Genomic DNA, 72,089 nt, shown 5'->3' with positions numbered 1-72,089 from the left:
ACCTAAGACTGTTTTATATAACTATCCACCTGATGTGACTCTGTAAATATAGCAAATATCAGGATTTTCTACCTCCTTAAAATAAGATGCTCCAGAAATTGTTGCTATTTTGAGTTAAGGTATGAAAGTTATCTGTTCATGTGTCACGGCACAAATAGAACATATCAGCTGCACTGAAAGCAATAGGCTGCATTTCCATACAGTGTTATGAAATAAATGAAAAATTAAATTATTTTACAAAAATTCACTGAAATAAATGCTAGAAGGGGAAAAGCTAAGCTGAAAGAATGCTGAGGCCAGGAGCTTGGCAGGATTCACAGGACTGCTCAGCCTGTGTCAGAGAAAGACCAGACTACACTGAGGACCCTATGCTATTGCACTGTACACAGAAGTCACTGTGCAGAAGCAGCTTATCCATCCCCGTTCTCCATCTCCAGCTCTTTGCAGTGCTTTGCTCCAGTGCTGACCTGTAGTTCTTAAGCATCTTCAGCTATCAACTCTGCTTAACAGAGCACTTGCCCAGCCACGAGGAGCCATGTCGTGGGGACAGGGTGAGTCAGGAGGAAATGATGAGAGGAGTTTCTGTGGTAGCTGTTCCCGCTTTTGTGTGTAAAGTTCAGAGTCTCCCATTTGCAAAATAATATCAACAGACTGGAAATACACTGTAGTGACTGGGCTATACTTCCTGCTTTGCTGTGCAGATGATGATAGATTTTTTTTCAGAGCTCAAATATCTCTGTCTGTGTGTGTTTCTTGCATTATATTTTACCCATATACAAAGAGAAGGCATGAGGGAAAAGCTAGGAGCGAAGGGTGCTTACAGTCAGTTTTATTACACAGACAGGCACACAAGGAGTAACATTCACTATGTATTCATGGTGTATCCATAATGTCCTCATAAAAACCTCATGCTAAATACAGTGCAAAAATCCTTCTCTATAGGGCCTGAAAAGTGTTTGTTTGTACCTTAATGTAAAAAGGACATTTCTGCAGAGAACTGGGAGTCAAGCATGTCTATGCCACTGAATTTGGTTACAGGTTTTCATGACAGTAACCTCTTCAGTCTTAGCAACAACTTCTCAAGCATGTAATGAATCTCCTTTGGAGAAACTTTTCTCCAAGCTGATTTTACTTCTGAAGAGAAAGCAGGAGGTAAAATGATTTTCTTGTATTATTTTTCTAGCTCTGAATTCAATAAGCAGTCTTAATTATATCACTTTTTTTTGAGTCATATTTTGAAACAGATTGTGCTGCAAGAATCATAGAATCATAGAATGGTTTGGGTTGGAAGGGACCTTAAAGTGCATCTAATTCCAACCCCCCCTGCCATGGGCAGGGACACCTTCCACTAGACCAGGTTGCTCAAAGCACCACCCAACCTGGCCTTAAATGCTGCCAGGGAGGGGCCATCCACAGCTCCTCTGGGCAACCTGTTCCAGTGTCTCACCACCCTCACAGTCAAGAATTTCTTCCTAATATCTAATCTAAATCTACCCTCTTTCAGTTTAAAACCGTCCTCTCTCGTCCTGTCACTACATGTCCTTGTAAAAAGTCCCTCTCCCGCTTTCCTGTAGGCCCCCTTCAGGTACTGGAAGGCTGCTAGAAGGTCTCCCCGGAGCCTTCTCTTCTCCAGGCTGAACAGCCCCAACTCTCTCAGCCTGTCTTCATAGGAGAGGTGCTCCAGCCCTCTGATCATCTTCATGGCCCTCCTCTGGACTCATTCCAACAGCTCCATGTCCTTCTTATGTTGGGGGCCCCAGAGCTGGATGCAGTACTCCAGGTGGGGTCTCATGAGAGTGGAGTAGAGGCGCAGAATCATCTTCCTCAACCTGCTGGCCATGCTGTTTTTGATGCAGCCCAGGATATGGTTGACCTTCTGGGCTGCAAGCGCATGTTGCCGGCTCATGTTGAGCTTCTTGTCAACCATCATCCCCAAGTCCTTCTCTTCAGGGCTGCTCTCAATCCATTCTCTGCCCAGCCTGTATTTGTGCTTGGGATTGTCCCGACCCACATATAGGACCTTGCACTTGGCCTTGTTGAACTTCATGTGGTTCACACAGGCCCAGCTCTCAAGCCTGTCAAGGTCCCTCTGGATGGCTCCTTTATGTCTGAACAGACACAACAAAAGCATTAAGATGGAACTTCACCGTCATGCTCTCTGTTCTTGTAAGGATCCAGGGCAGGCAAAATTTCTTGTTTTTTTCAGACTAAAATGAAAACAAAGGTAAACTAAGGCAGGAAGTTTGGGTCTACATTTAGACACAGCCTGGATATAAATGTCAGCAGGCTGGAAAAAAACAGCTGTGTTCATTAAACAGAATGTGACCTTGCAAAGTGCATCAGTTAGAGTCTGACTCGGGTGGGGGGGACATGGGGAGGAGTGGAATTTAGACATGGAAAGCACTGTTGTACAGAACTGTGATTCAAAATGCCTTCTCAACCAATACACGAACAGTATATTTGTATGTCCCTTCCCCTGGAAGGAAAAGCTCCTTTCAGTGGAAAAGGGGATACAGTCAGACAGCACAGTCCACAACCAGCACATATGGTGGTTATAACACCACCAGCTTATGTCCTTTGCCACTTTCAACCTTGCTAGATGAGGTTGTTCGCTGCAGCACTCCGAATGCCTGCAGTGAATGGTAGGACACTGCCTGCCTCCTCTCTTTCTTCTCTGGGATGATTTTTTCTTGTTTTTTTCTTTTTGGTGTCTCAGTCATTGTTTTGTGAGAAGGCGCAGCTAGCTTCTTCTGTTTCAGTAGCATGCCACACTGTGAAATAGTATTCTGACCCCACCTGCCTTTACAGTTACAAATACAGCTGCTGCACCAGAGGCTGCTTTTGGGCTGACAGTAAATTGACCCAAAAGACCAAGGCTACAGCAAGACCTGGTGTAGCCTTGTGGCTGCCTGTCAGCGTGGGAAGCTGTCAGTCTCAGCCCATGTTTGTCTTCAACAAGCTGCAGAAACACCTAGGATTCATGCCTCTGCTCTTAGGCATACCTCATTAATGAAAAAACATCCTGGATATATCTTTCCTCTTTCCTCACAGTCACTCTAATGTAAGAGAAAACAAGATCAGAGTTGGTTTTTTCTTTTTTAATTTTTCTGACAAATTACAGCAAAGCCCTTCGTTATCATGAAAGGATGTGCCATGAATACAGTTCAGGATACCTTCCACATGAGATTTCTTATTTCAGTGTGTCTGGTATGAATGCTGAGAGACACTCTGGGAAGTCAACAGGGCTGTGTCTGCACTGCAGGACAGAAGCACTCTGCATTTTCACCCCCAAAGACAGGAACAGCAGGGAGAGGAATTGAGAGGAGCAGCTAGGAGATGTTACATTAGAGATGTTGAGTGAGGAGGGTAAACAGCAGAGAGGAAGAGAAACCCACTAAGGTTTCTGGAGCAAGAAATTGATATTTGAAAATGACACCCGAAATGTTCATGTTGGTGATCAGAAACTGCTGTATAGTGCTGAGATCAGTGAGACACTAGAACAGCCCCTTGAAGGGAATGACTGATGCTTTAACAGACCAGCTGCTACACCAGTGGTAACTGATCCACAATAACTAATCTGGGATGCAATCCACAAGGAATACACAGGGCTGCAGAAGGGAGCAAGCTAGGAATGTGTGGACTTTTTGCTGAAATCAAAACACTGTTACGGGACTGAGTTTTCTTATTTCAACCTGACTGTCATTGTTCTGCGGAGATGTGGAGGGAAATGTTTTGTTCATTAACTCTGCTTGGAGTATTTTCACTATGGTTGCATTTGTAGACCCTTGCTCAGCACATTAAGTTAGCAGTATGGCATTCCAGGAAATATCCTGAAAATACATAAAAGAAGGTTCTGTTCATGCATCTGACCGAACCCTAGCACAGCTCTTGTAATAGATCAAAAAAGTAGAAAAGTAGAAGAGAAGAGCACAATTATTACTAGGGGAAAAAAAAGCAAAAAGATCTAACAGTGCCAGGAAGATTTATAGAGCATGGAAGAGAGCTAGACATTCAGAGCTGAAGGATGTCTTATCCTGTGACACATGCACAAGTCCTTATGAGGACTATGAATCTCAGTGCTCCAGAGCAAATATGATTATTATTACAGTTCGGGAACACCTTGGCCCACCTTCTGAGGATAACTGTGTTTGTGTGTTGTGTACTCCAGCCTACTTGTGTATTAAAGCACGCAGATCAATGAGACATCAGAAGCATCTCCTGAATGGAAGTGTTTAATTTTTGTTATGTTTTGGCTGTACAGTTATGAACTGACAAGTGTTATTAGGACTGTATCAGTGGATCCTGGGAGAAGAGCGGATGCTTTATGTGCTTGCTTTGTCACAGTGTTTTTTTTCCTGGTCATCAATTTTGGCCATTTTGTCCATCTCTTGTGTCGGTCATGGAGAGCTAGGGAGGTGCCTGAGGACTGGAGAAAAACCAATGTCACTCCAGTCTTCAAAAAGGGCAAGAAGGAGGACCCAGGAAACTACAGGCTGGTCAGCCTCACCTCCGTCCCTGGAAAAGTGGTGGAACAGCTCATTCTGGATGCCATCTCTAAGCATGTGGATGAGAAGGTGGTTATCAGGAGTAGTCAACATGGATTCACCAAGGGGAAATCATGCTTGACCAATCTGATGGCCTTCTATGATGGCATGACTGGATGAGTAGATGAGGGGAGAGCAGTGGATGTTGTCTAACTTGACTTCAGCAAGGCTTTTGATACTGTCTCCCATAACATTGTCATAGGAAAGCTCAGGAAGTGGGGGTTAGATGAGTGGACAGTGAGGTGGATTGAGAACTAGCTGAATGGCAGAGCTCAGAGGGTTGTGATCAGCAGTGCTGAGTCTAGTCGGAGGTCTGTAGCTAGTGGTGATCCCCAGGGGTCAGTACAGGGTCCAATCTTGTTCAACTTATTCATCAGTGACCTGGATGAAGGGACAGAGTTTGCCCTCAGCAAGTTTGCCGATGACACAAAACTGGGAGGAGTGGCTGATACACCAGAAGGCTGTGCTGCCATTCAGCGAGATCTGGACAGGCTGGAGAGTTGGGCAGAGAGGAACCTAATGAAGTTCAACCAAGGCAAGTGTAGGGTCCTGCACCTAGGGAGGAATAACCCCATGCACCAGTACAGGTTGGGGGTTGACCTGCTGGAAAGCAGCTCTGCAGAGAAGGACCTGGGAGTCCTGGTGGACAACAAGTTCACCATGAGCCAGCAATGTGCCCTTGTGGCCAGGAAGGCCAATGGTATCCTGGGGTGCATTAGGAAGAGTGTAGCCAGCAGGTCAAGGGAGGTTATCCTGCCCCTCTACACTGCCCTAGTGAGGCCACACCTGGAGTACTGTGTCCAGTTCTGAGCCCCCATTCAAGAAGGACAGGGAACTACTGGAGAGAGCCCAGCACAGGGCTACAAAGATGATTAGAGGACTGGAGCATCTCTCTTATGAGGAGAGGCTGAGAGAGTTGGGTCTGTTTAGCCTGGAGAAGAGAAGACCGAGAGGGGATCTTATCAATGCTTATAAATACCTTAGGGGCGGGTGTCAAGGGGATGGGGCCAGACTTTTCTCAGTGGTCCCCAGCGGCAGGACAAGGGGCAACGGGCACAAACTGAAACATGGGAAGTTCCATCTGAATATGAGGAAAAGCTGCTTTACTTTGAGGGTGACAGAGCACTGGAACAGGCTGCCCAGGGAGGTTGTGGAGTCTCCTTCTCTGGAGATATTCAAAACCTGCCTGAATGTGACCCTGTGCAATGTGTTCTAGGGGAACCAGCTTTGGCAGGGGGTTGGACTAGATGATCTCCAGAGGTCCCATCCAACCCTAAACATTCTGTGATTCTGTGATTCGGCAGTTTTGGATCTGGAACGACAGATTGGGTCACTCCTGGAGCCCGTCACCATGCCCGTTTCCTTAGTATGCAGATATTTTTACACATGTCTAGAAGAGAATGAAAACAGGGAAATGTAATAGGTCCAATCTAACATATTTAAATTCTCATGTGATAGTTCTGAAAAACAAAATTATTAATTCCAACCTTGCAGAACGTCTTCTAGCTTCTCATAATCATTTTGGTCTGACAAACCAGTCCTTCTGCCAATGATTGTTACCGCGCTGTAACTGGATGGCAGGCTTTTCACAGATATAGTAATACTCTTCTTTACATGTTTGGCTATATATGGCAGCATAATAAAAATATCCACAGTGTTGGAGGTTGTTCACATTCTTTGCCCTAGGAAAGAAAAATCTTTATTGTTACATCTCACCTCATTCAAATGGCGCATCCTTGCCCCTTCCAAAAAGGGACACCTTGCAAGAATTACTTGTGTGACTTTCATGAAAAATATATGCCCCCCTCAAAAAAAAAACCATTTAGTGACATCATTCACAAGCTCCTAGGAGACTGACCCTGTCCTGAACACGCCAACAAGCACCCCCCAGTAGACTCTAAGGGTAGATCCTAAACCATTTATTATACCTGACAGTAAGAAAGGCTAACTACTGGGTACTGACTGGAGGGTGTCAGTGGCTGTTTCAACAGAAATGTCAGTAATGAAAAGGAAAATCGGCAAAGCAGGTATGAAAGCAAGAAGAAAAATATATTTTATTTCTGAAAGAACATGTTAAACCAAAGTGAAGTGATTCTAGAGATTGAATAGTGTCTTATATAAAAATAAAAAAGTATAAAATCAAAAGCACGAAATGAAATACATTGGATTTTTTTCCATGCATCCCCACTGAAACAAGATGTCAAATACAAGAGAAACATATGACATTTATGGTCAATCCTAAACTAAATTGTGGTCATAAAGTTTCAGGCTACTTTTTTTTTCCCAGTAATAGTGCCTAGTTCACTCTCCGAGCAGTCCTGGGTGAGGCCAAGAAAAATCTGAAATGGAAAAGTGAGACTCAGAATACAGAGAAAGCTGCATAAAAGTTGGCTGTTCAATGTTCCATTTGTGTCAGAGAAACTGGGAGTTGCACATGGGTGAGGACCAATTTTATATACTGTGGTAAAGCTGCCCACTTACCAAGACTTCTGTTCTTCTGTAAGCACTGTGTTGTCTGTCCAATACCAGTCTCTCTTTTCAGCTCTAAACATTAATCCAAGCCAGTATATGCTTTTAGGAAATTTTTTTACCTGTTCCTGTGAAGAGTAAGCACAATTCAAAACAAATATTCAGGAATATATTAAAAATAAATATTTAGCCTCGGAAGTTGAAAGCCCTGATAGGAATTACTTAAAGAACATAAAGAACATAAATTATTAACCTTTCAGGACAAGTTCTGCTCTTAGAGCAAAAGCCAAGTAGCAAAGGAGAAATGATAGTAGAGCTGTGTTTAATAGGAGAGATACATTTATAGCTCTGAAGAGCAATGTCACCCTCATCAACCTGATATAAATCCTCTGGGTGAAACACTGGGTTGTTCTCCGCCCTTTAGTCATGAATCATTCCTCCCCCTTTACTCTGTCCTTACCGTTTGTCCACAGTGAAAAGGGAGCCTCTGCAGGGAGCTGTTGGGTTTGATTTGAACCTTCACACTTGGCTCTAGCATTGTTTACCTATTCCCAGAAGCTGGACCATGACAAGTAAAAGAGATCTTAAAGTTAAGCATTTAGTGATATTCTGTTCTTAAAAAAATGCTCTGAGCAAAACAGTTAAGAATATAAACTTAAATAATGCTGGCTTTCTCAGTGCTGCTTGAGGGAATTCTCTGAAGATTTGAATTCAGTTTTTTTCTGTTGTTCTCCTTCCTTCACTTATCATTGTCATCCCCAGTGCACTTCTCCGTTTTTCTCTTTTTCCTCATACCTCTCAATGCCATGATTAAGACACCTAGAACAGACTGCACCTCACAATCTTTGGTGTCACCAGTTTGGGAGAGTGAGAATAAAGCTGCTCCCCTTTCCTTCTGGAAGAAACCTTATGGCCTGACTGCTAGCTCTTACGATATCTTTTCTGCCTTCACCCTTCCAATACGTCTGCTGGCATCCAGAGGCAAAAACATTATTTCACTCTACAACTGGCTTTTTCTCTTTCCACCTCAGTGTTTTTTTTTTATTTATTTACTAAAAGTTTAAGCCAGATTTCATCAACTCACTGCCAAGTGTTTTAATTTTGATTCAAAAGGTGAGATCAACTTTTGTGGAAAGAACTTCCACAAATGGGGAGGACTATGGTTCGCCTATGGGGGAGACCAGGATAAAAGAGGTTTTCAAACTAATGTCTTACCAAATCCTTGTATGGATCTGTAATACTTGTTAAATTAGTGAAATCATTGCCCATGACAAAACAGCCATGAACCTGCTTTCACCAGTCATCCCAGTAAGTAACCAGCCATGGGAAGCCGAGGCAAGATGGGCTGCGTGTGGCCATGACCAGGCCTATGACTTAACACTGCCCAGGACAACCTGATCACTGTAGAAAAACTCCTGCTCACAGTACCATTTAAGAAAATTACACATGAATTGAGTAGCTGATAGGGTGCATGAACTTCCTCCATGGTAAACAGAGTGAGAAACCAGTCCATACCAGCTTCGGTGTCTCTTTTATCAGAAGAAGAGTAGAGTTTTGAGAGGAACAAAACCGGTGACTCTGTTCCCACGATTTCTTTTCCTCAGAATGGTAGTAACATGTATCGCCACCTTCCCAGTTCCAGTTTGCAGGGCAGAGTACACAGTTCTGGCCTGGAAAAGGAAAACCATCACCCCATTTCTGTTCCCAGGCAGAACGATGTTCTGTTCCCTCATGCATCATCACTGTTGGCCTGTGATGACAAGATCCATAGGGACTGAGGGTATTTGACACGGTCCTCATTCAATCAAAATCCCACTGTGGTCCCAGAACATTCAGGTAATGAAAGAGATGAAAACTGAATCATCCTTCTATTTCTCCCATTCCTTTAGGACTAAGAGGAGCTTCAGGTGTTGCAAATGGGATTTATTTTGCCCACTTTTAGGAATCTGCAAAGATGACATGAGTGAATCCATCTAGATTCCCATTTTAGTCAATGGACAGAAGTAGGAGTGTCTCACACATGTTTTTTCTGTCATTTCATGTGTGTTTCTTGTGAGGAAACAGATCGTATCCTTGCACTGCCAATTTCTCTTCATTGACTAAAAGGGAGACCTAGACAGTTAGCTTGTCTGTGGCACAATATCTGGACAAATGAAGTCTCCTTTCCCAACAGTCACAGCAAGGTCCCTTTGCCCAATGTCCCTACTCTTCAGAGTATAATTTCTGAAGAGAACCAATTCTGTGGCTGGCTAATTGTCAGATGCCACTTAAATAACCGACCTACGGCAAACTGATTTCAGAAACAGCCCTGCACTGAACACAGTCAGGAGACAGGGAGTGAACAAAGAATAAACTCTCAGCTTGGTCTAGCTACTCTTCACTGCACATCACTTCTGACTTTAGGAGATTCCTGTCTTACTAGGGCTCAGTACTAGCACACTGTCCTGTGTGTGGATTGCTTTTCACATAGAGTGAAGTAAATTGTTTAATTCTAAGGCACCACTGTAAAATTACCTATTAGATGCAGGTGAGCACGTTGTAGAGATCCCTGAACTAGCAGTGACAGGAACTGGCATGTCCAGAAGGCATCCCACAGAACCGTTTCTTTATGAAAACTAAATCCTGAAACCCTGGTGCCACTGCCAGGCTGCACGTCAGTGCACATATGGCCACGCTGGGCACCTCTCTCCAGGTGCTGTATGAGGCAGACATGCTCATTGCCTACTTTCTAGGTGATCATATCTGCAAAGACACAGGCTCACCTGAGGAGACAGACCTGAGTAGACACAGAAGACACATCTCATTTCCTTCCCTGCCACGTTGAAAGATAAGCTCTCATCAAAACTTGTTAATTTACCATTATTTTTAAGCTTTTTCTCCCCTTCCAAGCACAGCTGATTTCCTATTGCTTGCAGCATATATGAGAAATTTTCATGCAGCTCATTCTTTGTCATGTTGAGGTCTCTAAGCTGTGTCCTGTAGTCCTTGGAAATCTGGAAAACTGAAATTAACAATAAGACATTTTCCAGTGGTGTCCTTCAGAAAGGCTGGGGTGCAGATAAGGAACAATGTAGCAGATCATTAGGGATAAATAAACCATTTGGGATAAATGTTATTTCTCCCTGAGGAGTTGCATGTAAGGGCTGCTGAGATAGAGAACAATTGCATAATGGATTTCTTATTCTTTGGCTGAGTGAACAACAAAAGTAAAGCGTCACTTTTTATCATATATTTCCATTGTGTAGATTTTATATTCATTTCCAGGCTGTTTTTTTTTCCTAAAAATGTGAACTTCAGCTCTGTATCATAGTGGAATTGTTGTGGATGGGCGTTAATGGGCAAAACCTGTTTACTGTGACACAAAGCTTTTCCATTCCCTTCAGATCCAGCATTAGTCAGTACAGCAAGATTGTGGATACAGTTCTTAGGAGACCAGACAATGGCATCCAGAGCAAGCAGTGAATATCCTACTCCACTCCTTTCCGGCTCCCCTCCATATTGCTCATTTCTAGCCTTACCACATCTAGAAGAGGACAAAGATGTTGTGGCAAGGGAAAATATCTGGTTTCACTGGTTGCCTTTTCTCAGCTGAACCAGAAATTACACCTGAAGGAGATGTCAGTCTCATGTTATTCAGTAGCTTGACCCCCCCAAGCAAACAGAAATGCATTAGTACTTACATAAAACTGCCAGGGTCACCAGCGCCATCAGCAACGCCAGGCACAGAGTGAACAAAATTGGGACTACTCGCCAGCAAAAGCGGGACGAAGTGGGAGGCCCTGGGAGGAATTCAGTCATGAAATGGAGGTGTAATAGAAAGGGAATGTTTGAACACATTAAATCGCAGCCATCTGTGTGGTGCATTGGTCAATAAATAATTGCTTTTACTTCACGTTTGTATACTCCTGCTTCAGAGTCTCTGCACACAGCAAAAGATGCCCAAACGAAGGAAGAGAGTGAGAGATCACAACAGCTCAGATATTGCAAAATCTCGAAAGTTGATTGCTGAAAGCTGAAAACAAATATGCACTGTATGGTTGTGGTAATTTGTGATATGTAGCATATATTTGTGGTAATCTGATTAATTTGAGTGCTGTACTAAACTCTGGCATCTTATGGTAGTTTGAGATTTCTAGATAGGAATCACAGAGAATTTTTCTGTAATAGGGGTTACAGCCTAGATGCAGAAATAGCCACTCAATGAGGAGGAACAGGAACAATCTTTTCCTAAGCAAAGGAAATTTTAAGCACATGGATCATCCAAAAGATACTTTTTTTATAGGAGATGGAAGATTTCTTGGGTTAAGATGCACTGAAGAGACGGAGAAAAAGCATTCAGTTTGTCAGGGAAACTCTAAATCTAAGGTGGATATTAATGTTGTCCTTATGTGGACTTTGTGGATAGCTGCAACCAGCTTGACTTAATCCAATAAAGGCAGTAGAATGGCAATGAGGAGAGGAAATTGCTAGTCTAGAAAAAGGAAAGGGATATTTAAAATTGGGGAGTGAATTGCTGAAGGAGGAGGAACTGAAATTTAGTGTGCCAAGGTGAAGGAACAGGAATGGAAACTGTGCAGTGTGCCTCTCCTACAAATAACTTCTGGTCAGCTTCTGTGGTGAAGCACTCCTGGGCAGAATGTTGTACAAGACCCCACTCTGTAGACAATTAAGTTGATGAATATTCAGCTGAAAGAAGATCAAGGAATGGATGTTGTCTTGAACTGGGACACAGATCACTGCTAGCTTATATTCAACCTCCCATTCACCATAAGCCCCAGGTCCTATCCAGTCTCCACAGCCAGCCTGCTTCCAGGCTGTACCACTGCCTGGGATTAGACCAGCCTCAGTGCACAACAACTTGTGGGGCTTCATGGGCATTCTTCTCACCCAGTCACGTTTCTCAAGGTTCCTCTGGTTTCAAGTGCTACCACTTGGTAGCATCAGCCATCACCCCTAGTTTAGTATTATAAATTTGCTAAAGACACACTCTGTGTCATTTTTCAGGTCGTTGATGAAGATATTAAACAATACGGGCTCAGTATCAACCCCTGAGGGACTCTGCCACCAAACAGATGTTGAGCCATTAGTTACTCTCCTTTGAGCCTGGTTGTCCAGCCAGTTTTCAATCCACCTAACAGTCCACCATCCAGCCCATAACTTCCTCAGCTTTAAAATGACAATACTGTAAGAGACAGTGACAAAAGCCATGCTAAATATATATTACATCTGCCACTCTCCCTGCATTTCATCACAAAATGCAACCCCAGTCTAAGGAAGTGCTCTAACTGCTTGGTATTGCATAAAAGAGAACTACCTAGGCCCTTCATGAAGAGAAAGAACATGTCCCCTCTGCATTATTTTCCAAAGTCTGATCTCACAGGCATATGACAAATACGCTCAGAGATAGAGCCTGCACAGGAGAATCACATCTCTTATAGATCCTAACAAGACTTAAGCACGCATTGACTATTGGGACATAAGGATATTTTTAAGGTTAAAGTGCTTCTATACATGCTCTGAAGCTGAATACTAGGTGCCTGGAGAACTTCAGTAATAGAAATTTGACTCCCTAAGGCAGGCTGCTAAACAGACTCAATTGAACAGGAGCTAAAGGGAAAAATAAGTTGTTCCTACCCTTGCAAAGTCAGACCCCCAAGCTGAAGACTCAAAGCATTGTAGTCCATGCTTCCTGGAACTTTTAGATGGGAAGAGACAAATATTTTGTAGTTTGAAAGTGAAATTTCATAAACAAATGCAAAATATTTTCTGGGCAGCAATATGAATCAAGACCAAGCAGTAGTTTTAGCTTTGGCTGTTTTAATGGAAGCATTGCCTCAAGAGTTTCTTTAGATTATGGTTCCTTGTGCCGTACTTTGTAACCTCACACTGCTTCTGCAACATCTAGCACAGCTGAAGGAGCCTTGGGCTGGGTCCTCCATCCTGTACTGTACTCCCATGGTCCTAGAATGGATGTATTTATTCATTGTGTTTGTTTCAATTTGATGTTTGTGAACATCAGACTGTGCTGTGTCCTCTCAGAATGGTGCTTTCTCATCACAAAATATGTGTTGACTACCCTGGGACATAGAAGCAGGACATCTGGAGATGCATGAGGATACTGGTGTCATTGGATGTTAAGGGAAAAGAAGCCCAGAGCTTAACACAAAGACAGTTCAGCTTTTTACTTTTTTTTTAGCCCCTGAATTATACTTATGCAATACTCAAAACAGTAACTTAGCATAACAATGTTCAAAAAACATAACATACATCCAAAAAGCATAACATATGTTTAAAAAACGTAACAGCGTTCAAAACCACTGCTCTCTGATACATAAGTCCTCAGAGAATTCCTTCTGAATCACAAGCAAGTTGTGCTCTTGTTTGTAAACCTCTGCTCCAGAGCCTGACCCCACAAACAGCTAGCACTTTCTATATGTTCTCTGTTCTCATGAGTTGCACCGCTCAAATCTAGAGCTCATTTTTCACTGGTACTCTTTAGGAATTTAACACAAATTAAGTAAAAATAATTTTAAATTAGCATATAAAAGGCAGTATTTAAAATGCATTCAGTCCTTCAACAGATACATCCATTTCAAAGACCAGTGCCTTAATTCAGGCTAGAACTTCCGAAGTGAAATAAAGTGAGTCAGTTAAAGCTAATTCAGTTCTAAGCTTGAATGTAAATGCATCAAGAAAGTAAATGGAACTGATCTACTTCAAAAATTAGTTCAAGTTAACTCTTTTGAGGTTTAGACAATTAGGACTATTTGTGGAACTTACTATAACTCTGAGTAATATGCTTTTCCGTGAAATAACAAGATCACTATTTTAGGTATACCTTCCAAACTCCAAGAAGTTCAGGCAGAAATTACAGCAACAAAAAACAGGACACGTTTATAACTAGTATAACGTTTCTGAGAGTAACAAAGCTAACAAAGGCCCCTTGGTCATGTAATTAAAAGTATTTCCCATCCCATCTACTTTAGCAAGAATAAATCATAAAAGCTTCATAGATACTACACCTTCTTCCTTAGTATCTTTAGGCTCTGTGATGTTATCCAGCTGATGGCTGTTTTCAAATTTCAGGTTGGCATAAGTTACTTCTTCTGTCATAGCTGGTAAAAAGGTCAGAACAAAAAGGTAGAAAAAGATCTAGCATTAGCAGCTAGTAAGCTAGGAAGAAAATCTACCCCTTTGCGGGGTTTCCTTATATTGGCAGACACAAATGAGGCAGCAGAGACATCAAGATACATCTGAGCTTCCTCAACCACAGTACTGCAAAGAAAATGTTCCTCTCTCACTTGTTGCTATATTCTCTTTCTTCCTCTTTACCTCACTGCTACCCTCCCTGTCTGTCATATATTTCTTTCTGCCATTATTGAAGAAAACACAGCCACTTTTGTGTAAGTAAGTCTTATCTTTTCATTAGAACTCTTCTTCTTTTAGATAGTCAACATCTAATCACTGGTTATATCAAGTTCGGGCATGAAACATAGAATTAAATAAATTGTTTTGCAGCTTTGAGGCTGTCCTTTAGTTTGGGCAGCTGTGTTCAGCAGCAAATTTGTGGTCACAACTTTAGTTTCTATTTCCCACCAGAATGTGCTGAAATTGAACCAGAAGGTGGACTTACATCTTAAAGCTGGCAAATTGCGCTCTCATCCAAAAGAAGTAAGCACTTGTGCTCGAAGTTGACACCTCAGCTAGGATATGTCAGAGTGTTGGCTCTTTCCTTCTAGGCCACCTTCCCAAAGTGATTGTTTAGCCTGGGAGCTCTAATTCACCAAACTAGAAGCAGCTCTTGACAAAGGGTACAACTCGGAAGACGTTTTCTTCCACTCATTTTTCTGGCATTAATGTTTTGTTTCCATTTCTAGAATGATTTTCTTTATTCTTCATTTCTTCTCCATCTCTATGGCACGAGGAAAAGCATACACTAACACTCAGATTTTGAGACTGCACAGTCTCTCAAAACATCTCCCTCACATAGTGGTGGGAGAGAGATATATATCTCCCTCACAGAGATGGACACAGCTGTAGAAACTACCTTTCTCTGAGGTGAACAAACAATCCTACACAGGAAAAGAAATCACAGGAAGACCTGGTTAGCTAAGAAGGGAATACATGTTTCATTGAGTGAGAGATTAGCCACCTGCTCTACTGCGATCTGCCTCCCGTGAGTCTGTTGGTCACTGCATTTCTCTGGAGAAAAGCAATTCTTTGCTGTCCTGGTGGTGCAGTGCTTTACTGGACTATTGCTATTATCCAAAGAATTGTCTAGGGCAAATTTTTGTAACATGTAAGAAATTTTGTAAATGGTGTAACTGAGACCATGAGACAGGATCTTCTAGAGCAAAAGCAAAATACTCAGTTGATGATGAAATGGCAGTGATTTTACCTGGAGTCGAAAGGCAGACAGGCACACTCCTTAATGAAAATGGGAGCAGGAGAATAGATTACTAGAGGAGTTTTATGCCCCTCTTTATGACGTTTTTAAAACTTCCACAGTTGTGAAACCTTGAATGCGCATGATGAAAGCAGGATGTCTGGAGTTTCTGGTACAATTTGTGCAATTTAGCAGAAATTATGACTGGAACAGAAATAGACTGCGCATGCACATTACCACTTGAGTGATTAAAATTAATGGGCGTGAGGCTTACGTACAATATTCTACCCCGTGTTAGGAGTGTAAAGTGTTCTAAAAATGAGCAGGAGCGTAAACTAATCCTCCTTTGCACTTCTGGACCCGCATAACTGACACTTAGGCTTTCATTTTCCATTTTACGGAGAAAATTAACCAAACATTATGCTTTACATCAATGCTAAAAAAAAATGACTAGTCTAAATTAAGAAAATAAATTTATATCATTAAAATACTGGATCAGCTATGTAGCTGGAACATTAAAAAAAATACATTTAATACATAATATCTAAAAAACAGCCAAAGTTTACAGAAACCAAACTCTACTACAAATCAACCCGATCTTTTTTTTTAATTCCACAACTGTGTTTGTTAAGGGAAATGTCATTGGTAAAGCATGTTTATTTGTGAATACCTAAAATGATTCATGAACTTTGTGCATCAAAATAATTCTGGAGCTTTTGAAAGTTCCACTCTGCGTCCCCTCTTAGGCATCAACTTAAAGGATTTCAGCTTTCAGAGGGTCTTAATTGACTTAAAGGAGGCAAGCCATCACCCAACACCTCTGAAAGCTATAACATTTTAATGTAGGCATTAAGAAAAATAAGCATCTATATAATAATATCCTTTTTATTTATTTATTGCCTATTATAATTTAATATTTGACTATTGCTCCAGACAATCAAAAATTAAAGGCATTTAAGAGAAACCATACATAAGGTCTAAAATGAAGAAAGCAAGATAAGGCTCTAAGAGAAAACCTATACAATCATCCTGTTGTAGTATGACTACTTGTCAGGTGAGAAATGCTAACCCTTCTCATTTTTCTTAACTGACCCTTATACAGACTGAGAAAACTGGCTGTTTGAAGTATTAAAAATGGCATAGATGTGAGAATTTCAATGTTTGTTTGATCTAGGCAGCTGGCTCCAACAAACTTTTGGACTTAAAGGAAGAAGCCCTTGCTGTTCATTTAGTCAATATATAATTTGTTGTGCTGCATCTCAAAACATGCTCTGAAGATTGCCAGTTGGCAGTGCTGAAGGTAAACTGGAGAAAGACTTCTTGACTGAATCTAAAACGTAGTTTGTAATTTGTTGTAAGCAAATACGGCTACAGTTCATTCTCCTGAAAGTTTTAAGGAGTGGAAAAATCAAAATGGGGTGAAATTCAATAATGCAAATGTCAAGGCCACATATATGGGAATAGGTAGCCAGAACTTTCTGAATCAGAAAGGGCTCAAAAAAGAGAACGACATGAGTATAATAATATTTCCTGTGAGTCTGAGTAGGAACTAGGAATATACTGTGCCTGTTAAGATCTCATACCAGTTACATCAGAAGTGCCTACAGCAGAGGTGTGAAAGTTAAGTGCTGGTACATAAAGCACTAGTGCAACACATCCAGAATACTCTGCATCATTGTTCTGATGACCAAACTTTAAGAAGGATATGATCTATTTGGAACAGGTGAAGAGAAGGGCTAGCTGTAAAAAGAGTTGGCCACAGTTTCTGTCATACTTCAGGAGACTAAATGATCTTGGATTGTTTATCCTTGCTAGTTAAAGACAAGTAAGATTATTGTGTGAGTGCTGAAGAATGTCTGCCCAGGAGTAAAGGATTATAACCTAGTTTATGAATATTTTATAGCTGTAAATTAGAACAAAAATTTCTTACACAGGTTAAGTGAAATTCTGTAATAGCTTTCATATGGGAGTATCCATTATAATTCAACCCTCCATGTAAGCTGATCTTACACTTTCATCTTCTGCATGTTTCTGAGCAACAGGAAAGGAAAAATTTCTGGTTGTCTGAGTCATTTAAGTCGAGAAATGGGTTCAGCATGTTATACTTCCCTGAGGAACAATGAGTTGCTGCAGCCCCTAACAGGTCTTCTTTGGGAAATTAGTTTTTCTCTTGTAAATTCCCTTTTCCCTCATTTAAAAAAAAAAAAGGTTTGGAGGGGACAAAGATCACAGTCAACATTATTTAGAACACCTTTTACTAGTTAGCAGCTATCATTACTAGAAGTTATTACTAGAAGCAGATGGCTATTCAGAAAACACATTCTCTTGCTCCCCTCCTGCAGTACACACACTCGTTCATAGCTACCCGATCAGAGCAGCAGCAGCAGCGAGGCCAAGTGCAGCAGGACACTCAGAAGCAAAAGGATGTATTGACACACTGGTGGCTTCTAGGCAGGTGTTCAGAAAGTCCCTCAGGAGGCCCTGAGTTTCATCAGATGTATGCGCAACCCTGTGGCCTTTGTTGAAAACAGCAGCCATTGCTCAGTGGTGGCCTGGGTTACGCTGCATGTTGTAGGTGCTGGTGTGTGCTGGTGGTATAGATTTGGCAGGCTGTTGGCATTCTGGTCGACCAGGTGTTGCAGCTCCAGCAGAACTTCTGGGCTCCAGAGTTTATCAGTCCTTGGTAAGTTTTCACATAATACCTCTCAGCACATACTCTCCTTCTCCTTGTCTTGCTGTTTTCTGGTAGGTTTTTCCTCCATCAACAACAACCAATACCTATGGGATCCATTCATACAAAGTCCCACAAGAGGCCTCTTACAGGCATGTATTGAATTTGTGTCTCTTGCTTTACCCTTCACCACTCTTTAAATTAAAAATTGTATTATGCAAGAATAGTGTGGATTACTAGGTAACATTCTTAGTAAATCTATAAGAGAATTTTACTTCCCTGAACCATGTGAATCAGAGAAGTACACAGCAGAGGGTGCGCCAATGCCAATGATGCAATAAAAGGATGAGCTACTTCCTGTGCTTGAGTAACGAAGGCTAGAGCTTCCCATTGGTTCCAATCCACCTGGTCAAAAGGGATATTTAAGCCCTTATTTAAAGACAGACTCAATCACAGAAGAATGTCTCCAGTGCCCAAGGGTTGCTTACACCTATATTACAAGGCTGGCACAGAAAGCAAGCAAAGAAAGTCATTCACAGGTAGGTAAGAATGCCAGGTAGAGAGAACTGAGCTATCCTCTAAAAAGAAAAATGTTTAAGCAAATCAATCATGCCAGAAAAGAAAGTCAGGAAAGACAAAAAAGTCAATACAAGCTAAAGAAAGTATGATTACAGAGCACTGTTTTGCAAAATGCCTGAGAAGGAGACAGGTCATGAAACTCCCTTTTGCAGTCTGTTTGGAAGAGAAAGAAGTGAAGACGAAAATGAACTGCTCCTCTAAGGCTGGGCTGGACGTCTCTGTGAGCCACAAAGATGGACAGCAGTGCAAAGGGCAACAGGCAGCAAGTATTGGGGCTGGAGCCCCTCTGTGTGCATGTGTGTGTGGCTTCTGTGCTCCAGTACATATGAGACTGTAGACATGGACAAGGAAATTTCAGAGCAAAGCAAAACAGCACATTTCTCCATGGCATATTCTTCAGACTGTCAAAAGATACTTTGAACTTAAGAAACTGCTGGCAGATGTCACCATCTGCAAGGCAGGGGCTCACCAAAGAAAGAAGTCAGTTGCCTCACCTCTCAAGAAGAGGAATATTAAACAATCAGCCATAAAAAGGCTTGCACATAGGAGTGTCACCTTCAAGCACAAAGGAAGCAGAAACTCTTGTCCCATACTGGCAAGGCAAGACAAGGGCTGTCCCATGTGCAAGGCTCTTGCCAAATCCAGAATTATGATCTAAGGGTACAATAAAAGCCCTTGCAATTCCATGCTGTGCCTGGAGCATACTTTGCAGGTTTTAGGCGGCAAAGCGTAAAGAGGGAGGTCAGGAGACAGCAACAGCCTCTCACCCAGTGGGAGAGAGCACCCCGTCAGTTGAGACTTTTGTTTAAGCAGCGACATCCGGCACCACCCCAGTGGGGAAGATTCTGCGGAGGGATTGCTCAGGGTCCCTGGCTGCATTTCAGTATTTGAACACTTGAACCCCAGAGCTGAAGGAAATCTCTTTTGCTCTTGGACTCCTGCAGCCTGTTCTGCCAGCTGGAAGGTCCTCTTTGGGGTCCTCCAAGTTGCAGCCCAGCTGCACCCTGTAGCAATTTGCTGCCCTGGGCTTTGGGGGACAGGCAGGAGGAGGGAAGGCAGGATGGGACATGTGAGCAGGAAACATCCTGCCAGACCAAAGATGGATGTATTCTTCTCAGTGCAGTCAAGCTTGCCAGCCCTCCTTGGACCCCAGCTAGAGAGTGCTATCATGAGTCAATGCCATCTTATTGCTGTGACCAGGACATCGGGCCTTTTATGCTGCATGTTGGACTAGCATCTCCTGGCTGGCCAAAGGCATGCAGCTGGACATGGGGATAAAGCTCTGCAAAGGGAGGCTGCAGAGAAATAGCAGAAAGACCAGAGACAAGTGAAAGCCTAGATGCAGAACTACACAGAACGAAAAACTCTTTTCATTCTCTGATGCTTCAGCAAGGCTTCCTTCACCTGCTTGTTCCTCAGACTGTAAATCAGGGGTTTCACACCGGGGCTGATGAGACTGCAGAAAAGGGAAAGAACTTTCTCCCTCCTAGATGAGTTACCACTCCTGGGCCCCATGTACATGAAGATGGCATGAAGATGGTGTTTCCATAAAACAGACCCATGACAGTCAGGTGGGAGGCACAATGGAGAAGGTTTTGTGCCATCCTGCTGCAGAGCAAATGTGCAGAATGGTGGCCAGGATGCGCAGGTAGGAAATTAGGATTAAGGCTAAGGGGAAGAGGAGAAAGCACACACAAAGATCAGGACTTCATTGGCAGTAATGTCAGTGCAGGCCAGCTTTAAGACAGCAGGGATTTCACAGAAGAAGTGGTCAACCTCGCAGGGACCACAGAAAGGCAGATAAGCACAAAGACAAGTGCATTTCCCATCAGAGTGGCAGAGTAGAGGACAGAGAAAATGCTGAAGAGGCAGAGCCGCTGGGTGGGGTTGCTGGAGAAACCCAGGAGGATGAATTCTGTGACAGATGTTTCATTCTGCGTGCTATGCTGGAGTTGAGACAGCACAAACTGTGACCACAGGGATCTGGAAGGGAAGGAGCAAGGAAAAGGAAAGAAAATTGAAAGTTTTTCCCAAGAATGCTGCATCCTTTACTCTTTACACTGCAGCTCCCTTCTCCCTGTTTTCCCTCTGATTCCAGTGGAAGGTGCATACTACGCTTACCATGCTGAACAATGTAAATCTGAGTTTCAAGCTCTAATCTCTGCACAGATTTGAGCAGTTTTGAGCAATCTCGTACAACTTTACTGCCTAGCTTGCCTTTGATGATTTTCTTCTTCTGGGCTGTTTTTTTTTTTTTTGTGGGGGGTGGGGAGGGGGGAGTTTCTCTGTTGGAGAAAATAACAGCTCTCTATTGTGATGAAGACTGCAGGTGTAGATTAACTTGAAGTCAGAATATCTTCACAGCAGCTATTTTAAATTAAGTCCACATTGAAATGAATGCACAGTTCACAAATAATTCTGGTTTTGCCATTAAACCAGCCATCATTTCTAATCCATTTCCGTGTCCTCTTTACTTTAGTGAAATGCATTCATGTTGAACCCTGCAGTTGCTTGATCCATTATTCTATATCTGTCTTCAGTTCAGATGGCTGAAGAAACTGAGAGCTGCACTTGGAGGTACAGCAGATAATTATTGCTAGAAGAATGTTACTAACATTTATACACAAGACTTTCCTTACCTGTAGCATCTAGACAAATGTGATTTGTTCAGCTCCATATTTTTGATTAGATAAACTTTATCAGAAAGTTCTGTGTACTTTCTCAGACAACAGGCGAAACAAAAAGCTGTTTCCACTCTGTTCAGGTCCCTACATTCATTTGTTTTTAAAGCCAAAGTTTTCTGTGTAATGTGTCTGAAGGGACACTGTTTTGATTGCCAACAGGCAGTACAAAAATTAATATCTCAAGTATAAATCCCCAGAGTTCCATACCTGAACTCTGGGGATCCTTCCAGAAAGTAAACACCACTTTATTCTGAAATGGACATGGCATTGTACTTCTTGGCCCTTCATTCATATGGGTTTCTTTTCTGTTAAACACAGTCTCCTCCATCACTTTCCACTTTAGGCCTGCGCTGCCTCCCAGAGTTTCCCTGCCTCCCAACAGCATACAGACCTTTTTATTTCTGAGACATACACTGCCTCACAATATGCACACACTGCGTCCTCCACAGCTGCTGGTGCCTCATGTCCATGGTCCAGAGTCCCTTTCTGGTTGTTGGCACTTAGACCTTACACATGGAGACCTCCTCACTCAGGAAAATAGAAATGGAGTTTAATAAGGAGACAGGACAGATTGCGGTGATATCATGGGCAAATCAGAATAAACAACAACCTGTAGTGTATCTGGATTCTGAGTTTTATTTAACAACCAATAAGATTAGCCCCTACTTGATTATTTCTCTCTCTCACACACAAACATGCACACACACACTCACACATGTGAGCTGATGATGGCCAGCATATACACAGTGCTACAGCCCAGAGACCACAACTTCCCTTCCCAGCAGGGAGGTTACTGCAGGTGTGGGAATGTCAGGCAGAAAGTTGCGTTGGTTCCTGCTGTGCAGCTGCTCGCGATTACCAGTTTCAGAGGTTGCTGGTCAAGGTCTCTGGGCATTACCCTGGCATTTGTCTCCATGCAGCTCTCTGGTCTCCATGATCGTCCCCCAATTCCAGGATATTTCCTCCAGCCAAGTTCTTCAACTTTTTCTTTCTGCATCCCTTTCTTTGTCTCAGGATCCCTTCTTCTTTTTGGGAATATTTATTTTTGGCGCCACCTCTTCCTTCTGGAACCCCACGCCCCCAGTTTTCCCAATCATCTAAATTGTCTATGTAGTAGAATGCTTGATCAGCCTCCTAATTAATGGTTCTGTCTCCTCTTTATTAATTGTAGGATTCAGGACATGCCACTTTTGCTTCTTCCAGGTGTTACTAAAATTTACAACAAGCCCATACTGGTTGCAGTTAATAAGTAGTAGGCTTCTGCTTGGGAGTTCAGAATTCAGTTTCAGACATTCACACACACAGACCTTGCCACACACCTGCACCCAGTCATGTATTGCCTGTTAACATTCACTGTTTAAGCTATTTTTTTTGTCTATAACAGGTGTTCAGATGCCAGGCACAGCCAAAGAAGTGCATTCCCCCTTCAGTCTGAGGTGAACAGGAGAGAGTCAGTACTCATCTGATGGGTCTTATACCCAGACAATGTGGTCAATCCCTCTCCTGTGACAGCCCTGGGAAAAGCAACATCAGAGGCTCCATTGCCTCTGCCTACATTACTGGGATTTCTCTGCCTGCCATTGCTTCTTTGTACTCCTTTGTGTTTGTGGAGATGAATAACTACATAACCTAATACCTACAACACTGGGAAAATGAGAGGCTGGAGAAGGTCCTGTGTTGAAGGTCGTTGATGTAAAATGCTGTTTGTGAGAGGCAGAGACCTAGCTCACCTGCTTGTTCCTGGGCTGCTCTGTAAGAAGCACTGTGCTCTGCTAAACAGGCCGTGTCTGTGTCCCACTGCCTTGTCCTGGCTACAGCACCCTGTGCTGGGGGAATGCCATGGAGAGCAAGGAGGATGCTTGTTCCCCAAGAGCAACTGAGGATGCTCAGTTGAGTGCTGCTGCGGGTGCCAAAGTAGGGATGGGGGAAACACAGGAATGGAGGGACTGGGAGTGATAGAGCAGACTGCGAGATGCCTGAGACGATCAAGAACTCTGCAAGCACAGGAAGGGGTTAGAGGAGATTCGATTTGAGACCCTTTGGTTAACCATCCGCTCAAGATCTGGAGAGTGATCCAGGCAGAAGAAATCCCAAACCAGCCCCAACACTTGCTGTGGTTAACAAAGACACAGGTGTCTGCAGTGTGACTGCCTGGGGCAGGTGTGTCTGGGCAAGGCTGTGGAGAAGAAATGCCTTGAGAACCTATCAAGGGCTGCAGAATATTCCTCTCTGAGGCACTGTCTCTCCTATACTTCACCCCAGAGGCAATGGAGGCAATTTGCTTTGCCTGGATTTGTATCCTGAGGCCTCTTCAAGTGCCTTCCATCAAGATAAATGTGTTACTTCTGATTTCTGCGCATTGGGCCTTCTTGGCCTTTTGTAGTGATATACGTAGTTTTTTCAGATGGCAGAGGAGTCATTTTTTTCTCTTTTTCTACTATTTTTTAATTAAAAATTAATTCCAACATATCATTTAGGTACTTTGGAAGTCCACTCCAGCCTCACATTGTGCAAAGTGGGTTTCACAATTTCAGCTCAAATAGTAAATCCAGGTCTTCCCCTTGGCCCCATCTTCCTCCCACGTCTTTTCAAATTTTCCACTGTTTGCGCTTACACTCCTTGATTCAGGGACACATTTGTAAGTGCATGTGGCAGCCTGATGAGATGCAGAGGCTGTGCCTGTCAAAGGGTGGCAGCTGGACTTGCTTTCCTTTTTTTCCAGGTTAGCTCTAGCAGAGATCCGGAGGACGCAAATCATGCTGTGTCATATAAGAGCAATATGTCGTGGACTCAGAGGTGTGCTTTTCCAAGTGTTCTGAGAATAGTTGTGGAACCACTCTCTGGAATGATGGAAAGGTTAATATCCTCCGTGCATGAGGTCATTTCAGAAATACAGAGTTTTCAAATGCCTGTACCAGTAGCAAGAATGCACTCAATTTTATATTTGGCTTCTGGTATTAATAGCAAATTCTTGTTGTTCTCCAGTTTCCTCAGAGCTCTTATCATTCATATAACCTGTTTTTTAATGCCTCAGTCTGTGTAAGCAATTATAGATCCAAATTAATATCCATCAACCCTACGACTTTTGTAGCATTGTTCCTTACACGTACTCCACAAATCGAGCTCCTGATATCCATGATCTTCTCATGATTAAGCAGGAACTGCTTAATAGAATAAATGCTTGCGTGGCACTATCTTACAAAACCGTTGCATTCAGTTTTCCTAAATTTCTTTAGCATTCTGGAAACTAGAAATGTAACTTTAAAATTAATAGCCAATGACATATGATTCAAATAGCTTGGGTAAAATACTAAATATTGTACGACACTTCATATGCAAATACATTTATGACAGTACAACAGAAATTAAAACTCTGTAATTGAGTTGTTCTGCTCATAAAGGTCACCTGTCTATTATGGGTATCACTAATTTCTAGTTGTTGGGAAGATAAGGATCTGCAACTTAGCTTTTGCCCCAGCTCTCATGAAACTGAGTTCACTTGTTCGTCAAAAAGTAGCTTGTTCTGAGTAAGTAGAAAGCACAATAGGGAAACAGTGCTACTTCTCTGTAGTAGGAAGTCTGGGAGAGTGAAATCCCTTCAAATATGGAGCACAAGGCTTAAGACTTCCCATTTTACTAATGGTTCTTAACACAAATTTACCTTAAGAATACACTTGCAGAGACATCACAGGGGGAGAGCATTAAGGGAGTCCTGAAATATAAAGAGGACAACGGTGCCCACAGTGATGGTTTTGAGTAACAAACATTGTCACAGTTCATGCTTGCAAAGCGCCCTTACCTGTTTGTGGCACAACGACAGGATGAGAGGAAATAGCCTCAGGTTGCACTACGGGAAGTTTAGATTGAATATTAGGAAGAAAAATTTCTTCACCAAAAGGGTTATCAAGCATTGGAACAGGCTGCCCAGGGAAGTGGTTGAGTGAGCATCCATGGAGGTATTCAAAAGATGTGTATACTTGGTGCTTAGGGACATGATTTAGTGCTGGGCTCGGCAGTGTTTGTTAGGTTAAAGATTGGACTCGATGATCTTACGGTCTTTTCCAACCTAAACGGTTTTTATGACTCTATGACCAGAAGGTGGCAGCAGGCCAACACTGAGACTATCCAGGGTCCCTCCATTTCCTTTAACAGATTCACGGTGGTTTTGCTGTCCTACAAAGGCAAACTTCACTGATGTCTGTGCTACATGCAGTTATAAGCAGGGCGCAGGGAAAAAGAAAATGCTTATCTTAAAAGTTCACTTCCTATTTCATCTTTCATACACTCTTGATCTTATCTAAACAAGAATTTTGCACTGCTTAGCTGTGGAGTAATGCACATTGCTTTTTAAAGTCAGCACATGAGATTTCATACTGCATTCAGTTACTGTTTGATAACATTTTAGTAACAAACTTTAGTATCCTAAACTTACTATATTATTATATTATACCATAGTGTAATTTTAAAATAATTAAGAATTTCTAAGTATAGGATGCGTTTTTAAATATAAAATCCTGCTAGTTTAATTGCTGTGTCACAAAAAGTGTATTTTTCTAGTAAACACTATTTTTCAAGTATCTGGCACATTTGCTTGCAGGTCCTCGACATACGACCTTTCTATAGTTGGCATCCACAGCAATGAAAAGCTTTCCATGTGTGCCTTATGTATTTTTCTGAGGTAAATACTGTATTAGACTGCCGATCATTGTAACAGAAATCTTGTGTTTGGAATGAATGGCTTCTGAAGAGAAACATGTATGAAGAGGCATCTAAATAAAGAGTGGAACAAGACATAAAGACGTGGTATGCCTTAAGTGGTGCAGAAGGTTGTCATTCAAATAACTAGAGAACAAGTACAGCAGCAATCTAAAGCCACAAAGATAAGGTGACAAAGAGCTGAAAAGCAGGCTTGAAGCCATAAAATACTCAAGTAGGAAAAGAAAGAACACTGAGATCAGCAATTTTTCCTCAGATTTGCAAGGGGAGAGAGAGGATAGTCAGGCAAAAGATCTCAGTAAATCTCTACTCATGGAAGATGTAAAAGGCACAGTCAAAGTTAATAATGGTTAATAATGATTGCCAATCAAGAAGAACCTCTAGAGACATGAAGAGGACTCAGCAGCTGCTGACATCTCTCCCCTGTAGCACTATTATTCCTTTCCAGATTACTTGGACACACATGTTTTGGTATTTGTGAATATGAGAGACTGAGTAAGTGTAATCCACAGCAGAAGGAGCATGGGTGAAATAAGTTTTGCTTAAAATAAAAATCACCTTCCCCTTCCAGAAGGATTCACATTGAGCCTTCCTACAAAAACCATTGTAAAGAACACAGCATTTTTTTCACATCTAGGAAATTAGCATAAAAATTTAAAGCACAACTTCTACCCTATAAGTTTCTCCCATTTTCTTTGATTTTTTCCATTTTATCCTACACCACTACAAAGGCTTTCATTTAAAAAAGCTACTCACCCTTGAGCACGTTTATAAATGAAAATGGATTCTCTCTGGAAGAGAACTGAGAATAACTTGCTGCTTCCATTTTGACTCTCTTCATTTTACGTATTTTCTCCTGCATGTCTCTCTGCCTTAGTGCCCAAAACTCCATGCACCAGAAAGGTTCAGAAAGATATGAAGCCAAGGAAACACAAATATAAATAACAGGAAACATCTCCTAAAAGCAATGGTTTGCTTGACTATGCAATAGTGTTCTGTGTGAAAATAGTACAAGACCCAGCCTTGAAGGCACTGCAAAGTACTGAAAACTGTAGGAGAATAAATTCCCTGGTCTATTCCAGCTGTGGGGGAACAAAGGCAGGGACACCAGGTAATATTGTGCATTTCATTGTTACTTTCTATAATTTCTTCTGTCTGAGAGAAAAACATGGCCTCAGACTGTGTATTGCCTTCTTCCTACATATTGCTGTGCAGATGATATGCCTAATAGTTCAGTGGACAAAATGTAGATCCTGCAATGGGATCATGATATCGTCCCACCAAAATATCAAGTCACCTGGAACTGGTTGTTACATTTAACAGACTTCTTCAAAACAGACAATCAGGTATGCTGAATGCAGAAAAAACCAAACCCATCAGTGCCACAGGTGTTGAAATGTACAGAGTAGATCTACAATCAGCAGAAACAGACAGCATACAGAGCAGATGACTTTCACTTGTTTATAGGACACTAGTAATTTTAGATAACTGACTATTTTACTTAAAATTTAAAACAGGCCAGAGAATTGCAAACCAAACACCAGATCAATGAGCTGTGTGTTTGAAAACTGTACTTCCTTTCCACCAATATCACAGCACTCAGTGTGTGGCCCATACCCCTGTTACAGTTACTCTCTAGTTCACAGATCCTTACGTATCCACATAAACACAAAACATGAAAAAAAAAAGTTGCTTGCTTTTCTATCCAACTCTTTATGCAAGAGAAAACTTTAACAATATGGCCAGCAGACCACAAAGTCCTACAGCGTAAGAAAATAACAAGTAGAAATATGGGTACATGAAAGGCTGGTAGAAGGAAAATAAAATACAGTGTTGAAGAGTCCTCATCACACACCAGAGCTCTGTATGAAAAAACAGAGCAAAATGCATCCCAGTGAACTTTAATAGTCAAACACGATTATTGGATAAAAAGAGTGATTCTCAGTCTGTAAAGTTTTAATGCTGAGGACTGGTCTTCTTTTCAGCTCAAGGAAACACCTACCAGGTGGTAACCCACCAACCTACTAAGAAGCATTGGGCTCAGAACTGGGTCACTCCTGCGTTACTCGGAGATTGCCCTGCTGACGTTTGCTTTTGTCTCTCAGAGGAAAACGCTACAGTCTGGCAATAATGCAGTGTGTTAACAGCTGCCTGATACAGCTTATTTTCTGAACACAAACTCAGCAGAGTTTTCTGTGTGTCTCCTACCTTTCAATTTCTTTTTAGAGAGAGATACCAGCTGAAAAGGCACTTACTTTTATGCAGTCCTATTCAAAGCCTAGCTTGTTGAGAGCTGCAAGTGAAAAGCTCAACTAATGCCACATATGTTGAAAAGAGATACAGTGACTTGGTGTGTGAACATCAGAGCTCATCTAACCAGCGTGCAAGTTCTCCTTCTCCAGCAGGATGGAGAGATCAAACTCCAGAATACAACTTGGTAGCATTAAGTCCTTTGGAAACCGTCTTTGCAGCATCTTTTTTTGCTGCAAAGCTGTAGCTTTTACTCAAAATACACTTTGAATCAGCCATAAGGAAGCATATCAGAATCCAAGCTGGCCAAAACACAAAAGTCAAGAGCAAATTTTAGTGATTGCAGAGAGCTGGTGAGTTGGAAAGAGAATTTTTTCATCTTCCCCCAAAATGCTGCAAGTAGCAAAAGCTGTGCTGTAAATCTTTAGAGAAACTAATTGGCCTGGTTATTACATTTTCTCTTTCACGGGACCAAGAGCATATTATGAAGGCACATAGTGATATAGTTCATTTCACTGCTCACTCCTCCCGAGGAGAAGTGTATCCCACAGCAATTCAGCAGCATAGAGGAACACAATAGAATAGCTCACGAAAAACTGCAAGTTCAACATTCAACTGAAATTTCAAAGCAGGCTGAGCAAAGGCTGCTGCATTATTCCATCTCATCTGAGGCACACGACTCTCAACTCCTAACTCAGCAAGAGAAAAGGGACACCACTTGCAAGTGTCAAAAACTAACATCAAGGACTATGCAAGAAGGTTTAATAAAAAAGCACCACAACAAAATACATCATGTAAATTCCAAGTCAGCATCAGCCTGAAAAACTCATTCGCTGGGAGCAATTCCCACCTCTGCTCATAAAGAACTGCAGCCCGTGGGAAGGAGTCACGTTGGAGAAGTTCAGGGAGAACTATCTTCTGTGGGAGGAACCCCACACTGGAGCAGGGAAAGAGTGTGAGGAGTACTCCTCTGAGGAAGAAGGAGCGGCAGAGACAGTGTTTGATGAACTGACTGCAACCCCCATTCCCCTTCCCCCCTGCTCCGCTGAGGGGGAGGAGGTAGGGAAAATCGGGAGTGAAGCTGAGCCTGGGAATAAGGGAGGGGTGGAGAGAGAGTGTTTTTAAGATTTAGTTTTTATTTCTCATTAACCTACTCTGATTTGGATTGGTAACAAATTAAATGGATTTCTTCCCCCAAGTCGAGTCTGTTTTGCCTATGACCATGACTGGTGAGGGATCCCTTCCTGCCCTTGTCTGGACCCATGAGGCTTTTGTTGTATTTTCTCCTCCCCATCCTACCAGGGTGGGGGTAGGAGTGAGGGAGCAGCCATGTGGTGCTTAGTCACCAGCTGAGCCTCATCCACGACACTAAAGATTATTAATTTCAGTAGACTGCAGTAGAGACAAGCTTACACATCAATTTTGTTTTTTCTAATAACGACATGCTTTTAACCCGCCAGCAGAGTTTAGCACAGGACTCTGAGTTCATGATCAGCTGCATTTGCCTGAGCGTAGCTGACATCTGGGATGTCTTGTGAGAACCTGAGTGTGCTGCCAGAGAGATTTAAGAGAAAGTGCATCAAATAATGAGACAAATGTGTAAATTGTCCAAGTGATGATGCTTCCTAATCCACTCACATCTTTAGAAATTTTGGTCTGCTTAGTTCTCAGACCTGCTCTTTTTCACTGAAGTGCTTCCTAGCTCTCTCCCTAGCATAGATTAAACCAAATTTTTCTTAATCCTTCCTTCAGCTCCTCATGCCATGATTTTACAGAGAATGTTCATGTTGTCCATGACACACTGCTTGCCCACTGATGCCGGAAAGGTGCATTATAACTGTGCTGGCAGCACCTCTGGGTTTTTCATGCTGGTTTGGCTAGCGGAGGCACAAGAGCTATTTTAGATCTCCTCATGGCACGGAAATGCATTTGAAGTCACAGTGCAATTCTTCCACTCCACTGGCTGGTGCCCACCCTGCAAGACCCATTCTTGGCTCTCTTCAGTGACTCGGACACCCCAGGTCACCTTGGAAAATCCAGTGTCCTCAAATTTTTGGTGGTCCTGTTGAAAGAGTCCCCTGCAGAAGCTGACAATACAGCACAGTCAGTGCAAGGAGAAGAAGAAGGAAAGCCAACGAGGAGATGCTCGGCAGCATGAAACACATGGTTGTCATCGCCAAAGCCCAGCAAGGGCACTAGGCTTGCCTCATTGCACTGGTGCACTGACTGCAGAGCTTTCCAGGTGCATTTTTGATAGGATCCTCAGGCCACCTGTGCCCCACCATGACAGCTGCTTCTCCCTCATGCACGAGCCTCACCTCATCATGCCAGGGCCTGGCAGTGCAGGGGACAGGTGGCAGGGCACAGCTCAGGGACACGCCAGCTCCAAAGGGTCCCAGCCCCTCAGTCGTGCTGAGGACAACGGCACAGACCACCCCTCAGCAGCAGCTCTGCCCCTTTGGCCCAGCTCCACTGTGTCCCTCCACACCAGCACAGTCCTGGGCACTTCCCTCCAGTAGCAGTCATGGCAGCTGGCCCAGGGCCCCCTGGAGGGTCTGCCTGCCTGGATGCTCCCCTGGGACCACCATGGGGCTCTGTCCCTTTGGCTATCCTCAGCCACCAGAGGTCAGACGGAGGACCAGTGCATCAAGTCTGGCAGCTCCCCGCAGCCCAACAGCTCCCTTTGGGGGCAAGAAGTAGTAGCGAAGTAGATAAATTACAGAGACTACTGACTCCACGTACTGCTACGGTAGAACATGTGCTTCTCCCCTCTTCTGGCCGAAGAGCTTTGCCTGCTGCCTGGAAAGGCAGAGCCTCCCCATAGTACAGGGCAGGAAGGATTGCAGGTGTTAAGGTCTTTCTGAGGAGGTCTTCAGGTGGCTCCTGGTCTCCCTGAGACATCAATTGCCCAATGCCCGCCCCAGCTTGCTGACAGGAGATGGGCCTAGGGTCATCCCCACCAATGTGCCGCCAGTCCCTCTCCTCTGTTTCCTCAGCACACTTCCCCGTCTCTCTCCTTATCAGCTGTTGCCTGCAGTGTTTGTCACTATTTGCCCTGCTCTATTTGACGCAGGTACGTCTATCCAGTGACAGCTTTGCATTTAGTTTTCCTTTGCTTCCTGACTGCTTGGCTGTGTGCCTCACACCACACCCGTAGCCGCCCCTCCCTATTCCTGTCAGTCCCAGGACAGCCAGGGACATCATTTGGAGATTGCTCCTTACTTACTGCGTAATCATCCCCAGATTATGAAAACTGTAATCATTGTTTATAACGATGGTATTCCTGCACATCTTGCAGGGGTGGTTTGGCACTGTTGTCCAAGAGCTCCTGCCTGCAGCATCATCTCCGTACCAGCTCTGCTGTGGTCTGTGGTTGGAGGGCCTCGTTCCCTCTGTGCAGGACAGTCCTGAGTTTTGTGTCAGGACTCGTCCTTGTGTTCCCTCGGGAACTGCTATTTTTATTTCCTCCCATGTAGCCTCAACAAGAGTCAGAAGGCTGCAACACAACACTGTAATCCAGGATTATAATGAATATACTTCTGGCCTTCACAGTAGCATGGGCAAACCATGTAGTGCCCAGTGTCACTGCGGTGACAAGGATTTATTCTTTCAGTTTCAGAATGTCCATTTACTGACTGACTTTTGCCAGAGGGGCTCTGAATTCAGTAGTCTCCTTTTCCATAGCACCACCAGTCCACAGGCAGACTGGTTGTGGACTGGAAGGTGACACTGCCTAGTTCTAGGGATCTTCAGATTTTCCTTCAGTTGCCAGTAGCCCAAAGCATATGCTTTCAGCACTGATCAGACTGTATTCACTCTTGAAAGAGAGAGATTATTTGCTCCTATCAGATTCAGGGACACTGAAAATTAGGGCAATTATTAATCTAAAAAAGTGAAGGATTTGAGTCTTGTTTATACAATTAAAAGCACTTGTAAAATTACAGTGGGTACCACAGCAGGTGCATGTGGCTACTGCAGTTGTTTCATATCACCAGGAATAAGTTTTCAGCAGCCGGTAAGTCTTTGTTAGACGAAATAACACAGCTGAAAAATGTCTTGCACTAAATGGATGTCTTGGAGGCGCAAGGCATGTGTTGGAGTCATTACTCATGCATTGCTCAAAACACAGGGAAAAACAGGTCTTAAAAATACAAAGAGGGATGACATCACTTTATATATTATCTCTTATGTCTTTAAACTACTGATTCTCCCGAACCACTGGCAGCAAATATGACCATATTAACTAGTTCTCAGCTTATCCATGAGATCATCTAGTCTTTGTAGTGTTTTCAGTTAGAAGTTGCAAGATCAAGATGCCTGGTTACCTGCATGTGGTAGTCCACTTGTCTTTATGATTGTTTGATAGTGGTTCATTGGACCATGTAACTGTTGCTCTTAAGTGTCTGTTCCGACTCAATTCTAGCTGATGCTATAAATTGATCAGTGGGAATCTTTTCTAGCTCATGGACCAACTACAACTTCAACTTGAGCATACCTTGTGAAATGGATCATATCTCTATTGGCAAGGATTATCCCAGAACAGGAAAAGCCACAATGTTTTTAGGTCTCAAGCCTGGCTTTCCCGTGATTGCAAAATATACTTTTAAGTTGGGATGTTTCCAAGAGGGTGAAAACAAAGCGATCCCATGAAATGGGAGATTGCTGAGTGGGCTAGCTTAGGGCTGGTGCATTGTTCTCTTTTTTCTTTTAAAAAAAACCCCTAGATATGAAACCCAAATTAACTCCGTTAACCATAGTCAGTGGGAGGTTATTTAGGATCTGAATCTGGAGGGAACTGATTCTGATTAATTTTCTTTGCAATAGAATCCAAAATTTGAGAGGCTGACATTTCAAAAAAGAAGCTCTTAAATGTGTTTCTTTATTTTAATTCAATTACTGTTTGCCTTTTTAAAAGACCTTTGTATCACTCTGCCTATCTCCACCTAAAGTAGCAGAACAATATGAATAAGGGAACAAGGAAAATAATGAAGACAGGAATAATTTTACTGAAGGAAAAATTATTTTTACCCTTTAAAAAGCTCCTTGGCACACATTTTTGTCCCTTGTGATCAAGTGAAATACATGCTCATGATCCCCTAAGGCAAAGGTCTGTAATAACTAATTCTTAAGTTAAATTGATATGTCATTGGTTCAAGATTTTGAGCTAATTCAGAATGGCAGCAATATAATTACTGCATCAGAATTACATTGTCCATAGATTGTTGGGTACTTTATTTCTGAGAAATTAAGTTTTGATATCAAATGGTTCATTTAAATATGGTCATATTTAATACTTATTATATTAACTAAAACAATAAGGAATAATAGTTATTAGTACAAATAGTACAAACAGTACTGCTCCTGCACTCTTCTTGACCTCATCTTCTATCATTCGCATTACATGTCCCTGTGGATTCTCTGTCAGGCTTCCTATTCCTGTTGTTTTTGAAGAAAGATTGATTATTAGTTTTGATTGCCTTTGCTAGTCTTTTAGAATCTTTTTTAGTCTGTCGTGCTATGTTTATGTCCTCTTATTTTCATCATTTAGACACAGCAGGGGTTTTTCAAGGATGTCTGTATACATCATACTTTCTAGATCAAGAAAAATGGATGGTATTTCAAGTGTTTCATGCCATATGAGGTTGTAATACTTCATTTTTCACAGGCAGGGCTAAAATATGTTCCCGAAAGATGATGTTGACAGCATACTAGTTAGTTTACTATCAGTCTAGCTGTAACAAAGATCTTGCAGGGACTGAACAGTGTGCTGTTTACTCTTCTCACTATAACAGTGTTACAATGCTTAATATTACCTGATCTTTATTATTACAGAAAATGAGCATTATCAGAAAAATGATCCATCCATTCAACATGAAATGATACAGCATACTCTACCAACCATGTTACAAGCTGCCTGTTGCCAGCAAACGTTCTGAGAAATACGATCACTCGCAAACGTAAAAGCTTGCAGATGGGGATATGCCTAGGAAGGGTAGAAAGCTGTGTAGGCAAATTCATCTAAAGCATCCAAACTCTAAGACATATACAATACTATTCAGAGATATGTTGACTTTTTCAAACAAACTGTTTTGTCAGAGTGGCTTTGATAAATGTGTTCTGGTGAAGCATTTCTCAGATTACAATAGAACGTCCTGAGAAAATCACAGGCTAGCAAATAGGATATTTGCATAAGTGAAATGGAAGCTGGGGCTCTGGCTCCACATCTACCTGTTTTAGAGAAAGAAACCAGACAATAAGACAGGCATTGTAGTGTGGGGTGGATTGTTTGTACTTAATCTCAGGTGAAGTCATGACTTAGAAAGTACGCTCAGTCCTTAAATGTTATGTAAATGTAAAGCAGAGCCACAGAAAAGTAACACGTAATTATGTATTACTCATTCTTCTGGAAAATCCAAGGCTTCACTGCTGAAAGCTGCTCATATTCTCACTGAACTTCCTGATATTTCTCTGACACAAAGGAAACAGACTTGACTTAGATCTCTATTGACCAAGAATTTGAATGTCTCAACTCCACTTTCAGGCTATGCGGTGTTCTGCGTGGCAAATAGACATTCTTTGATGTTTTTATTTCCTAATTTGTGTCTATATCTAGTGTCTAGATTCTGCACATACAGCTATACTGTGCATTTTGGGACAGCATAGGGACATCTGAGATGTTCTATGCAAGCTAGCTAGATGCAAAGCACCGAACATAACTGTTCCCAAAAAGTGAGTGGGATTATTTTTAGTTGGAAAACTTTACATTGTCCTGACATGTATGTGTGCCCAGTGTAACAAATTCATCTTTTTTTGAAAGAAAAGTGTGAAAATCATATGTTCCCAAGCAGCTGCAAAATCATCCCTCTAGAGAAAGAATGGAGAAAAAAAAATGTATGTGTATATAAAATTTCTTCATAAAAGGGAGCAAATGTAGTAACTTTCTGAAGTCTGGACTGACTGAGTTGAAGAAATCTTGATTGTTTGCTGTCTAAAGAGCATGCAACATGACTCTATTACTTAGTATCTGTTTGAAGTAAGACATGGGGTCTGAGGCATTTCAAAGCGGCAAATACAAACACGTCAGTGACGTATTCTTAGCTGTCTTCTGCCCTCATTACAACTAATGCAGCAGCTTTCTTCAGTGTGACCGCCCTGTTTGAACACCACCCACCTGCCACGCAACCATGTCAGTTTAACATCAAGTTATTCTGGGAAGCTTTGTGCAATATTTCTCACTAGCAACTCAGTGGGAATAGACAGTAGCTCCAGCAGCACCCAGGGGAGTTTTTTTTGTGTCCTAACTTGGTCATCAGAAAGCTTCTGGGAAAGATGGGTAGGTAAGCTGGTTAGGCATGGATAGTTTAGGGTATTGCCTATGCTGATGGAAAGAATAATCCCTGTATGGCTGAATCGTTAGCAAGAATTTATTATATCATGAAAAGTTAAATTGATAGAATCTGGCTTTCAACAGTCCTACATCCATTTGTATCCCATCACTACAATAGTCCTCATTTCCTTCTCCTACTCCTTACCACTGAAATAACTTCAGGCCCACTCTGCATTGCCTAACATCTTTTTCAGTGCCCCTAGCTCTCTTTCAAGTCCCTAATTACTCCTACAATATACTCAGCTTCCTCTTCATCCTCTGTTTGGCCGAGGAAGAGGAAGGGAAATTGCCTGCTACTTCCCCCAGGCTGCAGTTACACACATGTTGATTGGCTACCTTATTTTATTTTGTTTTGTTGTTTTCCCTCTGTAAGAATGTGAATGCAGTCCCTCACTACTACAGATTATTTTGTTTCCTCTGTTCAGGCTGTGTTACCAAGAGTGTAGCTAACATATAAAGGAAATTGATTCTTCCCCTCTGTTCAGAAGTTGTGAGACCACAGATGAAGTTCTGTGTCCAGATTTGGTTCCTCAATACAAGAAAGGCATTGACAGACTGGAGGGAGTCCAGTGGAAGGTCACTGGGATTGTCAGTGGCTGAAACAAAGCTACAGAAAGAAACTGACAGTCTAATTTATTCAGCCTGGAGAAACAAAGGCTAAGAGGGGACATAACTGCAGTTTTCTGCTACATAAAGTGGGATTATAGAGAAGACAGAGACAGATACTTCTCAGTCGTGCACAGTGAAAGGACAAGAAGCAATGGACACGAGTTATTGTATGGAAAATTCTGATTTAAGGAAAAAAAAATCTTTGCAGTATGGATGGTTAAGCATGGGAGCAGATGTCCAGAGATGATGTGGACGCTCCATCTTCAGAGGTAATAGAGACTTGACTGGGCAAGCTTTGAAGCTAGCCCTGCTTAAAAGGCGAGATTGGACCACATAATGTCAGGAGGTCCCTTTCTGTACAAATTATTTTTGATTCTGTATCTTGATTATTCTGAAATTTCTTCTCGGTCAGATTTACCTAAAGTTCACCAACAGGCTTACAAGTTGTTTGATGGGGGTGAGAAGGCATGAGGGGAAAAAGCAGACTGACACATGAGTGAACAAAGGAAGTAATGCTATCAGATTCCTTTCCCTAGAGATATGCTTGTCCTGACCACTGGCAAAAATGGTAAACACCACCATTCCTTGCTGAATGTTACTGTGTGCAGTAAGAAATTAGATTACAATTAGGAGTTTCCTTCTGTGCCATACGGAATGCAGCTATAGTCTGATGCTATATAATTACTGCCCAGGCCCCAATGCAGCCATACAGTAGTACTGTGTTATGATTACTTCTGTTTTGTGAGATGTATCTACAGGAGACACAGAACAATGAAATACTGAAACAGTGACAAATACTAACAGGTTGAAACATTAAGGAATCTTCAGCCAATGACATGATAGTCAGAAACGTAAACTTCAATAAAACATTCAGATGGGCAGGAACCGGTTTGGCTTGCAATACCTCACAAAGCTATGTGAAATATGAGAAGCTAAGCTGTTGTTTGAGAGTTCAAGGAGTGTGAGAACAGACAGGAGAGAGGAAGATGAACCTATGCAAATTTTATGTAGATATCATTTGTTAGAATATGATGGAAGCCGTGGAGGAGGAGCACCATGTCAGGCCAGTTTAAAAGCCAGAAGACAGGCTGTCCACTTGAGATCAGTCTCCTTTCTTCTTCACGGACAAAGATGTGGTCAAGGATTCTCCTGAGTATTCTGTCCTTGAACTGGATTGCCACAGTGTCTTCTGAACCGTAAGAGATCATGCATTCTGTGTTTTCATAATAAAATATGTTATTATATTTCCCACCACTTAATTTCTTCTGGGATATTCCTATGTAATAAACTGGATGTTTGAGATCCAGGTTCTGAAATATGTCTGAAATGGAAGTAGGTGACATTGAAGGATGATTTGGAATGATGCTCTCCATAAAACTGCTATGAAATATGACTTGAATGACAGAAACCTAGAACTGGAGCAGATGAAGTCTGAAGTGTGTGGGTAAAGTGGGGAGGAGATTCAAGACTGGACTAGCAAGTAATACTAATGATCAGGATTGATTTGCATCAGCAGTACAGAGAGAGAACAGTGTATAAGGACATGCTACAGGTTAGATAATGGCTGGTACCAGGGAATATCCTGAATGGCAATCTTAGGATTTCGGTATTGGTATTAGTATTACACCTGCTGTGCTGTCATGGCTTATACAGCATTGTCAATGTCCGTGGCTTTATACAAACAGAAGATTTCAGCCACAATTTTAAAAAATACACCAACATTAGATCTTAAATGACCCTCTCAAAAGTTCTAGAGGAAAACACTGTGAAAGTCAGAGGGTTTAGCTTTCTCAGAGACACTGTTGGTTTTAAGCATTTGACCTTTGGACTTTGAATATAATGCAGTCTGAACTGGGCAAGTGGAAATAACAATAACAACAATATGATTGAGCAAAGCCATGGGAGAAAAAAAAGGAAACGATCAGATTACCAAGAAAAGATTGTGCTATTCATGTTGTGCTGCAGAAGCAACTCACCAATTCTGTCATATGTGATTTGGAAAGACCAGTTTGGGCAGCAGAGAACAAGAGGCCAACAACAGAACCTTTGCCAAATATAGCAAATCTGAAGGAATATTTCTCAGAGGAAGAAGCTGGGGAAGGAAGGGTGCCTAATTATAGAGAGTAGTATAACTAAAAAAGGCCAATGGAAGAAAGAAGCAAAGGAAGCAACACAGGGAGAGGCATGGAAACAGAACAGAGCATGCAGGTTAGAGTGAGCATTCCCTGGAATATTCTGCAAAATGGAAAAGCATAATCATTGCTTGTGCATTATTCTGATTGTCTTATGATATGTCAGTTCTTATCTGGAGGGAGAGATATCCAGAGAAAAGGAAATTAAAAATTTGTTGCAACCACTAACAAGTATTTTTGTCATTGATCTGAAAAAAGAAGCTAAATATCACTTCTCCTTATGGGAGGTTCCAGAGGTTTAAGTATACATATAGGTCATGGGAAGATAAATGCAGCTATGCTTAGTAGGTGTTTAGACACTTTAGTAATTGGAGCTGTGTAAATACCTGGAATGGAAAGATGCAGTGGCATGCTGGGTAAGAGACTGCATGGAATGATGCCAGTCTTTCAGCTCAGAAAGAACTGTGAGAGACAAAAAATTGTCATCTGTACTTTCTTAGCATATTAATCAAAATTCATTGAAAGAAATGGAAATTCTTTCACTGGTTTGAGCAAACTTTGGACCATGTCTTCCTTCACACATACGGCATTTCTGTGCTATTTTTCTCTCCCGTTTACTCTGACTTTCCTTGATGACTGAACTCTCTGATCTGGTCTTGCCTTCTTACAGTCAATACGTGCTGCTGGTCCCGACAGTAGTGAGGAGCGGCTCTCCACAGACTGCTTGTGTGCAGTTCCAAAGCCTCAGTGAGCCTCTGTCCCTGAGCATCGTCCTGGAATACGGCAGTATCCAGAAGACTCTTTTTGAGGAATCCATAACAAAGAATGATTTCTTCAAGTGCTGCGAGTTCAAGGTATTTTTCTCTTTTGAGACTACTGAAGAGGGTGTAGAAGCTGGAAATACTTCTGAGTGCAACTCTCCTTGTCAGTGAGGGCAAGAAGATGAAGAGTGCAGGCAGGGAACAGGACAAAGAAAGATAAAACTGCTGGAAAGACCGATGATATAGACAGGAAAAAGACATATGGGTTGTCAGAGGGAGTTGCAGAAAGGCTTTCCACCTCCACTTACAGAGTGAATAGAAAAAAAAGCTTTTCATTGCCTTCACCAGTGCATGCGCCCCATGGGACTGTCATAATTGTCAAGATGGAGAACCCAGCTAGGACATGTTCATTCCCTTTCCTGTAACTCCGGAAGATCTGGACAGATATGACAAACAAGTCCCAAGGTTAGGTTTTCCAGAATGCAGCAGAAGAAAACATTTCAGAATCGAGCTGTATGGCTGGGGCAACCTGCATGTAGGCAGGCAGCTACATGAGATGGGGAAATGCATAGGACAGGGCACAGTTTAAAACTTTAGCACCTGGTGGCAGATTATGGGATTACCACAGCAGAAATTCCCAGAGACTCTCTCACTGGAAAAGATGGGACTTCTCATGACTTTGCACAAACTATTTATGACTCACTTGACAGTATCTTACTCAAGAACCATGGGCATCAGAGGACCTCAACATGTCTCATTTACCACTTTTCTTCTGGGGTTTTGTTTCTCTCCAGGTTCCTCCTGCTACTTCTGACCCCCTGGCATTCATTTCTTTCTCTGCCAAAGGCACCACAGTCAATTTAGCTGAGCGAAGATCAGTGGCGATTCAGAATGTGGATAATGCTGTCTTCATCCAGACGGATAAACCCATCTACAAACCAGGGCAAAAAGGTGGCTGAGGAGTTTGAGTCAGCTAGTGAACTGGGAAACTGAGTGCAAGTGTTGGTCTAGAATGACAAGGACTTCCTCTTGTGGAGGAAAGGAACATGGACTGCAACGGTCATGAGCAATCCTTCAGATGATAGTGTATAATTGTCATCCAAGGTTGGGCTCATCAAAAGTCAGTGAAAAATAGAACCGAGTCACAAAATTGCAACAAATGAGTAGAGTTCATGTGTTTTTACTGAGTTAATTGCATTTACAGGATCTTGAGGTCTCCGAGGTTTACTGAGGTCAGTCACATAATGAGTGTCCTTAAAAATACATAAAATAATAGGTTAAGCTTGGAATTAATAAAATTCATATAAAAATAAAGTAAGCATGTCATTTCCTGTCAACAGCTATTTACTTAACTGCTAATCTAATTCACAGCACTGATTCATCACGATATTTAAATGACAGTACTAGTTGTGGTAGAGTTCGTTATCTCTTTAGCATGATTATACTTCAGTGCTGCATAGAGTTTACACTTAGAATAAAGACAAACTCTTCCTTCTCTTCGATTTTTTTCATTGAATTAGTTTGTATAAACAGTTTTTAGGAAATGCTCAAAAGAACTAAGTCCTTCAAGAAGAATTGAAGCAGTACAGAGTATTTGTATTTACTATAGAGATTACTTTAGTCCCAGTGGGTCAGAATTGAGATATTTCAGCTGGCAAGTTTATTTTGGTTTTCTTTTTCACTGACTAAGATAATCAAATCCTTTCTAGTTCTCTGGGGACTCTTTATTTCTCCCTAAAAGCCTGGGCATAATTTGTTTACATTGTATGTTGAAAGTCACATACGAATGCTAAAGTGAATGATCCTTTTTTTTTGTCCTACATCTTTTTTCAGTGATGTTTCGTGTGGTCACTTTGGACAGCCAGTTCAGATCTGTTCAGGATACAGTAAGTATGAGTGATAGTCAAGATTTTTCAAGCACCCTCTTGGGATACCTGATCAGTGAGACTCTCTCACCTAGAAACTGAAGAAAAAGGGCCTGGGCTAGTCCTCCTGATGTTTTTGGAGAACTGCTGTAACTGCTTAACTTCACACTCCATCCCTTCCCTGCCTTTATAGAGGGCAAGGGGTCTGAAAGCACTCCTGGAAATCTCTCACAGAACTCAGATATTTTAGTCACTTCACTTTGCCTGCCCCAGATGTGTAGAAAGAGACTGGATGTTTTTGTAGAAAAGATAAATTCACAAGCAGGTTACTCCCTTGAAATTATCTCTTTAATTACAGACATGAATTTCAAATCGTTTCTTTGGCCCAGCCTTCTGTATCCAGAGAAAGCTATTCACAGCCTCCTTTATGTTCTAGCATTTTTCAAGCTCCACAGTTAATTTCTTGATGTTTTGATCATTTTTTTATTTTTTTTTCTTTCTCTTTTTTCCTCCTCCAGTATCCCCGAATCATCCTTGAGGTAAGAAATGCAACATGTCATTAAAGTATGAGTTGCTTCGGAAAGACTATGTATGCTTCATCATTCCCCATAGTGCAAGTAGCTGAGGGAGATTCACACAGAGCACACCGTCTAAAGCCAATGGACTTGAGGTTGAACAGTGGCAGCACCCATTATCAAACACTAGAGGAGAAGAAATCAGCAGAACTGGAGATGTTAGTCAGAGACAGCATGGGACTACAGTAAATGGGCTGGTGAAATAGCCTCATTCTCCTACAGGCATAAGAACAGTAACTTTCTGAAATATGATGTTCTGCTGGGGGACAGGCTAACAATGAACCCATTTTCTATGGCATTTCACATCACTAGATCTCAAAGCACTTTCTAAGGCAGGCCAGCATAATATTCCCATTTTACAGAAGGAGGAGTTGTGTCAGAAAGACTTATGCTAGAAGAGCTACATTTAAGCAACCTGAGTCCCAATCACTCCTGGATGATTCGAAATCATCTGGCAGTGTAGTTAATTTCCTGTTAAACATAAACTTAGGCTTGTTTAATGCACAAATAGGTCTGGAAAATGAGTGGGAAGTCAGAGCACGTCATCAGCCCAAACTCACATTCATACTGTGATGCACTTAGCCAATATGCCAGGATACAAAACTTAAAAGAAGGCAAGAAGACAAGAAACAGGGTGCTAAAGGTTTTTGTACATCTCTTTCTCCCACACTCCAGGATCCGGAGCAAAACAAGATCTTCCAGTGGTTGGAGGTAGTATCTAAGCATGGAATTGTCCAGCTCTCCTTTCCACTAATCGCAGAGCCTATTCTGGGGTTATACCACATCATTGTGGAGAAGAAGTCAGGTGAAAAAGAATACCAGATCTTCACAGTGGAGGAATATGGTAAGCAATGGCTGTGAACTGCCCCGCACCAGCAATAAGGCTGGTTCTGCCTCAGTTAGATAGGAGCTGCTAGTGCACAGTTTAAGTGCTTTGAATTCTCCACTTCATACTGAGAAAGAAAGACATAGAGAGAGCTGGGTGGAGAAAGTGAAGGCAAGAAGGGAAAAAGAAATACTGAGAAAGGCAGCATTTTTCAGGAATTAAATCAGGAGTCTAATTCTTTTCTGGGCTTGGTACACAGTCACTGTGTGACTCTGGAATCCACGTGCTATCACTCAAGCCTTACACTCTTCATCTGTTCAGAGGCAAAATGAATGAGTGAGGCCTGTGCTTTTTTTTTGTGGAGGTCATCACTGTATGAAGAGCGCTAGGCTAAAATATGCAGTAGAAATCATAGAATGGTTTGGGTTGGAAGGGACCTTAAAGATCATCTAGTTCCAATCCCCCTGCCACAGGCAGGGACACCTTTCCACTAGACCAGGTTGCTCAAAGCACCATCCAACCTGGCCTTAAGCACTGCCAGGGAAGGGACTTCCACAACTTCTCTGGGCAACCTGTTCCAGTGTCTCACCACCCTCACAGTAAAGAATTTCTTCCTAAGATCTCATCTAAATCTCCCCTCTTTCAGTTTAAAACCATTCCCCCTTGTCCTATCACTACATGGCCTTGTAAAAAGTCCCTCTCCAGCTTTCCTGTAGGCCCCCTTCAGGTACTGGAAGGCTGCTAGAAGGTCTCCCCGGAGCCTTCTCTTCGCCAGGCTGAACAGCCCCAACTCTCAGCCTATCTTCTTAGGAGAGGTGCTCTGAAGATATTATCTATCAGACAGATTAAATGACAGATACCAGACTGTTACTGGGGGAGGCTGGACAGCCAGTGGAAGTGCAAGATGGGAAACAGTGAGTAGTGGAGGTGCCAAAGCCCTCATAGCGATCTGCTTACTCTCTGGAATAGACTATATCAACAGAGTTGCTAAATCCATTTTGATTTTGCAAGTTTTCTCATCTTTTAGTGACAGGTTTTCCTTAGTAGTCCCCAGAGAAGACCTGAACAACTCCCAGATTTTTTTGTAAGGGCAGTAAAGCACCTTTCCTGCTTAGCCTCCAGAGCTCTTTCACACCTTCCAGTCTCCTGTCTACAGGTGCACAAGAAAAAGGTCTTTTCCAGCTATTTTGTCGTTATTGCTGGTGACCTGGGACAAAGGATAAGGTGAAAAGAGGGAGTGACAGACACCTAGTTGATTTTACTATTTCGCTTAATCTGTTGCCATTCTTTTTCAATGGAGCTGGATGGCATAATAACTTCTGTTCTCCAGGGCTTAACTGGAGACCTCAGCATTACTCACACCTTTCTCTTGAAGAAATGTTTAGCCAATTAAAGTGATTTATCACAGTTCTTACTGTGGTTGCTATCATTAGTATGATTATTATTGCATTTTTAAAGTTATTCACCTTACCACTAAACATTATTTTTTCTGCAATAATGTCCTACAGCCAGTTTCTACATAGACTTTTCTCTGAACTATTTCCTCAACTTGTTGGTGAAAATGCCTTTGCCAACTGTTTTTTACTGTCTTTCTTACACACACCTGCCTATGGCATGCAACTGCTGATCAGTCATATTCACATTGCTTTCCTCAGTGCCGCCGAAATTTGAAGTGACAACCAGTGTGCCAAATAGGATCTCTTTCTTTGATGAAGAAGTCAGGGTGAGCGTTTGTGCTTTGTAAGTATCAGAGATGAGAACAACACATTTGTGCACAAGAAACACAGGATAGAGGATGGTGTGCCATGCTGGGAAGTAGGGACCCTGCTGCTGACTCAGAGTATGGGTTAGAGTAATTCCTTTAGCTGTGATTTCCATGACATGAAATATGAAAACTCTCCTCCTGCTACATAGCAGAATTAGAACTGGGAGAATTTGTGTGTCCAACAGTTTGAAGATATCAAGCGGTACATACTCGCTAGCTGTTGTTTTTTATTATTACAGAAAAGGAGAGAAATAGTACCAAAGGAGAGTCTGTCATTAAGATTGCTGGCTCTGACACTGCCAAAGGGCAGAGTAGCATAAGTGAAAGGGGTGAATAGGGATCTTTCTGCAATACATCCTGCTTTGCATAAGGCACTAATGAGAAGAAGCAAACAGCGGGGAAAGACATCCCAGCCCTGAGCCCAGCACCACTTTTCAGCTTCAGACCTTGAAGAATGACTACACTAAGACAATGGCAAAGCAGACTTTTTTAACAAGACGCCAGAAACAGCCTAAAAAAAGTTGCAGGAAATTCTGCTAGGGCTAACTGGTCCTAATTCCCAGCTGCTCTTCTGTGCTATGGCCACTCCTGAGGGGTTTGGAGGCTGCATTGCTCTGCAACTTTTGCAGGTTTCATGCTAAGTCCACATGATTGGATTCTTGTGTCTCTTCCTCTCCTAGGTACACTTATGGCCAACCAGTGCAAGGGAATGCCCAAATCAATGTGTGTGAGCAGCGGTTTTATAGTCCACGATGTGAGCAAAAACGGAAAGAAACCTGCAAAGCTATCACTGGACTGGTATGATACAAGGCAGGGCCTTTCTTCTATGTCAGCTTTACTACTCAACATGTAGCACAGTGTTTGGTGGCCTCATTCATTTCCTGGGGAACACCAGAGAGACAATGTTTTTTCTCAGTGTCTCACAGACAACGCTGAAAGACCATGAATGTAGTTTTTACCAATTACCTTATTAGGGGACTTTGGTTTTTCTCCTCAGAAAGAGTCAGTAAGAGGGAGGGAAGCTTATGGAACTATAAATTTGTGATCATTCCTAAAACGCTGGAGCTGTGTTCTTACAAAGTGTAATCAGCAGATCTGTACTGGGAGTCTCTGAGGACATTTAAAACTAATGATTAATTTCTCCACTAGATTAGACTCAAAGTGCTCTGGTCATAGAGCTCGGGCATCATGCAGTATGGGTTTGAGAAGGGACATGAGCATAGAGAGGACTGGGGCGGGGAGAGGAATGAGGAGAGAGGTTTCCAGGTGCAAGGGTAGATGATATTGAAACAATGAGCTGGGAAGGGAGCCACGGAGTGAGAAGTGTAAGGTAGGAGGGGAGCGAGTAGGAAGTGGGAACTGAAGATGTGAGCAGAGGTGTGAAACTCTTCAAGAGACCCACTAATACAGATTCAGGAGCAATTTTCCAAACCTTGAGAAAAATGGGCTTTCCCCTTTGTGCTTCTTTTCCAGCTGGGGAAGGATGGCTGCCTCAACACTGTCATCTCCATCAAAACATTCCAGCTCTACCGCACCTATGCCAGGATGTATACCAGCCTCAATGTAGAAAGCATAGTCACTGAAAACGGGACAGGTAACACCAAGTGGAGGTTGGGAGTAGATGGTTAAAGCTAATAGGTGCTACTTTCTAAGAGGAATCTCCTGGATCCTGATCTGTGCAGCAAAAAAACAACAATCACCATTTTCATTGTGTAGTTTTCCCTCCAGAGATTCACTGCTCCATATTGCTTTTTGAAAGGAACAGTTTTCTGCCCATGCCTGATTTCTGTTTCCTCCACTTTATACTGGGTGTGTCTCACAGGTATCCAGATGAAAGGCTATGACTACATTGAAGTCAATGAAGAAAATGACAGAGTGCTGTTCAAGAATATGGATCTCTATTACAAGAGGGGAATTCCTTACCATGGTGCGGTGGGTACCTGAGAGGATACATTTAGATCAAAACTCCCTGAGGTTCAGCATGATGATCTGTGTGTTGCCCCATTCATGGCTGTCCCCTAACTCTGTGCTGACAGCTTCCCATGATAATGTTGCATAACAGTGACTGCTGCATAGTTCTCTCGTTACATTAGGTCCTCCTAGAAGAAAATAAGAAAGTTATATCATACCTGGATTGTTAGGGTCTCTGTTCTGTCCATAGTTAGAGATTGCCTAAAAGGTGAAAGGTCATATAAGTGGGGAAAGAAGAGTCTGCAAGAAACTACTTCAGCGATGGTTGTGCCTAAACTGAAGATAGAATTTACCGTGTTGCATCATACAGTTCCGGGGATGTTTACTTAAAACTATATAGATGTGGGAGCACATTTCAACTTCTTACCAACCTGCACACGTAATATAAACTCAGGCACAGAAAGGAGGATGAGCCATACAGGATTGTCCTGATATGCAACGGGGACAGAGGGTATGCACAGATGCCGAGGAGCTGGGAGGTGCTACTGAGTACAACAGGTTACCTGTGGCCATAAAGTCATCTGATTGCTTTAGGTTTGTTAATCAGTGCCCTCCGAAGAGTACATGCTCTGGAGTCCCTCTCTTTCTATTTGCTCAGGAAGGGAGAGCATGAGGTAAGAATTTATACCATCATCTCTCACTCAGTAGTTTTTAACTTACGTGATGGCCCACTGAACTAATGGTCACTGAAGAGAAACAGAGGACTTTCCATTAAAAGAATCTTTTATACGAGATTGTGTATATAAACAATTCCTTCTCCCTCTGTGACATATAGTTTGTCATTGCACTCATAGAAATTGCCTGCCTTTGCCTGTCACAGAAGTCCTGCTCCTTCAAAATATTGAGGAGTATTTGCCTCTTAAATACATTTCACTCTTGATTTCTACTCCCTGCTATTGTCCTCAGTGTTTGAGTGTGTGCTGGTGAGCAGAGCATTTCCTGGTTTGGGTTGGTTTTTTTTTCTGAATACATTGGGTATTCTTTGTGTTCAGGTCACTGTGACAAATGTGGATGGCAAGCCTGTTGCCGATAGGATTGTCCTGCTGGAGCTCAACGAAGAATATCTGGCCAACTATACCACTGACAAGAACGGCACTGCTGCTTTTTCCATTGACACGTCCAACTTCTTTGATCCCAGTTTTAAACTGAGAGTAAGTAAATACAGGCTTCAGTCTAACTCCTGTAAAAACCCTTCTTTGGAGAGAGGGATTAGAAGCAATCAGTGGATGCTGGCAGGATTGTTTCAGATGAAGAAAGTAGGCAGTCATTCCACCAACGCTTGCAAAATCTGTGAAACTAGTATGAGAAAGCACTAGTGCCTGAGGAGTGGCAGACTGCATCCCAGGAGTGTTTGGGCTGCAGTGATCTTCAGCACCTTCCTACTTTTCCCTCCGCTCAGAAGCCCTTTCTGCAGCCATCTTCTCTTTATTTTGTGTGCTAGAGCACCTACCTCACAGACTGCCCTGCCTTCCCCACCCAGCCTAGATGCACACCAGCCTCTTTCCCTGCTGCTGCCTGCTTCCCTGCATTTCTGCAGACAGACAGTCATGCCTGTTACCATGACACCATCTTCTCGTGTTCTCATGTCTTTTCTCTGGTGTGATGGGAAGAGTTCAGAAAAAGATGACTGAGAACAATGCCAGTGTAATTCACAATCAGTCATAGCAATTTATACTACCTCTCCCAGTCCTGCAAGACTCTGAAATAACCTCCCTACAGCAATGTGCCAGAAGTGTCTAGGTACAGTAAGATGTTCAGAAGTCCCCCTGCTCTGGACTGGTGAAGCACAAATTTTTCACATCAGCTCTTGCTCTTGGCTGAAACAGCACCACAAAATCACCGTCCCAATGGAATATTTTAGAGGGAAGATGCCTTTGCCTCTCACCTGCCTGCCTTTATTTTGTATTCCACTTTGTTGATTTCCCATGTATGACTTCTGCTTCATAGGCCAGGCAGGCACCAGATGACTGTGCAGACGACTTCATCTGGAGGAATGATAATGAGCCCCAAGCCTTATTCTTTGTCCGGCGTTTCTACTCACGGACCAACAGCTTTGTGAAAATTGAGCCAGTGAGGGAGAAGCTCAGCTGTGGTCAGCAGAGACCAATCAGTGTTCACTATGTCCTGAACAGAGAGGGCTACAGGAACGCCAGTCACACAAATTTCTACTATGTGGTAAGTGCTACCTTGACTACGAAAACATGTCTTTGTCTTTCACCTTCTTTTGAACACCGTATAAGGCAGAAATCTTCAGGCCAGATAGTGGTTACAGATCACAGCTCGATTTGATGGCCTTTGAAGCCTGTCAGAACACTAATCAAAATCAATTCTTTCATGGGGGAAGGGAGGACGTGCTTTTGATCCTGTCTCATGAGTTTTTTTCTGTGCCCAGGTGATGACAAAAGGAAAAATTATTCTCAGTGGCCAGAAGCAAGTCAACATCTCTGGTGGTAGGTTCTAGGCCATATTACTACTTATACTTCAGAGCATTGTTCTGAGCACCAGAGCATTAGTAAGTTTTGTAAGAAAGGATGAAAGCAGAGAACCTCAGCTAAATCAGATACTAGTTCTTAAACCCCATGACCTGTCACCACTCACAGTATCATTTGCTTTTGCTGCAGCACCTAGCCAAACCCCCATATCGTCATCAAATTGATCTTGTTAGTTGAAAGATGAAAATTTTGTTGTGACCAAACACCAAGAAATGTAACCTTCTTCTCTCTTACGTCTTGCCAAGGAGTATTTGCAGTTTCACAGTCATTCTGTGGCATCCAAGTCTTTACCGATTAGAAGACTAAAACTTTTTTAAGTTTGAAATAATTGGTGTCCCATTTGACAGGGATATTTAGCAGTTAACTGCTTGGAATTCATTGCACTTTCAGAAGCCTCCAAATACCCACAAATGACAATGTTCCTACCAATCACAGCAAATTGAACTTCGTTCTTTCATTGTTAAAAATATCTTTTCTTGCAGAACCTGGTCTATTTCCAGTCTTCAGTAGGTGGCTTAAGTAACCTTCACTCCACATATAGGGCTTGTTGTTTAGTATTTGCTATCTATCTTTGGTCTTTCTCTGGGTATTCATGCACTATAGCTGCACAGTATAGGTTCCCCTATGGTTTAGGGAAAGGCATCCTATTCATCCAAAGGCAGCTATGCCACATGATTTTTACGTTCATGAAATCAGCCTCAAGCCATGTGTTTTTTTCCATATTATTGAGAGCTAACACTGAGATGTGTAATAGTGTGGGACTTGCCAAAACTTATGTGGAAGCTTAATTTCCTGTCCCTGCTCTACTATTTGTCAGCCATGTAGATAAGAATGTCATATTTCCTAGTGTTAAGAGAGCTCTCCCTTAGCTCAGGAGACTGGCCTATCTCCTCTACTGTAGGAGGTTCTAGGTTTGAGACCCAAAGGCAATGTTGTGCTCTTCTCATAGCAATGATGCACAGATTTCCCTGTCCAGCTTCTACTCATCTCAGACCCCTCTCTGCAAAGCAACCTCCTCTCAGCATCTTCCAGTTTGTATCTGTTGTCTTGCTGATGGGAACTGTTCCTCAACCGCTGAGAGATGAATCTTGTAATATCCAACTTCTCTGTTTTTAAAGGTGCTGGTAGATTATGGACAAATATGTGGTCCTTCCACCAAAGCTGAGGTTTGCCTAATCTTTTCCTGGCTTCTCCTCCCTTGTTCCATGTTACTTCCATAGCTCCCAGAGGTACATTCTCCATCACACTAACTGTCACTGAGAAGCTTGCCCCCAGAGCCAGGCTGTTGCTCTACACAGTGCATCCTCATGGCGAGATAGTGGCTGACAGCTCTTGGATACGCAGCGATGTATGCTTCAAAAACAAGGTGAAAACTTTTGCTTTTTTATCAAGGGCTATATAAGCTGGCTCTTTGCTGAGAGACCAGTTAGGGAATGACTTCATCAAGAGCTCTGCACCAGGGATGGCCTTTAGGAATGGAAAAGATACAGATGTGCCTGGGAACATGAGGAGATGTTCCTGGAATTGACATGTATGCCCGGATTCAAACTAAGCTCTCGATGAAGTGTGGAGAGGGTGGTTACTAGGGGATTATAGAGGTTGTGGGTTTTTACAGAAGAGGGATTCAGAAGGGCCATCTAGCGGTAGGAGCTTTGCCCCACAGAGAACAGAGTGAGTGCCGGTGAAAGGTTAGATTTAGATCTGTATGTCAAGCTGATTCTCCTAATTTCTGTGTGGTTGTCTTCGATTTATTCATTTCCAGATCCAGCTTGAGTTCCCTGAGAAGCAGGGTCTCCCGGGCTCTAAAGTCAGTCTCCACCTTGAAGCTGCTGCCAACTCCTACTGTGCCCTGCGAGCTGTAGATCAGAGTGTCCTTCTTCTTCAGCCTGAGCGAGAGTTATCTGCTGAGAGTGTAAGCCAAATCCCCAGTCCTGTGTTCTTTTGACCCAGGGACATCCAGAATGACATTCCAGTTCCCACCTGTGATCTTCTCTGCTGCTGGCTGTGGTTTTATTTTTTGTAGAAACAGACATCTCTGTGATTAAAGAAAGGTCTATGGCAGTTGCACACTTCAAAGCCAGAAACTGATAGTGGAACTTTTACTTTTGGAAAGCATGGCAGTGTAAGACACTTCCTAAGAATATGCCTAATGTAAATCCTTGAAAGCATAGTTCCTCCCTGGGTAGTGGTTATTTCAAAATTGTATTTTATGACTCATATAGGCCTTGAGCCCAGAACAAAAGCTGTAGATGTCAGCTAGGAGCTTGTTGGACTCCAGTCTCCTCTCTGCATAACTCAGGAGTATATCTCCATGTTTTTTTGCTCAAGTTCATCCCACAAAGCCATTGCAGCTCAGAAGGAGGGGCGTAGAGTCCAGTCCTTCTTGGGTATCACCAGCTGAATTGCTTATTCATCTCTAGGCAGGCATCACTAGGCAGACTCACTACAGTCTATGGGATTGCACAGGGACCACCATAAGCTTTGAGTATACATGATTTTTACACCTGCCTGGGACCTTCCTTGTGTTTACACTGGTCATTCTCACCTCCTAGGTGTACTACCAACTTCGTGGGAGTGATTTATATGGCTATTACTACAATGGGCTTGACCTGAAAGATGACAAGCCGGAGGGGTGTACCCCAATCAAAACCACCTTTTTTGATGGCTTGTACTATGAACCTGTAAATGTCAGTCGTGATGGTGATGTCTACATGATTTTCAGAGTATGTGCTTTGTGTGGGTTTTTTTTTAAGTGGGAGGTATTACAGAAGAATTCATGCACATTAGCATTAAACTTTCTCAGGTCGTGGTTCTTACTGCTAAGAGAAGACACTGATGTCTGGAACTGCCTCAAGTCTGTGATCACCCAGTTTCTGCCTCTTCATCCCCACCTCTTACTTAGGAAGACTGAGAATCACTATTAGATATATTCGCTGAGATCCTGCCCATGCTTCAGTAGGCATTTCCTAAGAAAGACCATGGCCTTGGCTCATGACCTCAAGCATTCCTAGCAAAGATCTGAGTCCATGATGCAGGCCACTTATTTCCTGATACACTTGTCTCCACTCCCTGCTGGCCCCATGGCTTAAGACGTAACATAAGCCTCATCATTACTGCTCTTCACAAAACACCAGGTGTCACTGCTCCATAAGAAAGACATAATGGTTGGAGAGGAAGAGTTGTGATATTCAGGGTTGAAAGGGTGGGATACGAGGAGGGAGGAGAGAGATGAGCTATGATAACCCAGGTGGGAGAAGTGGCATTCTCTGGTAGCTAGTGCATGCCCTGTGTGACATGATTGATTCTTTCACATTCAGGATATGGGCCTGAAGGTTTTTACCAACTCTCTGCTACGGAAGCCAGTTCTGTGCAATGAAGAAAAATCAGATACGGAAAATTACCCTGCCTATTTTGACCATGGTGTCGCCCAAGTCAGTGGCTATGGCAAAGGTAAAAGAATGTTCATACTGTATCTTTAGTTCCAGTTCTGCCTGGTCTTCAAAACTGTTGCCTGTATAAAATAACAGCCAGCATGTTGAGGGTTTTTTGGGGAATAGGTCTATGTGTCCCAGTTTGCCTCTAGTAATCTCTTTCTGAGAGTCCTTGCAGTAGAGTCTGTTCTCTCTCACTTAAGTACAGGGTGCATATAGAAAAGACAGGGAATACTGGGATGCTACTTCTTTCATTAACTGATATTAGTTTTTCAGGGTTTTTCAGGTCAGAACCTTTCAACAAATCACAATTCAATAAAATATTTAAAAGGAAATGCCAATGCAGAAAAATAATGGCATTTCCCAATGTCAAGAATTCACACAGCACTTAGCACATAGTCTCCAAAGCCTTTATAGATCAGCAAGAGTTATGATTATCTTTCTCCAAGTCCCATTGCTCAGCAAAAGAGCAAAAGTGGCAGTCATAGGTAGCCACAAAGGAAATTGCTGTTCAGCACTAGGAAAAAGTTCTTCCCCATTAGAATTGTGCTACACTAGAAGAGGTTCTCCAAGAGGTTTTGGAATGTCCATCACTGCAGTTTTTCAAAACTGAGCTGGACAAGACCCTTGAGCGACATGCTCTGACTTTGAAGTTAGTCCTACTTCAAGGAGATTGAACTAGAGAACTCCAGAGAGTCCTCCCAACCTAGATGTTTTCAATGATTCTGTGATTCTAAGTCCAGCAAAATAAGAAAGTATTGTTATTTCCATGATATGGCTAGGAAATCTGAGATACCTCCATGCTAAATGAGTTGTTGGACATCACAGCTGAGTCCATGGCAAAACTGGAAAGAGGACCTTGGTTCCTCATATCAGACCTGTAATTTCACTATATGAACAAAAGCAGTTTTCCAACGGACTGGATATTCAACTCCAGTTTTAACTACTGAACAGGGTAAAAATAATTGAGTTCTCAGGGAGATTTGTAAAGCATTATAAGCTTTGGTGACAATACTGGCTACTGTTGCCCATTGTCAAATCAAAGAGAGCTAGTGGTAGAGGATGGGGAACATGCCTTTCTAACTGGTTGATGAGACCTTTCAATATGAAATAAAGTGAAATAACTTGTGAAATAGCTAAATTTTCTTGCATTTTCCCATGGGAAAAGAGAATAGATAAGAAATTGTTTCTTCTGGTACCTGATATCTGTTAGTATTTTCCTTTTTTACATGTGAAAGAATGGAAAAATGTTCAAATGGAATACTTAGTGTTTGTTTATGGTTCTGAGTATGTCTGATGGCAGTTCAGATTCTTCTGGCCTGACCTCTCTAAAATTATACTTTAACTATACACAATCTTCTAGAAGAGTCAAGGATTATTTCTGGGCCTGGTGTTAACACTGTTCGGAAATTCTTCCCTGATACCTGGATTTGGGATCTGGTTCATACCAAGTGAGTATTTTTATCTTCACTTCTTACCTGTTGCGTGGATTTTTGCATTGGTACATGTTGCTGAAATGAATTCTGTGAAGAAGCCATGGAGCATATGTCTGCTTTGTAGGTGTAAGTCTCTTTTTCCCATCTTGCTCAATGACCATTGAGCTCCCAACCTTGTACACAGTCTCAAACCTACTTGAACTGTGAATGACATCTGCTCTGTGTTCTGCCTCCCATCCTTCTGATGGTGAGAAAGAATAAGGGCTAAGAGTAAAATAAGAGCATTTGTTTAGGAGAGAGCAGGAGCAAAACTCATTATTTTTCATCATATTTTTAATTCAGCAGCAGCAAACTCAATGATTCTGTTTTTTCTTTTCAGGCTATCATAGCATCTGCAATGAGAATAGCTCCATCTTAACTATGCATCCAGGGGCTGTTCTAGAACATTAATCCAAATTTACTGGTTCTAATCTGTATGTTTGGACATTATGGTATTTAAACAAATGGTATTTGTAAATTTGAAAAGTTGAGTATTCTTCCAAGTGCTTTTTAACATGCAGTTCACCAGCATCTTCATCTTTACTTCCAGCTTTATAATATTTTTTAAATATGGAGCGGTACCTTGCAGAAAGTGAGATGAAAACAGAAGTACTAACTCAAGCAGGGAGCTAGCTTATTCTATAAATTGGTTTGAAAATGCCAAAGGTCCTTTTTCATTCTGTTTTTCTTTTCCTCAGTTCCAGGGGAGAGGTCAATGTCTTTTACACCATTCCTGACACCATCACAGAATGGAAAGCCAGTGCTTTCTGCGTGCAGGATGATGCTGGGTTTGGCATCTCCTCACCTGTTTCACTGACAGCATTCCAACCATTCTTTGTGGATCTCACCTTGCCATACTCTGTTATTCGAGGGGAAAAATTCAATTTAATAGCCAATGTCTTCAACTACCTCAACAAATGCATCCAGGTATATCAAGTCCCCTTCCTATGTGGTTTGTCTATTTCCCAGAGATCCCAGCGTTCTTCTGCATAATGCATCAGAAATGCAGAAATAAGTGTTTAACTTACACTTTAGTCTGACACATTACTCTCTTCACCCTCTCTCCCTCAACCCATCCCTGTGTCATAACATTAGGAAAATGTGACTGACGATCACTGTGTCTGGTTGACAGAAGATAAGAACCTGCTCCTTATCCCTACATAATTTAGTTCTTTTTGGTCTTGAAGGAGGAATTTGAGCAGAGGGTACAGGTACTGTGCTGTGCAAAACACAATACATGCTGAGTATGTTGTGTGTAGCAGTAACTCATAAGAGGACTTGACTAATGAACACAGACACCTTGGTATATTTCTGTCAAAAATAGCCACTAATAGTGGACAGAAAAGAAATAGCTTTCCCATTTCCTCAGACAAATGCCCAGTCCCTCTTTCCTGGTGCCATCCCACGGATTCAGATGACAAATAGCTTCCGCATGAAGTCTCTTGCCCTGCAGCCTGACTTCAGGGGCAGCCTACTTCATCTGTAATCTCGCTCTTTCTTTGTCTCAGATCAGTGCCATACTGGCAAAGACGAGTGACTATGAGGCACAAATCCTTTCACCAGAGGACAACACAGCCAGAGTGTGTGCCAATGAAAGAAAAACCTATATTTGGGCTGTTAGCCCCCACATACTTGGTAAGTTTGTCTCTTCATCACCCTGATATACCCCTGTTTTATCTTACTACCTCTGTGACTCCCACCCTTTAATGCAGTATCAATAATCCACAGATAGGCATTTCTGGACAGCTCCATTAATTGCTCCACAAATTTAGTATTGGACCCTTGCTAAAGTTGCCTTAGACACACTGAATGAGCAGTGAATTGTTCTGGTGTTTTCTCTCTTCTGATTTTTAGTAGTCCTTTTCCTGTCCATTTTAGGAAGAACTGTTCGCTTGCCAAATTATGCATGAAATACTGGCAGGGTTTCATGTGCCTATGATCTTTCAGCTGACAGTTTTGCATCTAACCAACTGTCTTCAGTAAGAATAAAATTTGCTGATAATTTTGGGCTGGATTCTCAATGGGCAAAGAGGACATTGCTTCTCCCTGATTTTACAGCTGTGTTAATTCACACTGCCTTCAAGTCAACATTGTCTTTTAAAAAAAGCAGTTACAACAGCTTGCATGTGTGAGTGGTCCAAAAGTTTAAATACAAAAAGCCCTTTAATTAGCAAAGATTCTTCTCAAAAAGAACCACAAATGGACTTTTTCTCTAGAAGGCTGTTCCTAAAACCCAATAGTCAGTATGACTTTTCCTTCAAACTCACTGAGAAAGATGCAAAGTTATAGTGAGATAAAAACTGGATATACAGTGAAATAATACTGCAGAACTGAAAAAAAAGAAAGCTGCTGTCTCTCCCTGGTAACTCTGATGATCATGCATTTTGCTCCAAGTAAAAAACTCCTTTGGATTTCCAGTTTTCAATGATTACAAAAGTGAAGTAAGCAATGCCTGCAAAGCTGCTCCCTTCAGGGTTGCTCCTCTGCGGTGCAGCAGCACTGAGGCTGCTCCTCAGTGTTGCCTCTCTGTTAACAAATTCCATTTGAAGGAAAGTGGCAGCAGAGCTATAACTATTGCAACACTGCCCTAGGTCAGAAAAAACTCAACACAAGGCTAAGAAGAGGTGGAAATCAGTAGTGAGTACCGTCAGTTGTTCAGCCAGGATCATCCCTATTTCGTTCCTTATGCTAGGGCCCCAGGCAACCACTCCTTTCCACGAGTGGACAGACGTGGAGCCTTCATGAAATCTCTTTCTACTCAGCTGCCTATAGAGAGAATACATTTCTCAGCAGTCCATGAGCCTAGAAGAGGCAGTGAAAACCAGAGATAACTGTAGACATTGAAGATAACTTCCTTTTCTTGGGCTGGTGGGTGGCTTTTCAGGTGAGGTGAAATTCACGATTACTGCTGAGGCCAAACTGTATACCAGAGATACTGGAAACAGCACATCCCCAGAAGAGGAGATGATTCACAGGGATACCCTGACTCAAACCCTACTTGTTGAGGTATGGTAGGAAATCTGCATGTGCTTTCTGGTTTGTGGAAACTGTAATTCCTGTAGCTGTGGGTTAGAAGCAGTTAGTGTGAGGAGGCAAAGGAGCTGACACAGATGGAGCTGTGTACAGTAGGCTTCTCCACATCAAAAATGAGAGTGTATATCACAATGATCAGTGGCATCCACTGTCCTCCTACCACGGCCTCCTTCCTGGGACCACGCGCATACATGCCCTGACACTCCATCGATGTCAGTAGAGATGTAGCCAGAAGGGGGACATTCCATACCTTACCTGTAAATGCCTTTAGCCTGTGACTCTAATACTGAGGAGTTGGGTGGAGGGCATATATAAAAGGAAAAGGATTTATCTTGAGCATCATAAAGCAGCAGCCACAAAGGATTAGTTGGACAGAGTCCCTTTCAGAGGCTGGAAATGTCTGTTTTGTAACTGCTTTCTAAGAAGGAAGGTGCTCTGGACAGGGTGTTGGGTAAAAGAGAGAGGGAGTCATGGACCAAGAGATATTCTAGTGGAGATAGGGCAGAACTGGGTACAAGGGGTGCACTGTCTGGATAGTCACATCCACATACTGTTTTACACCGTTCACTTGTTCACTGTTTCATGGTGATGTTCTGCACTTTCCTTCCTCTTCCTAACCACTTGTCTGCAATCAAACAGCCTGAAGGTATTAAAAAAGAATTGACTCAGAGCTCACTCATCTGTACGAAAGGTAAGGCAAGTTCATTCATTCATTCCAGGGATTCGGGGACCTGTTTCTCTGTCTTGGAGATTTTGTCCCACAAAACCAGAGACCCTTCCAGGGGAGGAAAGAGGGTCTCCGGGTCAAGGTGCTGGGCTACAATTCAGGATTTTCAGAGACACCTTTGACTCATTGGGCAATTCTCTGCAGCAGTTTCTATACTGAGACTGCAAATCGTAACAGTCACTGTAGCAATGCTTACAAAGTGAAGACTTCTGGAAAAAAAAGATTATTTTAACAATTCTGGTTGCTACATTTTCTCATTAGGTGTGACGATTTCTGAACCAGCCTCTCTCAACCTGCCAAGAAACATAGTGCAGGGATCAGCCAGAGCTTATTTTTCTGTAATTGGTAAGTTAGCACTTTAATCAAAACCAAAAGTAAATGGTATTTCTCTTGTGCTGCACCGAGTGCCACCATGTATACATATGGAAAACTAATGTAAAGGTGAGGAGATACCTAATCTTGATTTTAGAGAATATGTTTCGTACTTTGCAAAATGGCAATGAAAGACAAAAGTTGCTCAGAATTCTCTCATATTATATCAGAAGAGTCAAATTATTTCAATTTATATTGCATTTCAGATTATACTGAATTAGCATATCCTGTTCTGTATAGTAAAACAGTTAATCCAGCTGAAAAATAAGATAAAGCAGACTTCTTTGCAAAAAAATTATTTTGATTTCTTAGAAAGAAGACTTCAGAACTTTGCTAGCTGCATAATTTCAACTTTATGCTTTTGCATAATGAAAAACATGTCAATTTATAAGTTCACATACAAGAAGACTTCCAGGTCCCAATCAACTCTACTTTCATTCTCCAGGAGACATTTTGGGTACAGCCCTGAGGAACATGGAGAACCTCCTCCATATGCCTTATGGCTGTGGAGAACAGAACATGGCCTTGTTCACCCCCAACATCTATGCCCTGGATTATCTGAATAAGACTGAGCAGCTGACTGAAGAGATTCGAGTCAAGGGTACTGGATATTTATCCACAGGTGAGAGGCTTTCAGATTCTTCCATCTAATATTGTGATTGTGTGCATTGAATCCTAAAGCTCTACATGATGAACACTGATCTCTGAATTCTAGCACCACATTTATTGCATAGGAGCAGGCAACTACAGCACCCCAAAGGAGTATGTCATACTTCTAGGAGCAAAAGCAGCTAGAATTCATACTGGCTGACATTATTCACCAGACATACATTACTTTATATCAAATCCAAAAGTCTTACTGCTTCAGTTGAATAAACAGCAGAACTAATCCTTTTCTGTGATTAGAAAGTATGTCTTTTCTGTGATTAGAAAATGTCTTCTTTATCGTGTTTTCAGGGTACCAAAAACAGTTATCATACAAACACCGGGATGGATCCTACAGCTCCTTTGGGAGACGAGATAGGGAAGGGAGTGTATGGTAAGTGATGATCCTTCTATTTCCCTAGCACAGGATTGTTAGGCTTTGAAAAATGATCAAAGTATTAAGTGATTCTTATTTTTAATGGATTAAATGGACATAGCTCAATTAATTTGGATCCCCTAATAAAGAAGAGTTTAATAAACTGGAGAGGGTGCAACAAAAGGGTGATAAGATGATTGGAGGCTGGAGCACATAATGTTCAAAGGAAGGCTGAAGGAACTGGGTTTGTTCAGCCTGTGGAAGAGGAGGCTAATGGGGAACCTAGGTAAGGCTTTCTGCTATGCAGATTGGGATGTAGCAAAGACAGAGTCAGACTCTTGTAAAGGGTGCACAGAGCAAGGACAAGAGTTTGTCCTTACTCAAGTTGCAAGCAGGAAAACTCCAACGAGGTAGAAGGAAAACAAAATCTTCCCCAGGAGAAGGCTGCAGCACTGAGACAAATGCCCAAAACGGATGTGCATAACTCTGTCCCTGGAGATTTTCACAATGTGATCAGACAAGAAACTGAGCAACCTGACTGAGCACTGAAGTTGACCCTAGTTTAAGGAGGTGGTTGGAGTGGAGACTTCTAGAGGTTCCTTCCCACTTAGTTCATTTCATAATTCTACTAATAATGATTAGAAATTACTATGATCAATCATCAAGCTATGTCTATCCTTCAGTTCTGCTCTGAAAGAATGGTTTCAGCACCGTAATGCAGAAACGTCAGGTCAGTTTTTAATATCAGGATTTTAACTATCTTATTTATTTAAAACTTACAAAACATTTGTTTCTTTTACCTCAGACCTTATGGAGTTCATTTTATGTCATCTTCTATGCATATCCAGTTGCTGGTAAACCTTTGTGGTCTTGTTCACACCTTACCTGCTTTCTGTTCCTGGTTCATCTGCAGGCTCACTGCCTTTGTGTACAAGTCATTTGCACAAGCCAGACGCTACATCTACATTGACGACAATGTCCAGTCTCAAACTTTGATCTGGCTGGCAAGCAAGCAGAAGTCAGATGGCTGCTTTGAAAATGCTGGGTCACATTTCAATAATGCTTTGAAGGTAATTGAGACAAGTATAGTCCCAAACTTCCAGTCCTGCCATTGGGATTGATTTGGATCATTTCTGCCAAACACAAACTTATCACCACACCCTTACTCTTCCTAGTACCATTTTCTCCTGTCTCTTATATACAAGCAGGGCATGATTCTCATGCCTGCTATTGATGCTAAGGTAGAAACAAGTAGAATTCTCTGATTCAGAAGTCTCAGGTTTATTTTCCACCACCGCATTATGTGTTCAGCCACAGACTATGATGTGTTATAATGCATATGTGCAAAAGCCAAGAAAATGCATGAAATAGTTTTGCTTTATCCTGAATGAACTTGATCTTTCTTGTTCCTGTGCACATGGGGAGACAGAAATTGCTTCTGGTCTCAAATCTAACTGGTATCTATCTGAACTATGAATTAATTCATATTTTGTTTCTTTCTAGTACATCTGTACTAACCTGTTCTCTGCTTGTGTTTTCTTCAGGGTGGAGAAGAAGGTGAATACTCACTCACAGCCTATGTTGTGGCAGCATTGATGGAGGCTGGACACTCTGTTGCAGTAGGTATTTGATGCTATTATGCTTTGTTAGTCTGGTCAGCCATGTGTCAAACAGTGCACAAGCCGTAGTCCTCATATCTTTGTTCTTTAACAAAGTGGTAAATACTGATTGTAGGACAGTAGGGTCAGCTGAGGAATTCTGTTTCCAGAACCCTGCAGTTACCATAAGTATTTGATAGGTAGCAAATGAGTAATAACACCCATCTGGGAGAGCCTGTTTCACCATGAGGTCTCAATACACTTTACGTGGCTCTGTAAAAATTATCCGCATTTTAGAACTAAAGCAACCAAGGGACAAAGGATTCACTTGCATAAGGTCATCTCGCAAGTCAGGAAAAGACCCAGTGCTCTGTTAGTCCAGTCATGCTGCCTGTAAATAAATGCAGAAAGAAGACAGCACCACTGGAAGGGCATTTTTTTTGCAGGATACACACTGTAGACTCTTAAACATGCCATGGATCATGTATATTTTTAGCATGAAGGGTCAATGATGGCAGCTTAAGCAATGATGGAAGTATTTAAAGAGAAGCTGAGATACAGATCCAAACACCTGACAACCCAACTATGTTTTGCATTACTAGCATCCTGTGGTTCAGAATGGCATGAACTGTTTGGAGACTGCATTTGGCAATGGAGTCCACAACATGTATAACCAGGCCCTTTTTGCCTATGCTTATGGCTTAGCTGACAAAGAGAAAAGATGCCAATTCTTCCTTGAGAAGCTGGACAAGACAGCTACTAGAGATGGTAAGTGCAGTAGGGCCGTGATACCAGCAATGCAGCTGATGGAATGGCCTGTGGTAGGATGTAAGCTATTCTGATGTACAGTTTTCTCATTCATGCTCTCCCTTCCCATTTCATACCTGCTATGCTACTGAATTTATCTCTATGAACTTCTCTGTCTGTCTCTTTTGAGATTGAGCTGTGGCCTGATTTTCTTAGAATTATGAAATAATGTAGGTGGGGAGATACCACTTGAAGTCTCCAGTCCAAGGTAGTAGAAGACTACACCTTGTTTCCCCATTAGCATTCTCTTCTACAGACTGAACAAACCCAGTTCCCTTGGCTGTGTCGTGCTCCAGTCCGCGACTGCCTTAGTATCCTGCTGCACTGCCTTCACTTCAACCCCTCTTTGACTTATACAGCCTCCTTTTATTAATTCCCTTTCTTTCTCTTCCTGTTTTCTTTTCCGTCCTGGAACTAAAACTTATCCAGTCCAGGACACTGATGGCTGAAAAAACCTTTAGGTAAAGGAAGAGAGGGAATTGTATGCCTATCTCCCACATGATACTGTAGTGAATTAACCAGCAAGTAATGTTTCCATGCTTTTTACATCCCACTTTTCTCTTTTCAGGTGGTTCAGTTCATTGGCAGAGAGAAAATAAGCCACCAGCAGAACATTTCCCACTCTTCTATTCCCGTGCCCCTTCTGCTGAGACTGAAATGACAAGCTATGTGCTCCTGGCTTTGCTCAACAAAGCCAAACTCACTCCAGAAGACTTATCTTACAGTTCTCGCATTGTGCACTGGCTTATCAAACAACAGAACGCATATGGTGGTTTCTCCTCCAGCCAGGTAACAAATCGCTGTGGTAAAAAGAAAGTTTCTCGCAGCAGTCCAGACTGCAAGCTGGATCTCGATAGTATGACCTGTCTTCCTGACTGCATATTCGTTTGAATAATATTTGATAAATGGTTCTCACATAAGTCTCCTTGTCAGGGCACATTGTGCTCTTCATAGGCAGCTTCATACACATTTTAGTTTTAGGAAATGGGAATTTACATGAGTTTCAAGTTAGCAGTAGACAGCAGTCACCGCTGACACAGCATTACCCCAGGTTTTCTGGGATAATTCAAATCTATTGTCCTAGAACTTGTATCTTGTCTCCTTAGCTCTTTGCAAAGTCCCCCTCCATTTATGAGCACTGACAAAGCATCAGGGAAATAGGAGCTGTGCTAATCTCATGCACCATCTTACAGCTGGGTATCTATCTAATTAGGGATCATGTTGTTCTTTTCAGGACACTGTTGTTGCTCTCCAAGCTTTAGCCCAGTATGGATTCCTCACCTTCTCTAAAAAAAGTCTTAACACAGTCAAAGTCAACTTCATGGAGTTCCCTAGTAAGACTTTACAGGTGAATGACAAGAACCGCTTCTTGCTGCAGCAGGCTTCCTTACCCACTATTCCAGGGAATTACAGTGTGGAAGTGAATGGCACTGGCTGTGTCTATCTGCAGGTAAGCAAGCTGGAAACTCAGCACCACCTCTCTGAGAACTAAGCAGGGAGTCCTCCATACCTCATTCCCCTCCATACCTCATGCCAAAGCCACAAAAGCCTGTAAGTCTGTGACCATCTCACACTTCTCATCTCTTTTAGAGCACCATGAGATACAACGTCCATTTGCCAAAAAAAGTTGCAGGATTTTCTCTCTCTGTACGGTCAGCCAATGTATCCTGCACAAACAACTTCCCACCAAAGTTTGACCTTGTCCTCTCTGCCAGGTAACTTCCTCTTATTGACCTACCCCCTTGCATTTACAGTTTGATAAAGCATCCAAGGAAGGATTTAAGTACAGGCAGTTAACTGCTACTGTGCAGCTGCAGGAAGACGAACAGTATCATTGGGAGCTGAAAATGTCATTCACTGGTCTCCTCTCCATTTACAGACCAGACTAACAGAACTTTTCTCATTTTAGTTACATAGGAAACCGCAAAGTCTCCAACATGGCTATTATTGAGGTGAAGATGCTCTCAGGTTTTGTTCCTGTAAGATCTTCCCTGAAAAAGGTAAAGAACAGGAGTGAAATGAATGGTAAACCCTGAAAACATAGGAAGTTGATAAAAATAGTCTCTGATTAGCAAATTGGAGCCCCACAGGAATTCTGAAAAGTCCCTAGGCATTGCCTTCTGTCACATGCTCTGTGTCTCAGACTTGTAGCTGTTTATCTGTTGAAGACAAATCTGTTAGGAGTTGCCAAATCCAGTAGCCCAACAGAGGTGAGACTGCTGCAGCTTCATATCCCCAGGTCCAGCCAACAGCAACGCTGAGTGTGTATTCTCAATAGGCAGACATGCACACTATACACATATATATATATGTAGCTAGATGCATAGATACATGGCTGGCCACAGAGATCAACAGAGACAGAAAAGACAGCACTTAAACAAACAGCACAAATGGCCTTATCCTGTTCCCCTTTCTGGCTGATCAGACTGAAAGTTCATTTGTGGAAAAGATAAATAAATACATACATATATACACACGCACATATATACATGCAAATACACAACATGGATCCCTCTGGTAGCTGATCTCAGACACTCAGGCTGCCCAGTGGCTGCCCAGTAACTGCCCCTGGATCCTTGTTCTACCCGGTCACTGGCGCCTGGATATATGTGCCCTCGATGCCACAGCCCCACTCCAGTGGCTGGAACGGAGCCTCCCCACCCCCGCACCCCCAGCACCCACACATATACATGGTGGGTACTTCCAGTAACCAGCCTTAGACATGCAGCCTCTGCAGCAGCTGGGCTTGGATCCCCTGGTCTCCCGGTTGCCTCACACAGACACACACACACAAACACATACAAATGAGTCTCCACTGGCTGGTCCAGCCCAATGGCCTGACCAGTATCTGCCCCCAAGACCTTATAGTCTCTCCAGTAACAGGCTTGGACCTCCTGGTCCTTCCTGTAACCAACTCAGATCCTCTGGTATCTTCAATATTTAGCCCAGACTTATGCCTTCTTCAGTAGGTGACCGCCAAGCCACTTAACTTACTCACCAGCTAGTCCAGCTTTCTGTTTACAAGCGACCACCCACTGACACACGCACCAGGCCTGAAGTCTTGTCTTTCAAGATGCTGGCACCAGAGACACATGTGATCTGTGGTCCCCTCTTCAGTGGTCCCCACTCCCTACACACAGGTGCACACAGAATAGAGCACCCCTCACCCAGGAAAATAAGCAGGAACAGAGTTTAATAAGAGAACAGAGACTCTGGTGACCAGGTGCAGGGCATGGCCAGACAAGTGTACTGACCATCAACCTGTTTACGTGTGACTGGCCCCTTTTGTCCCACTTTCCCACCCTTTTATCCCGTTTTCCCACCCTTTTTCCTCCCAGTCGAACTTTATCCTTCCATTTGTTACTTCTGGTTCTTCCCCTAAATAAACACCCTGTTTCTCGAGTCCCAGCATCCCGTGCTCATCCCCATGCCCCTGTAGACAGCATTTCCTTTAAGTCAGTAAGGTGATCCAGGGATAGTCTGCTGTTGACTCACCTGATGCATCTCACTCCACAACAATGGGGCTGGTCACTGCCCTGTGGCAGCCCTGTGGGAAGCCGGGTCAGGGTGCTCTGGTGGCTCTGCTCAAGTTACTGGGGTTTCCCTGCTCGCCCTTGTTCCTCTGTGCTCCTTTGTGTTTGTGTGGATGAGCCTTTAACCACACACCCTAACAGACTCTAAGAAATACTTCTGCCATAGTTAAATTGCTCAAATGGGCATTTTGCAATGTTATCTCTTTGACATGGTTATTCCTTCCTCTACAGCACAGTTTAACAAAGAAAAAATGGGTATTGCTCTTGCTTTATTATCCAGAAATCTGGTCACAATGATGACAATTCTGGGAAGGGCATTGATAAGCACTTAATTTCAGTTCCTAGTGCAATTTAGGTTCTGCAACAGATGCATTATCTTCAAGCCATAAGCCCTAATCTTCAAGTAGGTAAAAAGAAGGATGCAATTCACTGTAGAGTCTACTCATAGCTAGGTGTGTTTATAACCATTCAGGGCTCAATTTCTTTTTTGACTAGAACTGTATGAAATTCATCACTTTTCTTTGGAAGATTTTTCCATTTAGGTGTTACACTGTTTGGTATCTCACTGCTTTTTATATGTACTTTATATATACTTTATATATGTATATATACTTTATATGTACTCATCTTTATATGTATGGGAAAAAATAGCTGCTTTTTAACATTTGGAATTTTTTTGGTGTATTTTTATAGTAAAATAGTTTTGCTCATGTGCTTTTCTAAATCTTTTTTAAACGTTGGGATTTTAAAATATACAATGCACTAGAAAGTGAATCAGCTTGAGCTGCAGAAATGGTCATGTAATTGTGAATTCTCATTGAAATGACAGCACTCTTAAGTCAATGAAGAGAGCCACATACACCAAAGCTGACTAGCAAAACCATTTTTCATTGTGATTGGTTTGCACTTGTCATGTTATGAAAATACTCAACTTGCATTTCTTATTTTGGCCAAGAGATGTCAGGATGGCACAACAGGAGCATGGCAGCCACTTTAAACACGTTTTGTTATCGAATTGTTGTTTGTAAGTCTCCTTGGCAAGCTCCTATGTTAATGTTTCTATCATTTGCCTTATTTAAGCTTCAGTACCAGAATTCTGTTGTGGATCGTGTAGACATCAAGAACGACCACATCCTCTTCTATCTTCAGAAGGCAAGTTCGGGCCGTTTCTTTTGGGGTTTATTAAATTGGAAGTTTAAAACAGATAAAAGAATAATCTCATTAATAGCAGATTAGCAATACTCATATCTTAAAGACATAAAGGGACTTCACTTAGTCCAACATCAAATATATACACACAGTAGTTGTAGTCTACAGTGAAGATATGTGTTTGTTATTACTTTTTGTGAAGAATGCTGGATGATTAAATAGCATTTCACAAATGTAGTTAAGTTGCATTCCATACTGCAAAAGTTCCCAGTCTACGTAATATTCTTCAGCCTCTAAGTGATGCTTTGCATCAGTTGATCTGAGAGTGTTTTACAGGGAGTATCATCCCCTCCCCTTTAGAGATTTCTGTATGAAAAGAATAGCCCTCCTACATCAATGACATTAATAAAGGGAATGAGAGAGAAGAAGGATGAAAATCAAAACACAGGGGATCTTAAAATACCAAGAAGGGAAGGACAGAGGAAGCAAAAGTAAATAGTAATACTATCTACCTGTCAAACAGTAATTTTTAATAGTTGGTCTCCAAGGATCTAATAAGGAAGATTGGAGTCAGTATTCTGAATTCACAGAGAAGCTGAGATGTTGAGATGTGAAAAGTTTACCCAGCAGGGCACCAGTGATGCAGAATGTTGTCCAGAGCCCCTGTCCATGGCTCTATTCCTATAAAGAGATCAGCTAGATAAAAACAAGGACAAAGGGAGAAGAGAGCAGGGGCACAGTCCCAGGCACGCAGGACAAAGCTTGAAGCTGAGGAAGACAAGCAAGGAGGAAAGTTTGGGACATCTAGCTGCAAGACTGTAGAATGAGGAACAAAACCACAGTGGAGGATGAGGATCTTGAGTCCAATGTGATTAAAGAGCGAAAAGTGGGGAGAAGATTCATAGGGATGCTGAAGGTGACTTTAGCTGGGAAAAGGTGAGGAAAGAAACTAACACCAACTTTCAGTGAGAGGATGAATGCTAATGTGCTTGCTGAAAGCTGCAGTAACCAGGGAAAGGTTGGGGTAATTGGCAATGGAAATATGAAGAGGAAGAAAGAAAAGAGCACACAATTTTAGCAACAAAACTGATTTAGCAACAACTTTTAAACAATTATCTGTTTTGACATCAAGTTTACAATCTGGAGAGAATTGTAGAATGGCACTTTGTCACTCAGTCTGACCCAGAAATGCATCTGTTCAACCTTAGCCTCAGGGGTAAACATGAAAAGAAGAAGTCTGATGCATTTTCTTGTGTTGCCATTTCCAGGTTTCCCAGAAGGAAATCAGCTTCTCCTTCAGTGTGGAGCAAAGCCTGCCTGTCTCAGATATCAAACCAGCGCCAGTACACATGTACGATTACTACGAAACTGGTAGGTGACTTCAGTAATCAAGGTAAGGTATTGATCTCAGCATTTACAAGGTGCAGACAGTGATTTTCCCTTGCTCTCTCTGTGCAAACTTCTCTTCACTTTTCTGCCTTTGTTTCTCAGGAGAGACAAACGAAGAGCAAGCTAGCAATTCTGCTGCTTTTGATTACTAGACTGCAAAGGGTTTGCAGAAGCATAGACAATTTCTGCCCCCCGTCTTTTCATTTCTTTCTTCATTTCAACATAGAGCAGATTGGAAAGTTATACGTCAGGAGTTGCTTTCTTACAAATTACATACAGAAAGAAGTGTGGTTCCACTTTCTTTCTACAGTTCGAACACAGTGGTTAAAATCCATAGCTCAAAGGCAGCAGTGTTCCTGACTTCCCTGATCTGGCTTATTTTTGCTTTGTATTGCCACAGTAGGCTGCAGCCAAAGAAAGAACTGTGTGAGCATTGGAACAGGCTGCCCAGGGAAGTGCTTGAGTCACCATCCCTGGAGGTATTTAAAAGACGTGTAGATATGGCACTTAGGGACATGGTTTAGTGGTGGACTTCGTAGTGTTAGGTTAATGGTTGGACTCGATGATCTTAAAGTTCCTTTCCAACATAAATGATTCTATGATTCTATGATAACTGTTCCTAGTGGAATTTAAATACTTAAGCAGGTATGACAGTCCCACTAAACCCAACAGGAGTTTAAGCACCTAACTAGAAAATTAAGTGCCTGACCACCTTTCTCGATTTGGCCTCATGGAACTGAAATTGCATCAGAGATCACCCAGTTGTGGAATTTATGTCATCAAAACTGTGGGTCCGGTTCCCCCATGCTTTTCTCAAGCTTGACACAAACTTGGGAACTGCATCCTAGCAGATGAGCAGCAGTATCCAGAAAATTGACCCTGGAGTGCATGTTCTGCTGCCTGATCCACATTCTGTGCAGTCACAGCAATGACATGTTCTGACAAACATGGCCAGAAGAGTCCATTGGGCTCTGACCATGCACCCTTGCAACTGGGTGCCTTGACAACTGGAAGACTACCACAAAAATCTACCAAATGTTTTCTGGTTCATAATGTGTTAATCATAGGTGCACATGGACTGAGGTCAGAATGATTTCTCACTCTCATGCAAATGTCATCTTCCTTTCTTCTTTCCAGATGAATATGCCCTTGCAGAATACAAAACACCCTGCTCCTCACATTCCAACTGAAATAAGATATATGCCAGAAGAGGTAATGATTCAGAAGGTATCAGGCAAGCATTTGTAGAGGAAGAAGAGGATAAGAGACTTTATTGTTTCTGGGAGGGCAACGAAAAGCATATAGAAGAATGAGGAATAAGCAGATCCCAAATTGCAGTAGATCAGAATGACCCATTCTGGCCCACACTTCAAAAGAGCTTGGGGTCAGTGTGGATCAGAAACTCCAGATAAAGTCCTTTTCCTAACAAGGGAGATAATGTGCAATTGTTAACGCTGACCATCCATCTTTTTGGAAACTCACGAAATATATTCCTGTGGGAGCTTTGTATAAAGGTAAACTCCTGAAACATGTATTCTTGGCCACAGATTACTCTTAAGAAATCCAAGATTAGGAGAATAATCTGCTGCTGCTACTTCTGTAGATTTTATTTGTTTTGGTCTTTCCATTTATCCCAAAGGAAGATTCTGAAGAAATTACTTTGATCCTAACCTTTTTCAGTGATTGAACTGAATCATTTACAGATGTCAGAATTCTAGTCACAGGAAGACAACTTTTATGAAGCATTTGACTCAATTTAGAAAGAAAGTTTTTCTTCAGATTAACATCTCATACTTTACTGCTCTTTGTAATAAAACCTTCTCATTGGCAATGCTATTTGTCCCACTCTCCACTCCTTCTTGTATCTAGAACTCGGTGCTGTAAGGTATTTCATAAGCTAAAAAATTCATACCTTGGACAGGTCAATCAATGACAATGACATCCTGACATCAGTGACATCTTGTGGCACAGACAGGATCAGAGCCCTGGCCTATGTGATGGAAGCTTTCTACCCAAAGCCTAGTGGTGAGAGAAACTAGAGAGCTGTAATACAGAAACTCTTTGAGAAGGGGTTAGGGAGGAATGGTGGATCCAATGGAGCCCTTAGAGGGAGAAAAATGAGAAGATTTGTAGGGAGTGAAAAATGAAGAGACCCACAAGGAGCTTATGATGGGGTGGCAAAGTACAAGAAATTTCCTGTTGTGCTTTCTGCATTTAGTGAACAGGTACAGCAGACAGCCACACACTGTGGCTACTGTCCCTCACAGTCTGCGGTGACCTGACATGACCTTCATCCTGACCAGATCACAGTGGTGGGAGGACACAGAAACCAATCACATATCCCTAACAATCTAAGCAGACATTGGCTGATTGAATCCTATTACTGAGCTGCTCTTTCTTCAGTCGGGGTGTTAGACATAGTCCTAGTTACAGTCTTGGAAGAGACTAGCTTATTCATCATGAAAATGGGCTTCTCAAAGCAGATTTTGATTCCTACAAACACTTTACTCAACAGCAATGTGCCTGCTGTGAGGCAGACCAGACAACAGTACAGGAGGTGGTAGGAGAGGAGCAGCCCTTTGTACACCCTGAGAGCACCCGTTCAGTAGGGTGTCAGGCTTGCCAGAGATGGCTCAGGTCAAACTAATCCTACTGCACTGAGCAGTGCAGGAACATTTGTGCTAAGGGGCAGCCATGACAGAGGCACACAGGCTCAGTGTAATCCCAGAAAGATGCAAAAGAAATTTGGAAGCTGTAGAAGCGCATAAACGTTGGTTTTGAAGGGACCTGTGGAGGACATCAACTGAAACCTCCTGTTCTAAGCAGAACCACCCAATAGAAACCTGCAACTCAAAGCAGGAGGCAGTTGCAAGGGAAGAATCTCCACTGTCTTCCCATGACCTCAGGTTCTGTAAGATGAGGTACAGTCATGAGTAGTGTATCAAGATGCATGACTCAGGCAACAGAAGACATCCGGTCCTGCAGGCAGACCTGTCCATCAGGTCTGCACTGCACTTACTGCTGTAGTTCCAAGCAATTTACTAAATGTTAGTTTTCCTTACAGCTAAAAGCAATCATGCATAGGTCCTTCATTGCACTATAAAAGGCACTCATCCAGGAGGTTCCCTAAGGAAAGACCCAAGGGGTGGGAGAGAAAGAAATGAAGGATAGTTTACATGAAAGCTGTGAAAATATAACCTATCATCCCAAAACCAACTTCCTTTCTTATTTATGTCTTTCACCAAATTTCACATACTTTTAAAAAAGAACTGTAAAGTGATTTAGCACCAGGTATTTCCACTGAGATAAGATCCCAGAACCAGAAAGGTGATGTCAGCAAAGGCTTACTGACATCACCTTTCTTGCTGCATCCAGGACAGTAATGGGCCACTTCTCCCTGACTAACAAAAGTGCAATGCTAGGGACTATCTATGCTGTGTTTCCAGACACATTGTGTGAAGTAATATTTTTCTGCAGGGGGTTTTCTCCTCTGAGACACATATTAACATAGGCATATGTACACATACCTACAGGCAAGGAGCCTGCTCATCAATCTGTTACTCCCAGTACAGGTATTTCTTGGCTTGTTGCTCAGAGTTTTCTACAAGTTCAGATGTGCAGTAGGGTTCCTGTGCTCCAATATGAGTTGGGTTATTACAGCTGTCTTTGGTTTAGGGGGGGGAAGTATGTTTCTTCCTTCTATCTGCTTGAACAGGCTTACCATGGTGTCAGGGAAGCAGTAGGAAGCAGGCAGGAAAAAAAGGCACTGTCCCTTTCAGCAAGGCATAGATGCAGCTCAGCTACATCAGAGAGCCGGGCTGCAAATCTTGGGAGCTTTTGCAGAAAGCTGAGCAGGCAATGTGTCAGCACTCTACCTCCTACCCCTACATACCTTCTTATAGCACAGCCCTGCCTCTGTGTGTGCTCAGCGGCTCCTGCCTAGGGTCACAACTACAGTCTCCAGTTTGACTTCTTGTAACAAGTCTTGGGTCTCTCCCTCTTTCCATCCAAAACCCCGGCAAAAGGATAAGTCTTCCTTTCCATTGCTATAATTTGCCTGCTTGTGTTCATGGACCTAAAGACAACAACCTGACACAACTCAACAAAGCCAGAGACCTCTGGTCTCTGCTCAGATCACAAAGGTGGTAATGGGAGTGTGTCTTACCGAACTCGTGACAGCCTTGCTTCCCAAATACCAGGTACTATCTGAAATAAGAAAAAGTCTGAACTGTGGCATTTCCAGTCATGCGAAAGTCCCTCCTTTTCTTCTCCTTGGAAATCCATTTCTATTTCCTCACATGTCCTATGAAGTTGTGGTTGTATGCAATTTGAACTGTGCTCTGAAGATGTGAAGCACATAAAAAAATAACACAGTCTACCAAAGAATTAAACATCTCTCCCCACAAGGTCCCAGTATCTGCTGAGTCTCAAATTTCAGCCATTTCCACAATCTTCTCTGTGAAGATGGTTTCATACACTGAGGCCAAAGAATACCTCTGGGCATGTCCTAGCTGTCTCTGCTTGGTCATGCATCAACAGATGCAGAGAAATCCAAATCCTTCTGCCCACATCTAGGTGGGGAAGACATGAACTAGCTGAAATCTGGAGGTTAACTGGCCTATTTAGCCATGTCCATAGTCTGCTTCACCACCATCAAGTTACCCACACACTTGGGTCTTCTGTCTAAAAAGACAGGGGAGTTCACAAATAATTTCTATCACAGACACTTAACATGGCATAGACAGCCCAGTGGAGGCACAAGCACAAGCACATACAATAACCCTCAGAAGTCTCTCCCTGGGTGCCTTTCATGTGCATTTGGAGAAAGCCTGAGATAGGGGACGAATTTCTGAAGATCAGCTAGCAGGAGGG

The 72,089-nt window shown here is 42.3% G+C and overlaps 1 protein-coding gene across 1 annotated transcript; it reads left to right on the top strand.

The window, feature by feature from the left end:
• Window positions 1-37,281: 37,281 nt before the first annotated feature.
• Window positions 37,282-68,407, top strand: LOC137663660 (ovostatin-like). Its single transcript, XM_068401109.1, has 36 exons — window positions 37,282-37,300; window positions 37,419-37,491; window positions 39,098-39,281; window positions 39,983-40,139; window positions 41,022-41,074; window positions 41,572-41,592; window positions 42,304-42,472; window positions 44,110-44,194; window positions 44,900-45,017; window positions 45,693-45,813; window positions 46,042-46,151; window positions 47,183-47,341; window positions 48,138-48,365; window positions 48,583-48,640; window positions 49,903-50,048; window positions 50,445-50,594; window positions 51,235-51,405; window positions 52,000-52,132; window positions 53,477-53,564; window positions 54,287-54,515; window positions 55,097-55,223; window positions 56,473-56,594; window positions 57,261-57,312; window positions 57,610-57,693; window positions 58,166-58,342; window positions 58,678-58,759; window positions 59,655-59,811; window positions 60,286-60,360; window positions 60,942-61,107; window positions 61,715-61,935; window positions 62,381-62,596; window positions 62,737-62,861; window positions 63,056-63,146; window positions 65,760-65,831; window positions 67,097-67,199; window positions 68,355-68,407. Exons 1-36 carry the CDS (start codon window positions 37,282-37,284, stop codon window positions 68,405-68,407), a joined length of 4,395 nt encoding a protein of 1,464 aa, XP_068257210.1.
• The last annotated feature ends 3,682 nt before the right edge of the window (window positions 68,408-72,089 follow it).

The sequence above is a fragment of the Nyctibius grandis genome, chromosome 5 (genome assembly GCF_013368605.1).
Source record: "Nyctibius grandis isolate bNycGra1 chromosome 5, bNycGra1.pri, whole genome shotgun sequence".
NCBI classification, from domain to species: domain Eukaryota; kingdom Metazoa; phylum Chordata; class Aves; order Nyctibiiformes; family Nyctibiidae; genus Nyctibius; species Nyctibius grandis.
Note: the sequence above shows the minus strand (reverse complement) of the source record. Positions and strands in the feature narration are given on the sequence as shown.

Excerpts from the sequence above, each read along its gene's own strand:
- LOC137663660 (XM_068401109.1), top strand. Across the intron at positions 45,018-45,692 it reads GCAAAGCTATCACTGGACTG|CTGGGGAAGGATGGCTGCCT; the intron begins GTATGATACAAG and ends CTTCTTTTCCAG. Across the intron at positions 57,313-57,609 it reads CTCACTCATCTGTACGAAAG|GTGTGACGATTTCTGAACCA; the intron begins GTAAGGCAAGTT and ends TTTTCTCATTAG.